The sequence below is a fragment of the Glycine max genome, chromosome 16 (assembly GCF_000004515.6).
Source record: "Glycine max cultivar Williams 82 chromosome 16, Glycine_max_v4.0, whole genome shotgun sequence".
Classification (NCBI taxonomy): Eukaryota; Viridiplantae; Streptophyta; class Magnoliopsida; order Fabales; family Fabaceae; genus Glycine; species Glycine max.
In genome coordinates, this window is record NC_038252.2 from 3,871,269 (window position 1) to 3,932,216 (window position 60,948).

The 60,948-nt window shown below is 32.3% G+C and overlaps 9 protein-coding genes across 11 annotated transcripts; 6 read left to right on the forward strand and 3 right to left on the reverse strand.

The window, feature by feature from the left end:
* Positions 1–981: 981 nt before the first annotated feature.
* On the reverse strand, positions 982–8,556 carry LOC100801967 (casein kinase 1-like protein HD16). 2 transcript variants are annotated; one of them, XM_003548702.5, is made up of 17 exons: positions 8,125–8,556; positions 6,899–7,374; positions 6,365–6,490; positions 6,190–6,263; positions 6,003–6,072; positions 5,867–5,922; positions 5,689–5,760; positions 5,482–5,576; positions 5,298–5,364; positions 5,090–5,219; positions 4,748–4,966; positions 4,520–4,650; positions 3,010–3,184; positions 2,805–2,895; positions 2,049–2,206; positions 1,771–1,959; positions 982–1,148 (listed from the first exon to the last, which is right to left on the reverse strand). In XM_003548702.5, the coding sequence occupies exons 2-17, from the start codon at positions 7,313–7,315 to the stop codon at positions 1,089–1,091; spliced, it is 2,130 nt and encodes a 709-aa protein (XP_003548750.1). In that variant the 5' UTR covers positions 7,316–7,374; positions 8,125–8,556; the 3' UTR covers positions 982–1,088. The 2 variants fall into 2 exon arrangements, with proteins under 2 accessions (XP_003548750.1, XP_006598981.1); XM_006598918.4 differs by having other exon boundaries at positions 8,396–8,517.
* Positions 8,557–16,243: 7,687 nt separating this feature from the next.
* On the forward strand, positions 16,244–20,547 carry LOC100803547 (YTH domain-containing protein ECT4). The gene is made up of 9 exons (XM_003548703.4): positions 16,244–16,413; positions 16,976–17,052; positions 17,322–17,427; positions 17,569–17,636; positions 17,925–18,524; positions 18,911–19,486; positions 19,580–19,792; positions 19,879–20,025; positions 20,181–20,547. The coding sequence occupies exons 1-9, from the start codon at positions 16,386–16,388 to the stop codon at positions 20,355–20,357; spliced, it is 1,992 nt and encodes a 663-aa protein (XP_003548751.1). The 5' UTR covers positions 16,244–16,385; the 3' UTR covers positions 20,358–20,547.
* A 1,316-nt stretch (positions 20,548–21,863) lies between these two features.
* On the forward strand, positions 21,864–24,675 carry LOC100805680 (photosynthetic NDH subunit of subcomplex B 2, chloroplastic). Its single transcript, XM_003548705.5, has 3 exons — positions 21,864–22,609; positions 23,134–23,574; positions 24,190–24,675. The coding sequence occupies exons 1-3, from the start codon at positions 22,169–22,171 to the stop codon at positions 24,385–24,387; spliced, it is 1,080 nt and encodes a 359-aa protein (XP_003548753.1). The 5' UTR covers positions 21,864–22,168; the 3' UTR covers positions 24,388–24,675.
* A 1,753-nt stretch (positions 24,676–26,428) lies between these two features.
* LOC100782340 (protein SINE1) lies at positions 26,429–29,582 on the reverse strand. Its single transcript, XM_003548423.4, has 3 exons — positions 29,464–29,582; positions 27,737–29,049; positions 26,429–27,113 (listed from the first exon to the last, which is right to left on the reverse strand). The coding sequence occupies exons 2-3, from the start codon at positions 29,039–29,041 to the stop codon at positions 26,646–26,648; spliced, it is 1,773 nt and encodes a 590-aa protein (XP_003548471.1). The 5' UTR covers positions 29,042–29,049; positions 29,464–29,582; the 3' UTR covers positions 26,429–26,645.
* Positions 29,583–32,795: 3,213 nt separating this feature from the next.
* Positions 32,796–35,715, reverse strand: LOC100782880 (PHD finger protein ING2). Its single transcript, XM_026126256.2, has 5 exons — positions 35,692–35,715; positions 35,170–35,233; positions 34,083–34,339; positions 33,912–33,950; positions 32,796–33,239 (listed from the first exon to the last, which is right to left on the reverse strand). The coding sequence occupies exons 1-5, from the start codon at positions 35,713–35,715 to the stop codon at positions 33,126–33,128; spliced, it is 498 nt and encodes a 165-aa protein (XP_025982041.2). The 3' UTR covers positions 32,796–33,125.
* A 2,358-nt stretch (positions 35,716–38,073) lies between these two features.
* LOC100809416 (NADPH-dependent aldehyde reductase-like protein, chloroplastic) lies at positions 38,074–39,006 on the forward strand. Its single transcript, XM_003548707.5, has one exon. It carries the CDS (start codon positions 38,111–38,113, stop codon positions 38,906–38,908), a length of 798 nt encoding a protein of 265 aa, XP_003548755.1. The 5' UTR covers positions 38,074–38,110; the 3' UTR covers positions 38,909–39,006.
* A 3,594-nt stretch (positions 39,007–42,600) lies between these two features.
* LOC102660023 (uncharacterized) lies at positions 42,601–44,038 on the forward strand. Its single transcript, XM_006599712.1, has 3 exons — positions 42,601–42,810; positions 42,942–43,024; positions 43,798–44,038. The coding sequence occupies exons 1-3, from the start codon at positions 42,601–42,603 to the stop codon at positions 44,036–44,038; spliced, it is 534 nt and encodes a 177-aa protein (XP_006599775.1).
* A 1,993-nt stretch (positions 44,039–46,031) lies between these two features.
* LOC100810482 (uncharacterized) lies at positions 46,032–52,837 on the forward strand. Of its 2 annotated transcripts, XM_014769211.3 has the most exons (8): positions 46,032–46,603; positions 47,903–47,957; positions 48,376–48,450; positions 48,657–48,748; positions 50,111–50,192; positions 51,299–51,379; positions 52,210–52,293; positions 52,491–52,837. In XM_014769211.3, exons 1-8 carry the CDS (start codon positions 46,257–46,259, stop codon positions 52,602–52,604), a joined length of 930 nt encoding a protein of 309 aa, XP_014624697.1. In that variant the 5' UTR covers positions 46,032–46,256; the 3' UTR covers positions 52,605–52,837. The 2 variants fall into 2 exon arrangements, with proteins under 2 accessions (XP_014624697.1, XP_003548757.1); XM_003548709.5 differs by lacking the exon at positions 51,299–51,379 and having other exon boundaries at positions 46,034–46,603.
* Positions 52,838–59,282: 6,445 nt separating this feature from the next.
* Positions 59,283–60,671, forward strand: LOC100812088 (GATA transcription factor 9). The gene is made up of 2 exons (XM_003548710.5): positions 59,283–59,547; positions 59,790–60,671. The coding sequence occupies exons 1-2, from the start codon at positions 59,434–59,436 to the stop codon at positions 60,519–60,521; spliced, it is 846 nt and encodes a 281-aa protein (XP_003548758.1). The 5' UTR covers positions 59,283–59,433; the 3' UTR covers positions 60,522–60,671.
* The last annotated feature ends 277 nt before the right edge of the window (positions 60,672–60,948 follow it).

The window sequence follows — 60,948 nt, forward strand, 5'->3', positions numbered from 1 at the left end:
CTTGAGTTTGAGGGGGTATTAGAGTATTGTAAGAGATGCAGATCTCCAACTGCAACCTCATGTAGATAGTCTAGTTGCGGCATTTGTCATTATGACAGAACTATCTATATATACCTATTAATTCACTACTGTTAAGTTGTTATCCTGAGAACTGAGATTCTAATAGGTCTGCTCTTGCAGCGTGAGTGAGGAGGGATCCCAAGGGAGTGAGGAAACCCTTGGGGATCTCATACTTTCTCTTTATGTCTATCTGCTGTACTGCAATTTCAGTATTGGTCCAGCTATCTTCGTACAAGGAAATGATTTAGTAGAGAAAAACTTCCAAAGTAGCTTATACTAGACCAAATACTCCAACAAAACTGCTAAACTGACGACATTCACCTTCAAGATTGGATAATTAAGGACCCTATCATTATGTTACTAAATGTAGTCATAAAACTATACTTCAAACGTAGGTAGGTTCCACCTAACCCTCTCCACACACCATAGTCCATTACTCTAGCACGGTCAAAAGAAATGAAGAGGGTAGCTGTTGGAAAAGGACATTCAATAATAAACAGTTTTAAACACAATCACAGACGACAGCACACGCTGACTACTCAAGAAGAAAATGCCCTTTGGAGCACTATATGACCCCCCATTGATTATTATGTCGTTTAGAGTGCGTACCGACCACACCACTAAGGTCCAGGATCGCAGATAATTGCTCTTGCAAATCTAGAAATCATTATATCTTAGAATTCATTGTTTAAGTTTGATGTAGGTAAAAATTTATACCATTACATACAAAATTCTCAAATTGTTTAAAGCACAACCATGAAAACATGGCCAAAATAGCCAACGCTGTGACGTTAATACTCTTCAATAGATCATCATCGCTTCCACCAGCATAACTCACTCTGCCTTTCCTCCTTTACCTTTTGATTTCTTTATACAATTATAACGAAATTTTTATGAGGGGGGGATTTTTTTGACGGGATCTGGGGTCAAAAGCAAACCTACCCATTCAACTTTAATAATCATGAAATATTCTCATCACTATAATTTTGCTTCATTTTTCATGATACAGCAAATGTTCACTACAGAAGCTAGCAAACAGTTCGCCCATAACATATAGAGGCAATGTAGAGATTCTTGGCCCATTTTTCCTGCAAAGGCATCAAAGAATATATTAATACCTAGGGAGGGAAAACTCTGGAGAGCATCAACAGCAGTAGCACACCTCAGAAAAATCAGGATTTTATTTTTATCTTTTCCTTTACTTCTAGCCATGAAAACAGACACGATTTGCAAATTACAGAAATTTTGGTATTATTTTAACAAATCCTTCTCAAGGTATGACACAGATTATTCTAAACAAGAAGCTATCAGTACTCATCAGATCATCAACTAAGATTCTCCAATTAAATTAATAAAAAAAATATGGAAAAGGAACCAAAATATATCAGAGATATTAAATACTTCGAGAGGATAACAAATATCAGCAGTAGCATACTATAGAAAACTATCAAAGATTTTATTTCCCTTTTTGCCATAAAAAAAAAGGATTTACATCATAGTAATTTAAGATATTTTTATTCGTTTTCAAGTTTCAATCTAATTTTTAACCAGATGCCATCAGTCCTCACAATATTCTCAATTAAGATTGACTAATTAATTTAACAAATAACCAACCAAAATATGGGTTTGCAAACACCAACATGCATGATAAAACTGCATACTTCCCAACATAACAATAGTAGATTAACAGGACAAAAGACATGGAAATACCTTAACATGGGTGCTAGGGAAAGCAGATGTACGCAGTGTCTCCTGAGTTTCATCAAGTAATTTGCGTTTTGGTATGCTCAGTATGAAGGCTGCCTGATCACTAGTAGCAGCCATAGAAGTAATCCGGTAACCATTCTCCCATCGACGATGGATTCCTTCACTGGGATACAAAAAGTCAAGCTCCACAACCTTGCATCATCAAACAAAAACAAATTCAACAATGTGGATTTTAAAAATTCATACATAACCAAAAATCAAAGGTGAAAAGATATAGATACCTGATCAGAATACCCAGCATTCCTGGACATAACAACACCCCAGCGACTGCCAGCAGTAGTCATTGAGGTAACATGGAATCCTTCTTTCCACTTCTTGTTTATCCATTTGAAAGGAAATGATTCACTCACTTTGTAGGACTGCTGCGTGTAAGGAGTTCCTATAAAGTAAAGGATTCAAACATGAGATAAATATAAAGTCATAAATTCTGAAGAACAGTTGATGTTCCTTTCATCACAGAAGTTAAACGAGCTAAAATAATAGGACAAAAGCAACTCTCTGGAAAATAATTTAAAAAGTTTGCTTTATCAGCTATAACTATTGTTCGCAACAAAATTTCATTATCATTAGGTAGCAATTGAATTGCATAAAGGATGAAAAAGATTGAACAAGGAGAATATCAATTTTTCATCTATAATCCATAATGCCAAGTTTAATTTAAAATGACATTAAAAATAACAAATTGCAGTAAATGATGTACTCTTACAAGTTGTACTTTCTCAGGCACAAAACCAATGGCATGACAACCACCACGAGAACAAAAAAATTATCTATTCAAAGTTCAAACCACCTATGCATAAAAGATTCTAAAAAGGGACATAAAATTTTTATAAATCAGACACGGGTGCCGAAGGTGATGGTGGCAATGACAATTGACAAGTAAAATAGCAAGGAGATTTTGCAAAGGCATTTCAAAAATAAATTAATCAATAGTATGTGAAGGAGGAGTAGGTCATAAAATTATAGATATTATATACCTTTGGACATGACAACCAAGGAACTTCCATTAACTGCGCCAGCTATTGAACTGATATAGTAATTTTTCTCCCACTGCTCCATAATCCAGTCCTGAGAGATCAAAATGCCAGCAGCCCAGCACCAAGACATCAATTATTTAATTTAACTCATACGTATTTATTTAACAAAAGATGAATTATATAAATCAAGGAAGAAAAAACCCACCTTGTGCAGGAAGGCCGGGGATAACTCATAAACTTGTGAAGAAAAACCTGTTCCTGCATCCATGATTAGAGCCCACAGATTTGCTGCAGAGGCCACACAGCTTATATACAACCCATCCTCAATACCCTTGTCTACATGCTGCCGTAGCCTAGTGTCTGCAACATTATAGTGATATCTGCAACCAGAGAAATTGTTATTTAAGACCAAGCAAAATAAACACTTGTTTCTAAATGAATAAGCCAATGCATACAATCCCCTTATATATAAAGGTCTAAGTCTATCATTGCTCCACTATTGCTCTCATTTTAATACTCCTCACATGAAGTGTGAACATCACCCTCCATTCTCATGTTTTTAATATCAATTGAACTGTTTAACAAGCTATAACAAAATATCAAAAATCAATTTCAAATATGCAACTAATATGCATTTGAGATATGATCTTATGCTTTTAATATCAATCTATCATTTTCAGAATGTTTAGTTCTAACTTTAATTTGAATATTTTTTAAAAGAAATTATCAATAATTGATAATAACAATATATCACAATATAAATTATTTATCATAAATTAAAAATATAATTTATATGTTCAAAAATATTTATTTATTACAAATTTTAATTATATTAAAGTTATTTATTTATTTATTATAAATTATAAATTTTGGTAGTATAAAATAACATTTATTTTGTGCAATGCACAGGCTAAAAATACTAGTAGGCAATCACTTTTGTATACATGTACTCCTTTTAAGACAACTTCGACAACACGTACTAGTAATCACAAAGCATTACTGCTTTCTTTAAAACTAGTATTTAATGAGCATTGTCGTGCAATAAGTATAAAAGCAATATATACAGATGGAAAAAAATCCACAAACCCAAAATCAGGTAGTTTGAAAATAAGTAAATTCATTTAAAGAATTAAAGGTTTCTAAACATTTAAATTATAATGGGGGTTAGTAACAGAATCATATTTTATGATCATGAAAATTCAGGGAGAAAAATTTTGAAGCATTAATTTGCAAAATTTCCTTCCAACTTGTTCTTAAATACTAGATTATTGAACTTTCCAAAAAAAAAAAAGTCAGGTTAGACCTATGAGTTATCACGGACATCTCAGCATGCTCTTTTTACTCCTATATTTGCTTTTTATTTTGAATTAATGACATTGGCCAACTAAGCAACAATATCATTTCCTTCTATTGTCAGGTAAAGCAGGATGACTAATTTCATGATGAAGGAATTTGAGGCTGCAACGTGCATTGTTATATGGCTGACTTCCTATGGCTTCACAGGTGAGTCTAATCAGGGAAAAGCCCGAACCCACTAGTCAGGAATGCTAAAAGTTCCTGAGCTATAACACATTTTTCATGCAAAAAGAAAGAACACCTCAATCAAGCAACAACATTCAACTGCTTTTGCATCAAAGCAAGAAAAGTTTATGATTTAACAAATAATCTGCAACATTATTAAGAACAAGCTAGACAGAGAATGATGTATTAATTACCTCTGCTTCATGGGACGGCGAGCATTATACACTGATATCCACTGAGTAGCAGGACTCCCCAATCGCACTTTCTTCTTAGGTTGCTCATCTTCTTCCAGATTTATAAGCATCCTTCCTCGCTTTTGGCCAACCTGTTTGTAAAAAAGATTTAGCATTCTTATTATACACAATGTAATCAAACAAAATAGATAACACCTTAACATCCTAAAATAAAAACACCATAGCAACCTTTAAAGCTCCATCTATTCTAATAGGTCTCAACGGAGTGCATGGTTCAATCAAGCTTTCAAAAAGTGATATAAGCTTGGCATAATTGGGCTCCTCATCAAATCTCATATTAGTAACAGCTTCAAGAAACTGCTTAAATGGAGCAGGAACAAAGCAGCACATCAACTCCGGGGAAGTGGCCATTTTCTTCTTACAAACAAGAAAACTTTTATTGTCACCCTGTAGATATGGCCAAAAGAAGGGAGAAATTGTCATAAAAAAAAATTTCTAAGAAGCAAGAATCACTATAAAACCTGTTAAAAAAAAAAGGAATCAATATAAAACAAGATGCTACAAAAATACCTGATAACCCTGCCAAGGTAATCTCCCTTTTATGAGAAATACTAGTGTGTATGCCAGTGACTCAAGGTCATCCCTTCGACTTCCAGTCCTACCTAAATGTGCATGTACACTAGCATACCTTATTGTTCCCCTGCACAAAAAGGCATATTATCATCAATATGTAAAAGCAAAATATAGCCATGACAAACAAGTCATAAAATATACAAACCTGAATATATCAGGTCTCTGATCATAATCAACATGTAGACCAGATGATGCATCCTTCCATCTAGAAGCTGAAGACAATGCATGCCATATGGACATTAATAAGTCATGAAAATATCATGTACCAAGTGGTGAGGCAGAAAGTTAAACGCAACATAAACAACAACTGGTTTGAATGGACAACATACCCAGACCAAGATCAATAAGATATAACTTCTTATCTTCAGCTGATCCAGGTTGACCAAGCAAAAAGTTTTCAGGTTTCACATCTCCATGCACAAACCTAATTCAATGATACGAGTTTCATTAATAAAAATTAGTCAGTCACAACCATGCCAAAATAAATGGTAATGTTAAAGGTTGACAGGATTGAAAAAACTATCACAAGGGTTTACCCTTTCAAGTGGAGCTTCTCAAGAATTGATATTGCCTCTACTGCAATGCACGCAACCATATTTGGTGACATTCTGTCCAGAACTAAAATGTTAATGGGGCTTATATAGGAAGAGTTTAAATAAATTGCAGCTATTAAAAGTGAACCTATACTAACAAAAGGGAGGGTACAAATCTTACTGTTGACCAACAGAATTCCATACATCCCAAAGACTGGGCCCAAGCATGTCCATGACCTGAAATATATTGTTTTCCTTTAGACAACAAAGAGCAAATCAACATATGCTGATATGGTAAAGTTCAAACCATATCTCACCAAAATGTAGAAATCTCCTTGCCGACCCTTGTAATGAACCCAGGGAATGCCATAACAGCCATTCAGAGTGCTTATCAATGTCAAATTACAAATGTGAGAATTAGATAATAATATTAGAACATCTGAAGATTAAAAAAAACATGTATTCTTGATAATGTTGTTTAAATACAAAGAACAGATTACCTACCTGTATACTTGCCACTCATAAGGAGGCCCATAGTTGCAACCTTTGCTGTTTCTGTGCTCAAACTTAAGTGCAACCTGTAAACAAAGTTAAAATAAGAAAAAACAATGTATCATACAGTATAGGTTCATTAATACTTCATTCAACCTTAATGAGAAACTGGAATCCTTAATAATACCTCAACCGCATCAGGACCTGTTCGATCAGAGCCACCACTTAACCTCCGGCCAACATAAACTTGACCAAAACCACCCTTACCCAATTTCCTCTCTATCTTATATATAGGAGAGTTACCTACTTGTACCTGCATCAATGAGAAAATATACACCACAGATAAGGTAAGTAAGGTACTGCCAAATCTATCTATATTAACTAAAAACAACAACTACAATGCAGTCTGGAATAAGTGTGGAACATAATAAACGTTATTCTAAAATTATGAATTAAAACATTCTCCATCACAAACTCAAATTTCCTGAACAGCCAAACCCAACACATTAACAGAAACAAAAAAGACAATAAGTGCAATAAATAGTATAACTATTATACCCAACCCCAGCATACTTTTTGAAAATTAAAGAAGATAGCAGTCATAATTATCGTTACTTATTGAAAATTAACGAAGATAGCAATCATAATTATTGAAATTGCAGTTATGTTTGGGAAAGGCAATAATGCAATCCAAGAGAAGTCATGTGCAATTTGGGCATACCCTCTCAGGGACAGGAGTTGTGCTTGGTTCTTCTTCAGCTCCCGCCACCTTATCTCCACTTCCACCCTCCATCACAATATTATTATTGGCCACTACCTCTACGTTATTGTAAACTGGTTCCGGAGCCCCTAAAGCAACAGGTTCTGGCAAGACTTCGCAAGGTTCAGGGTCCAGATCAATCAATCTTGCTCCGCGGCCTCTACCAGCTGCAGTTCGCCTTGTGGGTACAGCTGGTGATGGCCCTTTGCCTACAGCTGTGGCATTACCACCTCTTCCTCTACCACCTCCAACTCTCCTCCTAGTTCGATTCGGAGCAGCAGGTTGTTGCCAATTCTCTCCTTGATCAACAGGCAGTGGACCAGGCTGAAGATCTCCAAGCCGTTTCGACCTTCTAGCTCCACTTCTCAACTCTGGCATCCTCTCTCCATTCAAATCATAGCCCACTTCAGTCACCCCCAAATAATGGCAAAATTCCTCTGTAATGACAAAAAAACCAAAGTCAACACAAAAATGAGCTCAAAGCATTCACCAATAAGCCTTTTCAGCAACAAGAACATAAACCTTGAACTGAAATAAAATATCTAAACACGAGAAAAATATCTAAGGAGCCAACCTCAGTTAGCCCTCAGATAACAACATAAAGAAAGTAGCGTACTGAAAAAGCAGTAGATACCATGAAAAAAAAAGATTCTACTTTCAGCAAAATATACTCCACAACCAAAAAGAATGTCCTTTAAAGCATAGATAGAAAACCGTCATTTTCTGCATTCCAAATTTACCGCACACTTCTAAAATCATCCTCATTGTCGGTCAATAGCTTAAACTATTTTGCAGAAAACCAATAATACATACACACAAAAAAAATCGAAAACAAAAACTACCAAGTTCCTATCCTAATCCTCCATAATAACTAAAACAGATTACACAAATTCCAACAAACTCCACCGATTGCTTCATCCGAAACACCACCACCACAAAAACCAAAAAAAAAAAAAAATCAAAACCAGATTGAACACTCAACGAACAAAACCAACCAATCTTCAATCCGATCATCCGAAAACCACAAATATTCAAAATTCAACATTTTCGTTGAAAAAATTCCAGCAGCCACCATCTCACACACTCATCTCAAACCGATTCACACAAAAAAAAATCCACAAAGTTTTAGAATGAAAAAAACACAGATAATCCAAACACAAAAAAAAAAAGAAGGAAAAATAAACAACCTCACAGATCGATCCGGCAAGCTGCGGAAAATAGAAAGGGATCAGGGAGGTGAATCGCGATCGAAGTGAAGATCGTGAGTGGAAAGCGCGGAGAATGCGTAGTGGTGGAAAGAGGAAAAAGACGTTGGAAACAGTGAGAGAGAGAGAGAGAGAGGGAGAGAGAGAGAGCAAAGAAACGAAACTAAGGCGAAAGCATCATGGTCGTCATCGGAAAGAGAGAAATTTAGGGTTCCGAAGAAGAAGAGAAAAGAGATATGGGGTGGGTTATTACCCTTCCTTTGGTTATCGCTCTCTGTTCCTCTTTTTTTCTTTCTTTCTTTTTTTTCTTTTTTGAAATGAAAGAGAGAATGCGGTAATGGTGTGAGTTTATTGTTGTTGGTTGTTGTGTACGTGTGGGGGGTGGGGGGGTGTGCTGTGAATGTGTTGTTTCAATGTGTGTGTGTGAGAGAGACACTGTTTATCTATATGCACCATGCAACTGTGGCTTCGTAATAACCAAAAGGATATTATATTTTTTTTTTTTCTAATTTTTTTTTATTTCCAGTAAAAAAAACATATTTTTTGTTTATTTTTCATAGTAATCTTTCTTTGTTTATTTATTTATCCTCCATCTAACTTGAACTTTTTATTAATTTTTTTACTTTGAAAAAAAAAACAAAAAAACAAAGGGTGTCAATGATTTTCCTTGTTTTTTCATTTGACTTTTCTTGGAATTGTAGTTACGATAGCTGATTGGGTAATTGACAATATTATTATACTTAAATTTTTAATTGTAACATTTATTATTTTTTTATTTATATCTTTTATAATATTAATAATAAATTATAAAATATGTAAATAAATTAATGATAATATAAAATTAATTTTATAAAATGATTATTTTTTTATTTGTTTAATGTTTTTGTCTGATTTATATAAAGTATGCTAATTATTTTGGGATGGAAGGAGTAAATATCATAAATTGGATGTAATTAAATTTGTAGGATGTGAATTAATGTTGCTTGTGTTTTTGAACTTTAGTCAATTAGTAATAATTTGTTCAAAAGTATGAAATAAAAAGGAAAGTTAGGGGGGTAGATTTTGTGAGAATTGTTTTCATTTTGTACGTTTTGTTATTAAATTTTATACGGTACCTGTTTTCGTGGATTTTGTTTTACAAAATTTAAAAACCGTTTGGGTAATAATATTTAGGTTTAAATTAATTTTTCATCCTTTTATTTTTTAAAACATGTAATTTTAGTTTTTTTTATTTTTTATTAAGACATTTTATCTTTACATTTAAAAAATTTACACTTTTATTTTTTTATTTTTTTTTAATTGATACATTTAATCTCTTATTTTTTTTTAATTTGTAATTTGAGTTCTTATGAATAATTTCAAACATTAATTTATGTATTTTTAAGCTTTAACTAACACAAATCTATTTATTATTCATATGACAATATTTTTTAAAATTATTTAATTGTTAATAAGCTTAATTTATTAAAAAGATAATTAAAAAAACACATAATCAAGTATGAAATTGATAAAGAGGAATTACAATTGTAAATTTTAAAAAAATAGAGACAAAATGTTTAATTGAAAAATAGAAGAATTAAAAATGATATTTTTAAAAAATTAATAAATAAAATATCTCAATTAAAAAAAACTCAAATCACAAATTTTAAAAAATAAGAAGAAGAATATTACATTTTAACCTAATATTTACATTCACTCACGCAATAAAGGCTACGGTTATTAATTACATTTCTTTTTGAATATTATTTTACACTCTCTAAAAAAAACAGTTTTTTATAGAATACTAAATTTGTTATATTCAGTAATTAGTATGATACACTCAAGCAAAAAAAAAACATAAAAAAGAAAAAAAAGTAATTAGTATGATACTTTATTTTAATTGTTCCTCATCTTTTTAATCTAATCATTAATTACTTTGAATATAATTCCTATTTACCTGGTTAAAATATATATGTTTTTTAGGATGGTAAAAGAGATACTTATCTCTTTACAATCTAACATATATTTTGTCAATAAAATAGAATAAAATTAATTTCATTTGGTATGGTCAAAATTAAAGTAAATTAGCCATTGTCTCAAATACCAAATTTATAACAACCCACACATGAAAGGAAAAAATAGTCATTGACTTAAGATAAAAATCCTTACTAAACCTTTAAATACATTTTTATTATTTCATTATTATATACATTCAAAGAAATTAAAATAAAATATTTAATTCATAACATATTCAGGGTTGAATTTTGATAAATTTTCAGCCTAAACATGAGTATGTGGTCAATGAATTAGAAATTCAATATGTATACTACTTTTAAAACAATTATCAATAAATACATTGTCTTATTTTATTACTATACCCATTCAAAAAGATTAAAACAAAATATTTTATTCATAATATATTTAGTGTTGAATTTTGATATATTATTATATGGTAAAGGGCTTAGAAATTTATATATATTACTTTTAAAACTATTAGACTTAAATATAGTTTATTATTTATTATTATTATTATTATATGCATTCAAAAAAAAATAAAAGGAAATATTTAATTCATAATATATTTAGAGTTGAGTTTTGATATATTACCAGTCTAAATATTATTATATGGTCAATAAATTTGAAATCAATATAGATATTAATTTTTTAAAAAATTATCCCTAAATAAATTATATTATTATAACATTCAAAGGGATTAATAGAAAATATTTGATTGTTAATATATTTAGAGTTGAATTCTGATATATTAGCACCCTAAATATGATTATTTGGTCAAAGAGTTAGATATACTAGTAATATTATCTTTAAAATTATTATCTTTAAATATATTTTATTTATTTTATTATTATATAATTCAAAGAAATTAAGAATTTATTTTCATTCAAAATATATTTATAGCTAAATTTTTATATAATATCAGCTTAAATATTAACATATGGTCAATGAATTAGAAATTAATAAAGATATTACTTTTGAAACAATTATTACAGAAATTAATTGACTTACTACACATAACAGTTTTTTAATTTTTTTAGAATTTTATTTTACATTATCAATATCTTCTAATTAAATTTATATATATAATTATTCATTGACTTATACAATTTTAAATTTGTAAACAGTAAATTATATATGCAATTATTTAAGATGAAAGAGTTGTGGATTCAACCTACTAATTAGTTGTCATTAATTTTATTTGGCCCAGTCAAAGTTAAAGTAAATTAGTCATTGACCCTCAAAGTAAAACTCCTTACTCCTTACTCCATCCTTAATTGCGAGGAATATTTGTGTTTTTAAACATTGATTTTTTTAATATATTGCGTTTAATAAAATAGTTCTTTTTACAGAGCATTTAATAAAACAGTTTAAAATATAAATATAACACAAATTTGAAATTCAAATTCTTATATACAACTATCCCACAATTTCAAAACAAAAAAACCCATCATGTTTAAAAGGAAAACTAGGGGAATTCCAAAAACATCTAACGTACCCCACACCACATTGTATGAATATTATTGACACATACTGAACGAAAACAACTTTTTAAAAATGTGTGAACATCCTAAAACATTATCATAAAAGAATTTTTCGTCAGATACTATCGTAGAATTATAAAACCCAGCCTGACATTAATAATCACTTTTCCTTTTTGGCCATGGACTAAGATTAGGACTATCAAATCAAAAGAGGTTGACTTTGATTTGTTAAGCAAACTGTCTAAACCAAAGGAGAAACTTAATACGTCTCTTCATGTATATATGCACCTTTCAAGCACAAGAGAAAAAGAAATAAATGGTGCGTGTACAATTATACATTATGATTACGATAGTATAGTAATTGTTCACATATAGTTCTTCTAAACGGTGTAAATGGCAATAAACTAAAAATGTAAAAGACGTACAAGTGTACAACTATATCTAATATCTAACGTGATTAAGTTGAAAATAAATTATTTAAGGACAGACAAATTGTGACAGCCCAACGCCATGCTTCTATTTGTTTGACACGTATGGGATCTAGAAATAGTAATGGACTAAGTATGGGCCGGGTGCTATGGTGTAGGGATTCACAAAGCAAAACAATTTTTGTAAGACCTAGGTTGTGTTTCAATTGACTTCCCTTTTTCTATTTATGATGGTTTTTCAAAAAAAATTGCCAAACATTTAAAATATAACAAAACATTATAATGATTATGTTTAAGAGATATTGTTTTTCGTTAAAGATAGATGCATCAAATCTTAAATCTAAGCTAAAAAAAAACACTCTCAAACTTCATATTTAAAAGTTCAAACGATTTTTTTTATCAATAGATGGATTGTTATTCTCTTTCACTAGTGTGTATATGATTTCTACTTTTTTTTTTGTAATAACTAGAATAAAAAACAAGTATAAAAATACAACAATTCATTCATCTTACTAAATAACTGAATTAAACGCCTTTAATTTTTTACTAAAAATATATGCTTTTATGTGGCTTCTTTTATATGTCATTATAACTACTACTAGGCACTTGTATAAAATAAGGTTGAGTGGTAGTTAACACAAAAAAAAGGTTAAGCGATAGTCTTGTTATTGTTTGTCATTAGTTTATTAGTTGCTAGGAATTTTCTTAAGCAACACAATTTTGAATGAAAAACTAATATTACCTTAATATTGGATTTTTTAGTATTTTTTTACATAATGTACAACAACTCATGCTTAACAAATTGAGCTAGACACATTGGTATAAGAATTTAAAAATAGTTAGTTAGATTTTGGTAACTGGATCAAACCCATTTAACATTGGTGCAATTCACGTGTTTGCAAGTTTTGAATCACTTGATACCGGTTATTTTTTATGTGTATTACATAAAATAAATATTTATTTTATACAAATAAAATTTATAATAAATAAATACTTCCAAATACATAAATTACACTATAATTAAAATTATAATAAATAGAATACCAAAAAAATTATAATAAATAACTTTTTTTCCCCAAATCACATGTATCCACACTAAAGACAATTTTAAGATTCTAATTAATCCAAAACCTCTAAAGTTGGAATAAACTCACACTATTTGATTTACATACCTGGTGATATAAATACATATTTTAGATTTATGATGAATAATTTATATTGTTATTTTTAATTACTGATAATTTACTTGAAAACTATTGAATTTCAAGTTAGAACTAAAAACATTGAAAATGATAAAAAAAAAATTAAGTTAAACAATCCGTCGATAATAAAACTATAATAGGATATATTAAATGCATGTTAGGCTCATGCTTGAATTTTGAATATAACATATAAAGAGATGAAGGATAAAATTAGTTGGTATAACTTTAAAAAAGTTACAGCAATTTTTACCCATTGATTTAATTTTAATCTTGAGGCCTTAAATCCTGAGGTGACTAACTTGTTAACCTGCCATGTAACTACCTAAAACTAAGACCCTGAAACACATCTCCTACGCTCCTACTCCCATTCAAAAGCAACCTGGAAATCCCCAAATCAGCGTATTTGTTTGTTTCTCTCTGCTTAGCAAATCCCTCATGGATGCTCCAAGCAACCTGTTAATCTTCGTGGAGCTTCCTCATCGTCCCCGAAACCGGCGTCTCATGCAATCTCTACCGTCCAATTTCACCCCCAAAAACTCGTGGTCACGGTGCTGGTTCTGGCATGGGCAGTGGTCATATGGTAGCACAATACCTTCAAGCATTGGGAATCATTTGCATGGATCAAAATGTTCATAAGGTGTTTGATGGAATGTCTGTAATGTTGCACAAGGTTATCATCCGGGAAAATTGGGTCACATCCTTGAGCTTGCATAGAGCATAACATCTCAAATTGTGACAGTTGCAACTATGAGGTGGGGGGCGAGGAAGGGGAAACCGTATAAGGTGCATAATGAGAAGTCGTGGTATGAGGTAGGGAGCCATAGGTTGTATATAAGATCAATGCAGTAATAACAGGCAAATTCAGTAATAATAATCCACTTTTCATTAATTAATTATAATAAATTTTCAAATAAATAATTTTTGTTATTAATAGATATATTCAAAACTTTTTTTTATCAAAAAAGTAATTAATAAAAATTTATATTTGAAAATATATTCAAAATTTTCTCCTTGTAAATTTAATCATAACAAAATTAATATTAATATTAAATTTATAAACATATTTTTAAATATATATATATATATATATATAAATCAGTTTAAAGTATTAAAAAAATACAGTTATTAAAGTTTGAATTACGAAAGATATGTCTGATTTTAATGACAAATAAATATATTAATATTTAAATTTAATTTAAAATTGAATCAAATTATTACGAACCGATGATGACACTCGTCATCTAAACCTTACGAGATTACCTTATTTCAAAACTTGTCATCTACACCTATTTTGTGTTTCCAAATTTAAATTATAAATTTGAGATCAAAAGAGTAAGTAAGAAATGGTCAATATGCCTAATTGTTGGATGTATATATTAAGGTATAAAGAAATGTTTTTGTTTTCCCAAAGAGTGTAGTTGAGGGGGAGAAGATTTTTAGGCTGAGTATAACAGCCAAATGGTTAGGAGAGATAAAGTGGGTTCAACCTGCCAACTCACTTATTTTTGGTGGGCTGAATTGATGTTTACAAATTGTCAATCTACTTTAATTTGGCCCATGCTAAAAAAATGGATTGAGAAAAAAATGAGACAAATTGACCCACCAATCCATTTTTTAAAAATAAATTTAATATTTTATTGATACTTTATATGTTTATTATTAATTTTTATTGTATTTTTTGTCTAAACAAATTATTATTTAAAATTTAATGTAATACATTCAAATTTTTAGTAAGTATTTATTATTTAATATTTATAAAAAATAAAATTAATAAAGTGTATTTATTATTTTAATTTTTGTGTTTGGTAGCTCAACTCAAGCATATAGGACATGAACGTAAATTCTCAATCCACTTTTCTTTGTGAGGTGGTACAGTCCAATCTATTTTTTACAAGGTGGGATGAGTTGACCCGTTTTATCACTCCACCGTGCTTGGAAAAAATATATTAAATGAATATCCACTAATTGTAATATTTTCCTGTACATGTTTAGGTTCATAATTCTGATGTACTTGTTGCATATTAAACTTTGTTGCCATCAACATCTATATATAAGTCATGGTAACGCATTACAATTTCTCTTAAATTATTTTAAAGCTTTATAGATGGCACGGTATATGACATGGTGAGGATATTTTGTAGATATAATTTACTCTTTTCATACAATTAAAACTTTCTCATAGTCAAGAATGTTAAATGAATATTTGATAGGCGATTTTTTTTTTAGTTTCCTAAAAATTTTAGATTGAGAAATTTAGTTTCTCATGTTTAGTACCTATTTTAGAAAATAACATTCCTATGAAAGAAGGTTTTTTGGGAAAAAAAATTAGCTAGTTTTTGGTAAAAGCTTTTCCATGAGGGAGATGAAATCTAATTTTTTCGAGTTAAATATCTTTTTAATTGCAATAAAAATATCATCAACCAAATAGATTTTAGAAATCATAACTCTAAGAATTTATAATTTTGAGGAATTATGATTCTCGGACAAAATAAAACTTTTTTCCCTCACCTTCTGGTAAAAAAGTTACAAACCTGAGTAAAATCATTCTTATGAAACATACTTTCTTGTGAGTGCTTATTTTTTAAAAAACAAATATCAAATATGGAAATCAAGTTTTTTGTCTACGATTCTCAAGAAATCAAAGACTTCTTCCTTATCAAAGCCATACGAGTAATTTATATAAAATTATAGATTCAAACTTTATTGATATTATTGTAAAAAAAACAAAAATGAATGGCACTGAAAAGTATGATAAATATAAAATCCAAATGATATAGCTTATAATTTTTTTAAATTTTATTTGTGAGAAAAATACATTAAAATTAGAAAAGTAAATTTGTGATATTTTGAATTAGTTAAGTACAATGACAATAACTGGATTATACTTTATAATTACTATTTTCTACATATTTTTATTTACAGCCATATTTTATAAAAATACATGCGGACGATAAAAAGTAATTTAAGAAATCCCCTTAGAAGATTCTGATGCTCAAAGTAAGCAACTTTTTTTTTTGGTAATTACTAATATAAATAGTTACATAGGTTCTTCTTAAATCTCCCTCTTCTCTCTTTCTGTGTCTCAAACCCAAAGAACACGGAGTTGGCGGCGACCCTTTCTCTCTCTGATTTCGATCATGGCAGCTGTTGCTCCTTCTTCTGACAGTATCCTTTTCTCGTCAAAACCCTTTTTTTGTTTTTTCGTTTCTGTGGTTCCCATTACCTAAAGTTTCAATCTTTTTTTCTTCAATTCTCTGGGCTATCTAGATTCTATGTTTTTTTACATGTGGGTTTTCTTTTTACATCTCGTGTGTAATTCACTCATAAGGGTTTCCTATGGGTTCTCTCTGTAATCACTGTTATGCACCATTCATTGGTTTTTAGATGTTTAGGTCATTACTGAAACATGGTGGTCAATTATTGCTTTGAAGTAAAAAATCCTCTTTTTTATTTATTCTTTTTGTGAACACTTATACACACTCTAGGGTTTTTAGTATGCTGTAAAAAACAAAAAAAAAAAATAATCTAGTAGGTGTATGTTAAGAGTCATAATTTTTCTGAGAGAATTTTATTGTGGTGTATAATAATGTTTAGTTGCTCAAATTTTCTTGTTTTTTGTTTTGTTCTGTTTTGCTGTTTATCTGAAGTGTTTTTTTTAAATCTCTTGTGTTTGTGAATTATGATGTTAGATTAGAGGTAAATTGTTTTCCTTTACCATACTATGTAGAAACTGCAGATTTATTGCAGAATTTGACCCTGGACTCTGAGTCCAAACCCATTGGAGTTGCTGAGCCTGCGAAGAAGGTACTTAACTGCTTTCCATTTCAATTTCATTGCTTCACTTTTTTTTTCTTGGTTAGTGAGCTATCTAAAGCATTAGAGTAGTTGGCGTTGTGCTAAGTTTTTATTTTTTATCGGCCTATGTTAGTTGTTAGGTGTTAGTTTTTGTTAGGGAAAGGGATTCAAACCCACAGGCCACAACCTCTTCCTCCTCGTCTCCCTTCAACCACCTAGCCAATCTTATAACTTTGTTGTGCTAAGTTGACTGATTATTTTATTCTATTTGTGTGCAGAATGGACCCACTTTTTCCAGTGGTGCAGCTAAAGGGAGGGCCAAGCCATTCAATCCAAATTCATGCTTTGTTCCAAATGGATACCCTTCTGCGTATTATTATGGAGGTAAGGTAAGCTACTATGGCTCCTGAGGATAGATATGTTGATTGATTACACCATATGGGTGCAAAGATTTTCCGATAAATATTTGAATGACCTGTATTATTCATTTTTGGGGAAATGACATGGTGTTAAGTGTTTTTTCAGGTTATGATGGGCAAGGTGATTGGAATGCTTATTCCAGATATATGAACCTTGATGGAGGGATGGCTCAAGTAAGAACCTTGTTCTCTAGTTTCCAGACTTGTGATGATTGTGTCTTTTTATCCTGTCATTGAATATCAATTGTTAAATTTGTAGTTTGATGAGCATGCAATTGCATCCTTCTTCCATCTTTCTCAGAAGTGTCATCTTGTGTCTTGTTATTTTTTATTTTATTGTTTTTATCCTTCTGTGTTATGATCTGTTTCTTATCATTTTTATATGATAATATATAGATTTCAGAAAAAAGGGGAAGCCTATAAGTATCTAATGAAGATTTTATTTGTTGGATCTAATGACAGGGTGTTTATGGGGATAACTGCTCTTATATGTACCATCAAGGTTATGGTTATGCACCATATGGAACATATGCATCTCCCAATTCCTCTTCTCCGATGATTCAACAGGATGGTCAGCAGTACGGGCTGCAACAGTACCAGTATCCATGTTCTTATTACAAATCTCCAGCTTCTGCTGATGTGTCATTTACTACCAACAAAATCAGTCTTCCAGAAGGAGAAATATCAACTACTGTTGATGTTGCTGATTGTGTTTCTTCAACAAATGCTATGAATAAAGGAAACAATGTTAACGTGGGCAATAGTAATTTCACTGATAAAAATGGGTTAAATCCATTTTTAACTAGTTCACAGCACACATCTTTGAATACAAATGATTCTTATCAAGGGGCTAGCTTGCCAGCTTATGCTCCTTTGTCAGGATATCAGGGTCCAAGAAGCACCCATGGTACACAACTGCCAGTCCCTTCGGATGCGTCCTTAGTATCTGACGGACAGGCCAAATATGGAGCCAAGGTTGGATTATCTTCATCAGTAGTGCCTGTCAAAGATTTTTCATCTCAAAGAAATCAAAGACTTCCTCAGCCACTTCCCCAATACTCAGTATGTTGGAATGGTCATCCCTTTTCCTGATTGCAATTTTCCATGCAGAAAAAGTGAACTTGAATTATTTGAGTTTTTTTTTCCTCTTAACACGATAAAACCTTTAACCTAAGCCTGTATTTTGTATTTTCTTAATTGAAAGTGTTCTAAAAATTAATTATATGTTCATCAATCAACTTGCTATTTATATTATTTTTGTCATTAGTGTTGCTGTTGTGATACAAGTTTTAATTGTTTCGGAATATCAGTGATGTCTTATTGTAATCTCTCCTGTAAATGCTGCTTGTCTTGCAGCAGATGCAGTAGACCTCTATCTGTTCAATATTGTGGCTTAAACTTCTAGAATCAATTCAAAATTCAACTTAAATATGATTTCTTAATTGCAGAACATGAGTGGTTCCAGACATCCTTCTGGACTTGACCTGGTTTCTGGATTCATGAACGGGATGTATCCGAGCAACAGGATGTACAGCCAATATGGAAACACATTCAGGCCTAATTCTCATTTCGGATCTGCTGCGTATGGATCTAGAATGGGCTCTTTCGATAGCAAACATAATGGTGCAGGGTATGGCTGCGGTCTTAACCATTTTAAAAAAAGTATGGATGGTTTCAGCGAGCTAAATAAGGGACCCAGAGCTGCCAAGAGTTCTGATAATAAAAACATCAAAAGTCTTGGACCTGTCACATTATTACACAAGGGACAGAACCTTTCAGTGAAGAGTGACAACAAAGAAGTTCCTTTGGTTCCCGACAAGGAACAGTACAATGGGAAAGATTTGGCTGAGAATTATTCTGATGCCAAGTTTTTTGTCATCAAATCCTATAGTGAGGATGATATTCATAAAAGCATAAAATACAGCGCTTGGGCAAGCACCCCTAACGGCAACAAAAAGCTGGATTCGGCATATCAGGAAGCCAAGGAGAAGCCCGGTGGCTGTCCCATATTTTTGTTATTTTCGGTCAGTGTCATAGGCAGCATTTAATTGGTAAATTCTTAGATTTTCTTGGTTTCTCTAACATGCTTGTTTCTTGTCATTCGTTTTTTGCTACAGGTCAACACTAGTGGGCAATTTGTTGGTTTAGCCGAGATGTTGGGTCCTGTTGATTTTGGTAAAACCGTAGATTATTGGCAGCAGGACAGGTGGACTGGTTGCTTTTCTGTGAAGTGGCATGTCATCAAGGATATCCCAAATAGCGTGTTGAGGCACATAACGCTTGAAAACAATGAAAACAAACCTGTAACAAATAGTAGGGATACTCAGGAGGTATTTCCTTAGGGCCTTTTTTCATGATACCACATTAACTTCACCTATTCATTGCTAAATGCTATTATATGTCCATCCTTGTGCAGGTTAAGTTTGAGAAGGGTGTTCAACTTGTCAAAATATTCAAGGAGCATTCAAGCCAAACATGCATCTTGGATGATTTTGGGTTCTACGAGGATCGTGAAAAGGTGACTCAGGAGAAAAAGTCTAAGGAACAGCAGTTACCAAAACAGGTAATCTAATGCCTTTTACATCTTGTGGTACAAGTTCTCACACTTTACATGTTTCTATAAAATTTTCAGTCCTTTCTTTTGTCAATTTCCTCCTTTTACATGCCAGCTAAATTGAGGATCACACCATCTATTTATTGATACTTTGTTCAAAACAGATCAGCAAGCCCAGTGATTTCACATTTGGGACGGTTACATTTCCGAAGTCTCTTGATGCAACCTTGATCAATGAATCTGCTACTGCAAATGCAGCAGATGGAAGAATGAATGCAGAAGGGCTGTTAGAAGGGAATGGATCGACTACAGCACTTGAAGATGCTTCTAAGAGCTGTTAAAGCAATGATAGTCATTGGCTGATTTTTGTTTTTGTTTGTTTATTCCCTATTGCTTTAGTCATGTAGTGAGTGGTGGTGTTTTTCAGTTTCAAATTATCTGTTATGTGATCTTGGTCTTGGTTTGGAGTGGAGCATCTAATTTTAGCGTTTTTCTTTGGTCTCGTTCAATAAAATGTGATTGTTTTTAGTAGTCATAAGTTTCATGGTGGGCCAAAGGAAGTTTTAATCAAAATATATTGTGTTATTGTAGTAATTGAGGTCTTTTTAAGTGTTTTTTAAAAACTAAAATGTTGACGAATCAATAGGATTTTATCATCAAGGGAAGGGAATCTAATTCAGTTAGTTAAGCATGACACATGAATTTATGTAAATCTTGATCACAAATTCAATAGGATTTTTCTCTCACAAATTTCCTTTTAAACAGCCTACTTTCTCCCTGAACTGTTTCGGTTTACTACTTAGCTGATGGCATATCTACTCCGAAATTGAAGTACAATAACATCTGTTGCTATAAATCTAGTTCTGCAGTTCAGATAGAGATTTATTTTTTCAATTTAATTCCTCACGTCAAATTATGTATCATGATTCCTATACAGCAGTTGCACATAAAAAAGCCTTGCTTTACATTGGACGAGAGATCGGAAAATAATGATTATCGTTTTTTCTTGAGCTGGAAAATAATAAATTTCTCTTTAAAATAAAGGTGTTCATACTGCTAATGATTATGTGATGTGGCATACGTGATGGAAAAGAAACAAGAGTTTTAACGAGGTTGAGAAAAATCTCAAATTTTCATTCAATAATAATCTTCTCCTTCAAAGGTCTTCGATATGAATATATAAGAAAAGAAAAGAAAAATTCTAATATTACTAATTAATATATTCGTAAGTTAATGCTATAAATATGATAAAGATATACTATCTTTATTAAAAAGAATAAAAACAAAATATAATAGTATTTATAATTTTCCTATTAAATCTTAATTAATTTCGAAAGGATACCTTTTTAAGTGATTTTTTCATTTTAAATTTTGTACTAATCTCTTGAGAAGTTGAATTTTGATACTAAAACTGTGATATCCTCTCTCATACTTTGATCCTTTTTTAGCTCATAGTTGCACCATATTTCTGCATCATTATCCAAGACTCCTGGTGATGTAAGACTTATTTTCTTTTTATTTTAAATCTGAAGGTAAAGAGGTGGGTTTGGGGGGAGAGTAAATTCATGTGATGCCACCAACATCCATGTACCCTTTTTTTTGGTTTCTAATGTGCTGGACTTAATTAACAACTCAAAAAATATTATGTATTATTAATATAAAAACTTTTATTCCGTTAATTAATAAAAAAATTATTGTTCATATAACTTTTGTAGTTATCATAAAAATCAATAATTTTTTTATTATATATTATGATTTATGATTATATGATATGTAAAATTATTTTACACACCGATAATGTATATCGTATTTTTTTAATTTAATTACTTGAAACTTTCCCCGACAGTAGCCAAATAAAAAAAAAGGAAAGAAAAATACACTAAAGCCAAAATGGATAACAAGGGAGACTTGTGGCACTGCTGAGTTGCATTTGTTGTCCGTTTAGAAATCATTGGATTGACCCTTTCAAGCTTTTACTTGGCAACATAAATCCCCGTTTTAGAGTAAGCAAAAAGCCAACAAAAAGCGCTTTTTTTATCCAAAGACAATAGTTGTGTTGTGTTCAGTTAAGGGTGAACCTTAGCAACAGCATGCTCATCACTATTCTGTGTGGAACCTGTTAAATGTGCTATAGCTTTATTTCAACTTCTCCATGGCTTCTTTTCTTTCCTTATCTCTTCCCAAGTTAAACTTAATAAAGGCCTCTTCAGCAGCTAACACCACTACAACAACAACAACCACTCTTCCCACAGCTGAGACACTCAATGAGAAATTTGGCAGAAAAGGCATCAAGTTCTTGGAGTCTGATAACACTCCCATAGTTGACTTAACAGTGAGAAATGGCAGCTCCTTGAGGCTGAGGATACCTGATGCTCATGTGACATCATACAAACCAAAAGTTAATTGGAAAGATGATGGATTTCAGGAGGTTCTTTACACAATTCCTGCAACTGAAACTGGCCCTTACAAGGCCAAAGGTGGTGTTGGTTTGGTCATGAATGAAGTGCTGCAACCTGGAGCCAAAGGGTTACTACCTTCCACTTTAGAGTGGACTGTAAATGATGTTGACTCTGATTCCATAGATGCTCTCCAGGTACCTTTGATATACCATTTTGCTTATGTGATTCTGATTTATCTATCACTCACCTTACCATTTACCACAACGTGCATGTTTGGATTGAAGTTAGGAGAGCTCAAAAGTACTTTTACTTTAGAAATAACATCCCCCCCCCCCCCTCAATTCATGCATTGGAACATACAATTTTACATTGAAATTTGCAAAAGTACTTTTGTAACTTTAAATCAAACATTGGCATAGTTAGTTTATGTTCGGATATTAGTTCAGAGTTCAAAAGTATTTTTACTTTTGTAACTTTAAATCAAACATTGGCATCCAAATATGCTTGAAAAGAAGACTAATGTTATTATGTTTGGATAAGAATTGAGAACATGCTTTTGAATTGTGTTTGGCATCCAAATATTCACCAATTCAAAAGCATGTTCTCAATTCTTATCCAAACATAATAACATTAGTCTTCTTTTGTACTGTGAAGCACTGAAACTTTGAATTTGCTTTTGTTGCTTGCTTCAATGCTTCTTCTATCCTCTATCTTGCAGGTTGAATTGAGCTGCACTAGTAGATTCTTTGACATCACTTACATAGTGACCCTCTATCCTGTGAGTATGGCCACAGCAGTTGTAGCCAAGAACATTGGCCCCAAGCCTGCCACTCTAACCAATGCTATTCTAAGCCATTTTAGATTCAAGAACAGACGTGGGACAGCAATTAAAGGCCTCAGAAGCTGCTCATATATTCCACATGCTCCTCTTTCTTCTCCCTTTCAAATCTTGACTCCATCAGAAGCTACCATATCTGAGCCTCCTAGATGGCTTTCCTTTGGTAATGAGACTGAAGCCAAGCCTGGCACGTGGGGTCAGCAGGCTTTGTCTATTACCCTCCTTGAGAATAAGATGAGTAGAGTTTATGCTGCACCTCCAAAAGAAAGATTAAAGGCATTCTATAACACCCCTCCTTCCAAGTATGAAACCATTGACCAGGTTAGAATGATCAACAAAGTTTACCCTCTTACCAAACATCCAAATTTTGTTAGGTAAAATATGTTTTCAGTACCTAAAAGTATTTTGAAATTCAAGTTTAGTAGTTATAAAAATTTAATAGTTTAGTCCTTGCATTTGAGGGCGAGCAAAGTTGTGCTTGGTGACTAGTTGGTCATGCGTTCGAATCTAGAAACACATAAGACTGTATATAATAACCTTTTCTCATACTTTTGCACGAGGAGGAGCTTTCTGCCACCGGAATATGTTGAAAATACTTGGTTATGTTAAAATGTAAGAACTAAAAACTTATTAAATTTAGAGAAAATAGGTGATGCACTGATATTATAAAAATGTTTTACACTAATATTTAATTACTAATTATTATGTATGATAATAAGTCTGTACCTCGAACGTCAACCAACAATGATTTCAAAATAATTGACACTATAAAACGGCACTTATGGTGAATATCATTAAACTCTTATATTTATATAGGAACTAAAACTAACATTTTAAAGTATTTTTAAGAGACAAAAACATATACTATCCGAGAATTTTGTTCATGCACAAAATTTAGTGAAAGCTTTTACTGAATAGTTCCTGTTGGATTTTCAGGGACGTGGGCTATGCTTCAGGGTGATAAGAATGGGTTTTGAGGATATTTATTTATCAAGCCCTGGTTCCTTGTCAGAGAAATATGGAAAGGACTACTTCATCTGCACTGGCCCTGCTTCAATACTGGTGCCTGTGACTGTTAATCCTGGGGAAGAATGGAGAGGTGCACAAGTTATTGAGCATGATAATTTGACATGATTAGCTTGTTCAAGAATTCATTGAGAAGTAAGAAATCGCGTCTAAGATGTGAAAGCTATAATATGACTATTAGCTGCTCAGTAAAGATGAAAAACCACGCTAAACATAAAAAATCTTTCCCTTCTTTCTTTCTTTCTTCCCTCCTGCTTCTTCTCCATTTTGATTTTTTTTTTTAGTTTTTTTTCTTGGAGCAGGATTTGTATTGTTCTTCCCTAAAACTATGTATATTTTGTTAATTTGATTTATGTCCAATAGTCAAATACTATATCAATAAAAGAGGTTACATAATGCTTGCATATTTTTCATTTCAATGGATTCCTAAACTACATTTTGGTGCCTTAAGGATGAAAAATACTTCTCATACTGTATTTTACATTTTATGCTTGATATGAGATAAAACCTATTATTTGAGTAAGAAGAACAAGAATGAATTTGCTATCTATTCCGGATTTTTGTGGCTCTAAATTACTACGCTTCCAACAAATAATAACGCTGGCAACACCTCCCTAAGGCATATTAGCTTAAAACCGAGGCCAGTGAAATCCTTATTATGTCATTTTACTTTGCTCTACTGTTTAAAGAAATTCAGTTTTCACACATGGAGTGCACTGATAATAACGCTCTCTCAAACTTGATGCTTCCGATGCTGTGAAGTGTGAACCATTCTGATAAATCTTGGACATTATGAACATGTTTGATTTTTCGGTTAGAGAATTGATTCCAAGTAGATAATTAATTTTAGATAATTTTTAATATGTTTTACTTTTGAGAAGAGTTCAAAATTGGTTTTGAAATTGATTTCAAGTTAAAATAACTTTTATGTTTGATAAAAAAATTATACTGAATTTCATTTCTAATTTAATATTGAATTTAATGTTTATGTGCTGACAATGTAAAATAATTTTATAACATTATTTAATTATAGACTATCATTTAAATTACTTTAAGATAATTATTTTGATAATTAATAAACTTATTATGGTGAATAGTGATCAAATGACTATAAAACTTTTTACATGGTCAGTATATAACTATTTTTCTCTTTAATTTCTAATAAAAACATTTTAACGTGAATCACGCCTTTAAAATTTACTTTAACCAAAATCAACTTTACTAATGCTCGGCCAAACAAACTAATGTTAATTATGTACAAAGATCACAGATATTATGAAAATTGTTCCATTAATCCTTTAATTTGTTATTTTTGTTACTCCAATTAAAAAGAATATTTTAAGATTAAATATTTCAAATATCAAATTTATACCAGCTAAAACAATATATTATATGTATTATATATTTATTTGTTCATTCAGTAACTTGCATTTAATCTTATTTAATTCACTGATAACATGTTTAGATACTCTTTAAAATTGGCTACCTCAAAATCACGGTGACATCATGATTTTTTCAAAACAAACTATATGTTACTTCACATTCATTATGGTTTCATAATTAATTTTAGCTCACCTCACGGCCAACCCTAAACATGCTATAAGACCAACTTTATCGGCAGATCTCGCATAGTATTTGAGGCAAGGGAATTGGTTCCAAACTGGTATCAGGAATGCGACGGTATGGGTATGGTGTTGAGTTTCTCCTTTTAGCACCGGTTCTCAAATTTAAAATGGTAGGACATGTTAGTTTTTTTTTTGGTTAAAAGAAACAGAAAAATGAGTGTATAGTGGTTGTATTGTAAAGAGTAAAAATAGGTAATATGTACATGTAGGACCCAATTAAGAACCTAAACAGAGATATTGGATTGTAGATGCTCAAAGAATATGTAAGATAAACTCAACTTATGCTGTTGCACCGTTCTACTGAAGTGCACGATTTACGTGTTATAAAGATTGTAAGGGTGCAGTGAGCCTTCGTGCATCAAGAGTCTTAAGTTTCAATGCTCGTTACAAATCATAGACAAGATGAGGTAAAACTTCTAAAAACATAGAATCCACCAATGCTATAATAAAAAATCAAAATATATTCATCACATCTAGTCTTCATATGTGCATCACCAGCTTCAATTTTAACTGAACATAACCCAAAGATTCAATTGTGTTTCCACTTTACTAGAAAGTAAAATTCAATAAAACAAGTTCTCAAATTGTTTACAGGAAAACAAAATGCACATTGAAGATGCTCAATGGAACAGAACATTACTAAATACACCTGCTATACTAAATTTTCCAACACTGTTGGAATTAACAACTACTTTCACATTAGCGTACCTAAAAGTGCTCTTAATTTTCAGGATCTACAATTTATGTTGGGACAAGATAATGGCCTTCATCTTGATTATTGATCCAAAGCAATGGAGTAGCCACTGCAAGTAGAACGCATGAAAGACCACAAACCAATTTGTATTTAGTCTTGGCATTTCTATTTTCAGGAACCACTTTGGTATGCATCTGCTTTTCGACATCTACAAGAATGTTGTTGTCATTTGTTGATGAGACTGACTCTGAGCCACCTTGAAACTCAACCTCAGCACAACCTTCGATTACTTCGCTATCACACTTGTTCATGTCATCTGAGAAACCGTTTTGGTTATACTTACAAGATGGACTCCACTCCATGTTGTCGTCTGAGGATAGACTCCTATACCTTCCATTCTGCTCCTTCTTAGAGCAACCCAAAGACAGATCACTTGAATCTTGAAGAGAGTGGATGAGCTTCCTAGGGGTCTCAAAGATTTTTATGCTGTCAACAGTTGCCTGAGTGCGTGACCTCTGTGATTAACAAGAGCAAAAACACAATGTGTGAACTCCATGAGTAAACAAGTGATTAAACCAGAAACATTGCAGCATTGAAATACTGCACTAAAATAGACAGCTTTTATTAAAGCATGCTAAAAACAAGTTTGCATAAAGATCTATGCATTCGAAGACTCTATTTAGGAGAATGATGCATAAAAATAAATATTATTCTCAATAAAGAAACATTGCAAACATTACATTCATAAACACTTTTGAGGGTATAAAAAAGTTAACCATTTCTCAATAAATAAATGGATGATAAGTCAAACTATTCCAAATGTTAACCAACTCTAAGAAAAGTTGCTTCTGTTAGAATTTTCCCGATTCTACAATTTGCAGTAGAAAAAAATGAGTCCAGGAGGTCAAGACTAGAAATAAGATGAATTTGGGATGAAAGAAAAGGACTCATACTCCATGGTTCTATTGGTAATTGGTATGTTCTGTCCTGTTAACTTTTCTCTAATATGGGAAAAAAGAATGCAACATTCAACCATTTAATGTTGACAAGGTTGGATATGAAAACCAGGGTACAAAATGACTATAGGAAATGTCTCCAATGTACAAACAATAGAAATATGACAAAAGGAGAAACTTACTAGTGGACTTGTGGTGGTACTTTTGGACACTCCATGGCTGGTATTTCTGCCCATGAAACCAGCAAACTCCTCTGTATAGTCTCCCTCTCCATCAGAAAACTCTGGAATCAATGAATGCTCTAACAAAGCACTTTCTTTTCCTATTTGTGAAAACAAACCATCCTTTAGAGACACATCAACTCCTCCATTTTCATTACTCCAAAGCTTCCTAGTCACACTTCTTCGTCCAAAGTTGCTTGAAATAGGAGAATCAACATATTCATATCCAGGGAAAAAGTCAAATGTCCGCGATTCAGGTGTAAGAGAAGAAGGAGTATGTTCTCCATCACCAGAAGAAGTATTCTCTCCCTCCATATAGTCTTCCTCTCTCCTACTAAAATTTGATCCTGTCACTGAAGCCGGACTTTTTGCATATCTTGGCTTTTTATCACTTGCAATTCTCTTGGCAGTTTGCAAAGCCTCAAGTGCTGCACCTTGCACAAATGCCATTTTATCAGATTGGCACTTGTCCATCTCCTCAATTATCAATTCAATCTCTGAGAATATGCTTCTGGAGTCCAAACTTCTCATCAAGTAGTTGATCATCTGAATTGATGAAAGCCTTTTCTGAGAATTCCCCTCCACAAGGCCAGCATTCAGTATTCTTATTCCAGATTGTATGAGCAACCTTGCATACGCTTCAATGATCAACGCATTGCGCCTGGCCAACGACATAACCAGACCAAGATGGGAGTTGGTTTGACCAGACTTTCCATCTAATGCCGCAGCAACATTCTGGCAAACCCGATTGACCAATTCATCTGAAGCAAACCTCCAATTATCAGAATCCACCAGAGCCTTCAAGCAAAGGGCAGCACCCGAAGTAAGGCTCTCCTGAGAACTCGAGAGAGAATTGGAAAGAGGCGTGCAAAGGGACCAAATTATGTGCCTCCTTTTGTCTTCTGGGGTTGAGGGGTCAATTCCATATCTTGCAACTGCAGGAACCACCTTTGAGCAAGCCTGTTGGAGAGGGAAGGACCCTGCACTTGAAGCCAAAGTCTTTACTATGGTTCTCATGATGTTGTCTATCAAAGGAACAATTTTGACACCGTGAACCCTAGCAAGAACTTCAAAGATTGAAATTGTGAACTCCCCTGAACAATTTTCTTTGCTCTCAGAAACTTTTGCGAGAAAGAAAGGAATGGCCTCTAAATCCAAATCTTTCACATAAGATTTCAACGCCTTCATGGCGGATTTGCGGCTATCTTCATCTTTCTCAAGATTTGCCAGCTCTTGCCTCACCAAAGGGCTTAGACTCCTACCCATTTTTTGAACTACAACCAAGCACACACCACTATAAGCAATAATGAAAATGAAGTAAATATATATATATATATATATATATATATATAAACACCTAGTGCAAACATTTCAAGGACATTGCAATAAGACAAATTAAAAGTTCACAACTTTTCTAAAATAAAAAAAAGGGTGAAAAAGGCACTAGCATGAAACCCTATTGAATCCTTCCCCTAACACTAAATCTTCCACCATTATCAACCATTAAACATAAAAACAGAATCTTTTGGGACATTCAAACATTCAAGAGAAGGGTAAGCTCAGTTTTTTGTTTTTTCCTTGAAAAGAAAACGTGTAAATTCAGTTAGTCCAAGAAAGAAGGAAAATGATGATAATTAAACTAGTGGAGAGGGAAAAGGTTGAAAATTGGACAAAACAAAAAAACTCACCTTAGCGTGAAGAAGATGCAGAGATTGCGCAGCTGTTGAGTGAAGGAATGCAGAAAGAGATCTTAAGAAGAAGCAGTGAGAGTATGAGACCAATATTCAAAAATATGTTCTTTCAAATTCCGCCGCTCTCCCTCACTGTGGGCCCCACACGATTCAATCTATGCTTCCGAAATTGCCCTTGATTTCATGACTTTTTGCATATTATTACCGGTAACTAACCATAATAAAAGAGCTTTGACCAGCATATAAATATATAATTAAGAGCTTTGACCAGCAAAATCCTACCAATTACCAAAGCATTCTTTAATATTTGTATTACTATTATTTGGTTACTGAGAAAAATTATTAGAAATTTATAAATTTATTTAATAATTTTCACTCATAATTTAATAATTTTTAGTCAACAACAAAAAAAAATATATTAAAAAATGTACTAATATCACTTTTTTTTTAAATTAAAACCAATGTTTATCCCACCTAAGCTTGTTTTAAAGCCCAACTTGAATAAATTAATTATTTGTCTATAAATATTTATTAAAAATAAGAAGATAAATTTGAATTGGTTCATAAAAAACTTAATTTATTTCTTTTTTATTTTATTTTTCTATCGGTTATTTTGGTGATTTTTTTTTCAAAAATGAGGTCATATTTATTTCACAAAAAATGCTATATGTTGCGATTGTGTCTTTCGTCAAAATCACACTATTGGTTATTTGTATCAAATTTTGTCTTTGTTGTTTTCAATATTTTTAATCAGGATTTACTTTAAAAAAATCACAATCGTTTATTTCACTTTTCGTGCAATTCGTGTGTTTATGTTACAAATATTTACAAAAAAAAGTTTTTCTTAACAAATAGAACAGCTCTTTATTTTATTATTGTTATTATTATTATTATTTCTTGGTAGTATTTTTGCAAAGTTGAAATAGAAAAACACATTAATAAAATGATAAATTAATTTAGTCAGATGTAATCACTTTTTGTAATTGAAAGAATTTGATAATTTTTGTTAATCTTTATACAAAAACCTTAGTGACTAATATTCTATAACGGATATAAAATCTTTCCTTAAAAAAATTAACGGATATAAAATCTTAATCAATATTACAAAAATATAATTATTTAAAGATAACATTTGATTTAATAGCATACAATAACATATCATTGCATCATTTGGCCTATCATGTTAATTATTGAAAGAGTTAAATTCTTTTTGAATATATCAATTTGTTATTTAATCATAAGTTTACCATGATATGATCGAACTTCTGAATCAAACTCTAATTTTAACAGGTGATCATTAATACAACAATTTTTTTCCATATGAAGCGAATAATTTTTTTGGTGAATAGAAGCGAATAAATATGATACAAAAGAATTTTTCTATTTAGTCAAAATTTAATAAAACATTTTGAAAAAAGGAAAATATTCTGATTATTTAGTTTTTTTTTTCTTGGAAAAGTTTAAATGAAGATATTACCCGAGTCTAAAAGATAGGAAAAACTTTCGGACACAAAATTTTTACAGAATGCAGATTCTGTCATGTTTTCCTTGATTAACTCCTTAGAATTAGAATTATTATTAATCAGTACAACCTTTATTTTTTTTTAAAAAAGAATATATTAACTACAACACCGCACACTTAATAAACAAGCTCACAATGATGTAAATAAAACGTAGATAAACACCCAAAAAAAAAGGAGGCTGTTTGATCGGACTGCAGAAGAAAAATAGTAATTGTTATCCCAGTGTAATTTTTTATCATTTTCAATTGTAATGTACTTTTTAACTTGTTAATTACTTTTTTTTTCTAAACAAAAAACTTAAACTTTTTTGGGTGGATCAGTTCAATGTATTAATAAAAACAAAATCGTACACACAATGATTACTCAATTATAGTCCAAAATGATGCCCAAATAATGTGTGTATTTGAATTAAGTTATACTATAGTATTGGTAAGAGGGTAATATCGTCATGTGGTTTTGAATTTGTCCTTTAGCCTTTGATTTTGTCTTGTTTGCTCTAACCGCGCAGTGCTTTCTTCCGATATTCATCATAGCTTTTGGTAGGACCGTTTCCCGCCTTTAAAATTTGTGTGTTGAAACTTCAAAAAACGCACCCTGTTACTACTTACTAGTTACTAGTAATGCTCCCGTTAGATATGTCATGTGGGGTAATTATTTAAAGCATCTCATACTTGTTTTGATGTATCCAAGTGTATTATGGATTGCTGTATAAATACAGATTGTCCAATCCGTAGTTTACTTCGGATATACGAAAATAAGTAATGAAATGGTCATGGATTGGACTGTGCATGAAGACTGTTAGGTGCCACTCATATTTGCACTAATCTTTAGTTTTAGTAGATTTATATAGACAGTTTTGTTATGAGATATAATAAGAGAGAGTATATGCCACTAGACAATCTTTCATCAGAAAAACAAAAAATTGAATCTTAGGTAGAGTGAGCTGAATCAACTTCACTAGTTTAGCTTTTCATTCAAAGGTGCTCGGATGCCATTGATATACAATAACCCAATAAATGTTAAATGTGTGTTTGGTTTCATGTTCAAACCATAAAACATGCATTAAAAAGTGTGACAAAGTGAAAGCTATGTATTATTGCTTCACTTATAATGTGAAAATTTGAATTGATTTTAGCAAAAGTGAAGCAAAACCAAAATGTTACAGATAATTCAAAATCATGTTAAAATATCATGATATTAGATAAATATTCACATGTTTAGTTTTACATAGAAAAATTGATAGAATTCAAACAACTTTAAATAGTTTTTGTATTAGATTAAAATTTTATACTGAATTTTATTACTTACTTTAGAAATAAAAAATCAAACATAAATCACTTTACTTAAAATTCAATTTTAATTAGAATCAACTTTGCAAAATCCCAGTATATGCATTTTTTACATGATTTTCCATGTCTCCAATAAACCTATCCATTGTTGCTTTCATGTGTTTTAAGTATTTGGATGTGATTTTCTACATCCAAAATGTGTCCATACAAAGTCGGAGCGTGCTTGATTTAGGTAACAATGTGTTTGGATAGCTACCAGGATCAATTTTGGTCTCCAAAATCATAGCAAAAAATTTAAAAAGTAGAAGCAACTATTGTTGTGTTGGCTTTCAACATTAAATTGGAATTGATTCTAGGAAAAATGATTCTAATCCAAACACGCTAACTTACCTGTATAATGAGAACATGTAAACATAAATTACATCATTTTACAATCAAATTAAACCAAAATCGATTTCATTCATAATCAATTTTGTGAATAAAATAAGAGTTTTTGGGTGAGTTGTTGCAAAATTGATTTTGAATTAAAAAATTTAGGTTAATTTTTTTCTCTGGTCTCCCTCTCTCACCTTGAAAGAGGTTTCCAAACAAATATCTCCATTCTTATACAACCACACGCGCCTATACTTCTGCATTTCACATGTAATTAACTTTCTCCAAAATTCATATCTGAAATCACTTCTCTCAAATCTTAGAGGACTTTATACATGAGGCCTGATAGAGCCCACTTGGCCTCTTTGCCAAGCACAAATGACCAAGCAATATAGAAGACAAATAATTCACTAAAAAGTGACAATTCTATTGAAACAGTGGTCATTTATGAATGTAATTTAGTTCGTGCAAAGATTCATCGTTGACATTGTGGGAGTAATATGCAAGTCGGACAGTACCACTTTCCCTTGAACCTTGTCTCTTGCGTTAGCCCAACGCACGAATAGTGGAACCATTCACCTCCTTGGCACTATCATGAAAAACATAGTAAAGCTCAGTCGAAATAACCATGGCAAGAATAACAAAAGTCAATCATCGGAAAAGAACAATATCATAAAAACAAAACTGAATAATTAGACTAGAATGCAATAATCCAGAAATAAAGAACTGTTTTGCAAGTCAAGGTATAAACATTCATCAGTAATCTTGTAGGAGAAATCTATATCTTGTTTCTTGCCAAAACATGGATTTATAAATTATGTAAAGTGCGTATGGGGCAAACACCATCCAACAATTTTATTTTTCTTGGGGGATGGGGGTTAGAAAGAAACATCTCCTGAACTATCTTCAAAGTCCCTCTAAATGCTCAGAATGGGAAAATTTATAACAAGCAAACCCAAAATAAATATGAAATTACATGCCTGATTGTAACCTGTAAGATGGTCAATGTTACATTACACCAATTTTTTATATGATCCCATGAACAATATAACTTGAGCATTGTAAATTATCTAAAGAATTTTGTTATTGTATCCAGCCTTCAATAAAGGTATAAATTTATAAATGGAGATGAACTCCATACAGCAACTAAACTTGATGTGGGAAACCAAAATACAATATGCATTCTGCCAAGCCCAAGTTCCCTGGAAACAAGTCGGGAAACTTAGATAGCACAAGAGAGAGAAAACTATAATGTACTTACATTTTCATTGTCACAAGCAATCATATCTCCAAAAGATACCTGAATGATCAGAATAGAACTAACTCAGTCTCTTACTTTAACATTTAAAGCAAAAATAAATGACAATATGGCATAATTGCTCACATGGAGATATTAGAATTATGTGATATATTATGAGCAACTAATCTGAACCTGATGACAAACACAGTATGTCGGTTCATTTGGATCAATGGGTTGATCAACATCCATCGGGGTAGCATACTCCTTTTTATGACTTCCTGGTGGAGGCATCAGCTCAAAGTCCCTATCACGCTCCCTATCCCAATCTCTATCCCTGTAATCAATTCTCTTTGATTGAGGAGTTACATATATGGGTTTACGCTTTTCAGGTTTAGGGACTATAGGCAACGGGGGCAGAATTGCTGGTTCATCTGGTGCTATTTTACCCTCTGACAAAATAAAATGCAGCAAAGAACAAAATAAGTTAAGAAAGCTCATTACTTGATAATGTACCACAAAAACAATTTTGTTTTGATAAAAAATAATTTAGAAGAAAGCATAGATATAAATGCAAGAGGTCATGAAATCCTCAAAAACTATATACCAAGAGTGAAAGAATTTTTTTAAGAAAACAAAACATTTAAACCCAGCATGCCAGTCTCTCTATCTACAGATCTACCAAGGACACCCCCTAAAAAGATCATTTGCAGAATACCACAAAGGAGCTAAGTGAACTTCTGGATCTCAAATGAACTCAAGAGTCAAGAGGCTACAATTGACCAATTAAATTATGGCATTTCTTTCCAACTAGATACACACCATACAGTGCAAAAATGATTTAGAAAAAAAATACCCCTAAATTCCAAAACAATATTCCCTTATGTTTTTGCAATTTATTTCTAATATATAACATGATATTTATACAGGTCCATAAACACCCCAATTATCCACTATTCCACAGTCTTCTACCTCAAATTAAAATATACTTCTAATTGTTATCAATCAAAAGCAAAATATGTATATATACTTCTGGGAAAATATTAGATAAACTTATTGCTTTTAGTACAGAGGCATTATCCCATTGATAACGGGTGAAGACATAACTGCTTCCTTTTATAAGTTACTGCACTCTTACACCTGATCCTTTTACTGGCAAACTTTTTAACCATAATCAATATAAAAGTAAGAGTTGAATATTATACTAATTTTGTTGTGTAATTTTGAAAATTGTAAATACATGACACAATAAATCAGAATGCAAATTACATGATTATTTTACCTTGCTTTAAATCTTCGGCAAAGTTGTTTAAATCCTCATCAAGTCGTTTTATATGACTATCTATCTGAAGCAAATACAAAAAGATTGAAACTTGTAAACTTTAGCAATGGTCCTTCTATGCATAAGAAGAAGCAAAAAGCTAAAAATCCACATGGTCTCCAAGATAAGAGCAATGATCATTGATCAAAGTGCGCATCAGGATCAATGCAAAGCAACTTTTTCCACAGTATACAAGTGTATATGATCAAAACATAGAACCTTATTCCTTACTGTCTATCTTCAGTCATATAATGTAAATAGACATAACACACCAAAAAGAAGAATCTGGAGATTCCTAGAGAAGAACTGCAAGGGGATGTTAAATGATAGCATCTCATCAAAACAAAATAAAAGCTACATACATGCAAATATTATCTAAAATACAAAAGAACTTGTAAGAACTCAGTTATACTAGTTCAAGGAAAGGAATCAAGAAAAATGATTGACAAAATCAGTACACTACGAATGGTTCCACTTCCAAACTTTCACTATAGCAACCAGCCCCATGTTAGGTATGTTATGGCTAAGATCCAAAGCACATTAAATGTATTTTACGCAAATACAGATTGTAAAGGATTGTAAAAATTAGAAAATATTTCATGAGTACGGCATATTGGATTAGATGAAATAACTATTTGCAGAAGCTAATATAAAAAGAAAAAGGAAATCATTTAGAATACACCAAAGAAGCATAATATATAGAATTTAAGCACATATTCTGTGCTTATTTTAAAAACAATTTAAGCACATTAGCGTAATGGTTATACATGTAATAATCTAGATGACATGTTCCGTTCTTATTTCAAAAACAATTTAAGCACATTAGCATTAAAGTCTTCCCCTATTCAGTAGATATCATGCTATAAAAATTGTTTTATTCACCAAATGTAAAGCATTTGTTCCCTTGCTTAAACCATGATGTCAAGCTTCATATTCAATGAATCATTTGATCATTCTGCCTCAAATTTTGTCCATTAGCCTGATATATATGATATACATTAAATTCTCTTATCCAATCCACAAAAGCAATAGTTATTCTCTTTATAGTACTTTAAGATAAAAAATAAAATATTTACATTTTTAAGGACTAAAAAATTTTTGTTTTGCAGAAATAAAAATGAAAAAAATACTAAATTATAAGGATAAAAAACATATTTAACTTAAATATAAAAATATGAAAAATAATCTCCTTAAAATCACATTTTCTCATTTAAAATATAATTGTATTTGATTTTTATTGGATCGACCAGCCTGAGGCCTATCAACTTAAACGCCAAATGATCCTACTCATATATGATATTATTATATAACTTATAATAAACATTGTCTCCTATTTTCATGATAAAATCTAGATGAAAACAAATCTATGTTGATTTCAATGGGGGAAATTGTTCCTACTAATTTTTTTATACTTAAATGTATTAAATAATTAGTGCTTTTCTTCCATAAAAAAATAGTGTTGTCCCCACAAAATATTTTTTTTAAAGAAAGAACAAAAAAATTATAATAGATAAAATAAATTAATACTAATTTTATTCTTTTAAATTTGTAAAATGTTAGATAAGAAATATTTATTGATTTTGTTAAATAAAAAAATAGTGTTGTCCCCACAAAATATATTACTATTCAATATTATATTTTGATTTCAAATTATGTTCTCATACCCTTTGATAAGAAATATTTATCAATTTTGTTGATGATTAGTTTTTATAAAAAAATTTAACTAGTCATTTATATTAAAACTCAGATCTAAAATAATACTTAACATATGTAAGCTTAGTATCATTTGGATCAGATTCCAAATTATTTGTAATCAATATATAATTGATAATAATTTAAGATTATATCCTCAATTTTCTCTCGAGTTTCATTTTGAGGATGATTCCAAGTTCAACACTAAACCTAAAATTCCATTCGCTTCATTCTCGTTCATTCATATACCAGCCTTCTAAAGCCCTCTATTTTCCCTCCTGAAAATTAAGACACACACTAACCCTTCTCCCTCATCATTATCTTCCTTTTTCTCTCTTAGAAGCTTGAGGCTTCAAGGTTCCCACCCATCTCCATCTTCAAGGCCTTAGATCTTCCATTATCCACCACTATTCAAGTTTTCGCGAAGCTTCTTCTTCACCCATTTTTCTTCTTCCATTATGCACGTATTCTCCCCATTTTTGTCATCATATTTTTCTCATTTTCTTCTATCATTCTTTGGTTTAAGAAGTGCTGTTGGTGATTTGATAGCCTTTTTTGTGTTTAAATAAGGCTTTCTCAACCTTGTCTTCATATTACAAGAGTGTTTCATGGTTGAGGAAATCTCATACTAGTTTTCTCTTGTTTTCTTTTATCCTTCTACTGCCCAGCTTTTTACTATGTTTCCTTGTGTATTAAAACGTTTTCCCAATCATTTTTGTAAAAACAACTTTGTTGAAAAAAATAAAATTTATTTCGGTGATCTTTATATCTTATAACCTTCGGTTATGAAAATTTTCCTTTTAAGAAGAAAAAAATAATTCCTCGTGATTTATGAACTTAAAACACCCTATATGTTCATATAAATTTGTAATGATGCATAAAGCTTTCATCTTGCAATCTTTTTAGTATCATATACGGAAAAAGTTTTTATAATAATTATTTGTATGATAATTTATAATTAATTTAACATATGAAAGTTTTTACGATGAGATACATAAAAATTGAACTAGAAATTTTTTTAGCGTCTAAGTTAATTGTTTGCTTAACTTTCTTTCCTTCTAGTAATTACTGTGTTGTTCAAGTTAATACATTATATGACGTATGGTCTCACGCAATAATGTATTCTGGAAGTTTCCAAAAACACGTAGTAAACGCTATAAAAAGAGAAGCCAAAATTTGATGCTCACATTCAAGTGAACTAACGCAAAAAATGGCTTCTAGTTCAGAATCTCAATCTCAGTCTAAACCGCTCCAAGACCGAGTTGCAATCGTCACCGGCTCGTCCCGCGGAATCGGCCGAGAAATCGCGCTTCACCTCGCCTCACTCGGCGCGCGACTCGTCGTCAACTACACCTCCAACTCGGCCCAAGCCGACTCAGTCGCGGCGCAGATCAACGCCGGTTCCGCCACCACGACACCGCGCGCCGTCGTGGTCCAAGCCGACGTGTCCGATCCGGCTCAGGTGAAGTCGCTCTTCGACTCGGCCGAGCGCGCCTTCGACTCGCCGATCCACATCCTTGTCAACTCGGCGGGCGTGATCGACGGCACGTATCCCTCCGTCGCCGACACCACCGTGGAGTCCTTCGACCGCACTTTCGCGGTGAACGCGCGTGGCGCCTTCGCGTGCGCCAGGGAGGCCGCGAACCGCCTCAAGCGCGGCGGCGGAGGGCGGATCATTCTACTGACGACATCGCAGGTGGTGGCGCTGAGGCCGGGGTACGGGGCGTACGCGGCGTCGAAGGCGGCGGTGGAGGCAATGGTGAAGATCCTGGCGAAGGAACTGAAAGGGACGCAGATAACGGCGAATTGCGTTGCGCCGGGACCGATTGCGACGGAGATGTTCTTCGAGGGTAAGACGGAGGAGGTGGTGAATCGGATCGTGCAAGAGAGTCCCTTGGGGAGGCTCGGTGAGACCAAAGACGTGGCACCCGTTGTGGGATTCTTGGCCACTGATGCTTCTGAATGGGTCAACGGTCAAATTGTTCGTGTCAACGGTGGCTATATTTAGTGATGATTTTTTTTAAAATAATAACAATAATAATAATTAGTGTATTTTCTTTCACTTTGTCACTACTTGGCATGAAATAAATCACCTTCCGAGAAAAATACTTAATTTATGTGCGATCATAATCGTGGCAAAAATTAGTTATCGCATTCAATGCAACCTTGTATCAATACCTGAGAATAAAGAAGAAGAAAGGGGATGTGTGTTGAATATGAGTTGAGTAATTAAAAATGTTAGAACTATTAGTCTATCAGGTTATGCTTTTATAAAAGAACTACTAGCGTTTTACTTCGAAAGTTAAAACCCTGCGTACGCTGAAACCGGGAATTTTGAGGATTTTAATTTTCATCAGTAAATGGCATAAATTCTAACAGACCAGCACATTAATACTTGGATTTTTTTGGGAATTGAGGACAAGAGGATTGTGAACTGGGCATTAGGGGCTCTTCCAGTGGTTGATTGAATAAAGAAAAAGAAATGGTCACTTTCTCGGGACTGCATTGAAAATTTTCGTGGGCAACTAAAGTGTGAGTTCCTTTTGCTAGCTGATAGTGATAATCTACTGTCAAATCATCAAAGCTTATATAATAAGAGTGGCCGAATTATTCAGTAATAAACATATATAGTAAATGGGAGAATCACAACATTTTGTGTTTTTCAGTCCCCAATGCTAAATTTCAATAAAATGGCTTACTTGTAGATGTGTTTCCAAACCAAGTTTTATATAGCTGAATAGCATCCTACAAATGGAAAACTAGAAAAGTAAATGATTAAGCTAGAGGCTCTTTTACTGCTACGAATGGAATAATGAAAAAGTAATATGAGGCTTTTTCTTGGATTGGAGATGCATCGAAATTTTAATTACCAAATGAATTGTGGAGTTTGATTTGCCATCTGATAATTTACCTACTGATCAATGTTTATCTGCAACGGAGATATGAGATATCATTCTCACTATCATTAATATGATAAACATCATACAACTTTAGGATCAAATATTTGATATGATGGATAATTGGTAATTCTAATCGAGACCTGGTGAATCTTTTATAGAGTAAATGCAAGAGGGGCATTCCTATTCTGTAGAGAGGGCCAGCAAACCGTGGTGGTGGAATTATCATATTATTGTCCACATCATTGATGGTTGCTTTGAGGCCAAGACTCATACACCGGTAAAAGAGCAAGGAACAAAAATTACTGCTAAGTGTGTTGCTCCTACAGGTCCAATTGCAACTGACATGTACTTTGATGAGCAAGTGAAAGGCAATTGCAGAGTCTGCACTAGGTAGGTTTGGTGGCTATGTTTAGCTCTTGAACCATACTCTTTGTGGCTTAAAATTATGAAAAATGATGATCTAGTATCGCACACAGACAAATTCAATATACAAAAAATAAAAGAGACCAATTGTAGTAAATTAAAGTTAGTTGAAATTTTCTTATTTTCTTCTTATATTTAAGACCAGAGGGAGTCATCATTTTCAAGGCTCTTTAAATACAGCTATATGTACCTATTCTACTCAGGTTCAAGTATTGAAAATCTCCAATAACTTATTTTTTGGCAAGATTTCGGAAAATTTAGGTAATTGTTCCTCTCTTCAGCATCTGTCCATTGATGGAAATGATTTGTCAGGAACCATCCCAGATAGTATTTTTTAGCCGCATTATTTGAGTGTACTAAACCTGCAGGATAATAAGCTATTGGTCCTTTGAAAAAAGGAACTGGTAAACTTTCAAATCTAGTGGAATTAGACATATTTCTTCTGCCTTAAAGTTGTTTCAAATACAGAAACAACATATAAGATGATCAACCCCGACTCCTCCAAGTGGCTTCTCAGTTGTCAAAGCTTGGCTCAACCCTTCCACAACGACCACTTCATCCTCATAAATTTTATAATTTTTTTTTATATTTGCATTGGAGTTGTTCTTAGAAAAAGAAAATTAATGAGTTTAATTTTCATTCATATTATTGATGTAAATAAATATATATTATCAACCGATTTCAAACTATTTTGAATATAATTTGTAAATAATTATAATAAAAATTAACAGGTTTATCAATGCCCTATTTAATAATCCATCGTTAGATTGATAATATAAAAAAGTCTTTACATTATTATTACATTTTGCTTAAATTAAAATATTATCGGTGCAAAAAATTAACTTACATTATGTATGAAATATCAAGTTTAATTTATTGTTTTATGTATTGCGATGACGGAATTTTCGTAGGCTAGCTTTTTGGTGTTTTGTCTACAAAGTCGTACAAGGAGCCACATAATCTATAAAAATTTCCACATTTATTGTTTTAAATAATATTGTGATGACAATGTCTTTTCTAAATTAAAGGAGCCACGCCGGCCACTTCATAAAAATTTCCACAATTATTATCTTAAATAATGCGATGACGGAGGCCAAGTTACTTTCATAGAAATTTCCAATTATCTGTTTTCCAGGGCCAACAAATTCATATATTCAAGATGTAGATATTCACAAAACATCAGAAAATCAACACAAAACCCATGACATCTATGAAGATTAAATTATTATCAACAAAATTCATGACTTATACGGACCATGCATATGCATTGAATACTACTTATACATGCGTAAAAGTTACACGTTTAGCTTGATATCATCAAGAAATTTTGTGTGGATAATTTTTTTAAAAGATGTTTAGCTTCATAGAAAAGGAGGATCTCTGACAACAAAAATGAAAGAAAAGATGAGTCTGTATGGGTAACAAGTGTGAGTAAAAGAAGCTCTACCAAAAAAAATGAATGAAAAAGGTTTATTATCTTTTTTAGTTTTTAATGAAAGAAAAGACGAGTCTGTATGAATAAACCTTTTTATATTTTTGCTTTTAATTTTTAATAAATGTTTTAGTGTTTTTGGTCATTCTAATTTTTCTCTGTTACCAGTTTTGGTCTTTATTAACAAGTAACAATTACTTAAATAGCTTATAAATTAAAATAAGCTAACTAATAGGTTATTAATTTGTTTTTCTTAATTTTGCCCTTTGTAAGAGACTAAATCCTTTCCCTGTACCTAACTTTTCTTGGTATTTTTTAATTTATATTTAATTCACATATTACAAATTAAAATTAAAAAATTATGTTTGATATATAATAGTTCGTCATATTTTTTTACAACAAAATAAGAAATAAATATATCAAATACTTAGATCTTGCTTGGAATTTTCTCCATGGTTCAATCCCTTCTCAACTTGCAGCATCTTGATCTCAGCATCAATATTGATTTGTCGAACAATCATTTTTTTAGAAGAAACCCCAGTGAAAACAGAGAATTTATTTGCATTGGTCTCATTAAATTTATCAAGAAACAAATTGACTGGAAAAATTCCTTCAAATATTAGAAACCTAAGGTCGCTTGAATTTTTTGATTTGTTAAGAAACCTGCTAGATGGTTCAATTCCTCAAAGTCTTACTCAAGTTAATCGACTCTTCATGTTAGATATTTCAAGGCATGCCTTAAGTTCAATATTCACTTTTTGTGATGGCTTTTCTGGAATTCTTCCTAATATCTTTGGGAGCCTCACAAGGCTTAAGGTTTTCTCTGCTGAGTCAAATAGTTTCACTGGTTAATTGCCTGCATCACTGGTGAATTCCCCATCTCTTCAGATGCTTATTATGAACAATAATTCTTTGAGTGGTTCAATTAATTTGAACTGTTCTGCAATGAAAAATCTAACCTCCCTTGGTCTTGGTTCCAATCAATTCCATGTTCCAATCTCTAGAAATCTATCAGGTTGTCTAAGATTGGAAGCCATTAATCTTGCTAGGAACCATCTCAATGCTGGAGTACCTGTCACTCTCAAGAATCTTCAGTCCTTAACCCAACTTTCAGTTTCAAACTCCAGCTTGCATAATTTGTCTGCAACACTAGAGGTTTTAGGTCACTGCAAACTTAAGTACAGTAGTCGTCACAAGTCACAATGAACTTCTACAATGAAGAAATGCCACTAGGTCAAAATCTAGTGTTCAGTAATCTCAAGGTGTTTGTTTATCCTTGCCAACAGTCAGAGCAAAGGTTCAATCCCAAAGTGGTTAAGTCGACGCAAGAAGCTGCAGATGCTGGATCTGTCATGGAATCATCTCAGTGGTAGCATTCCCTCATGGTTTGGCAAATTTGACAACCTCTTTTACTTGGACTTATCAAACAACTCTTTCACTGGCAACAACCACAGAGTTTGACTATGGTCTTGAGTCTCCAACACCGGAATTTCTCATTAGAAGGAACTCTCTCTCACTTTCCCTTTTACACTGGAGGAAACTATGTAAAGGGTATGAAGTACAAAAAAGTTTCAAGTTTCAGTCCATCTTTGTTCCTCAGTTACAACTAGCTTCAAGGACCAATATGGCCAAGTTTTGGTAACCTGAAAGGGCTACATGTGATGCAACTGAAACATAATAGCCTAAAAGGACCAATTCCACACCAGCTATCAGGTATGACAATGTCAGAAATTTTGGATCTATCTCACAACAAACTCTCTGAAGAAATACCACAAACATTGGTGAAACTTACTTTCTTGTCCACATTTGATGTGTCTTACAATCAGTTGCATGGGGAAATCCCAATAGGGGCCAGTTTGATACTTTTTCCTATGAAGCACGAACATCTCTTGTTTAAAGTATTGTCGTGTCAAACATATTTCCAACACTAACACTTATTTGATACTTATTATTAGGTGCCCAATTTTAAAATTATTTTTTGTTAACTTGGACACTTAAACTACACTTTTACATAACTAAGACACTTGAAAAAATATAGAAGGATGGTTAAAAAAATGAATATACCATCAATTTAAATATTTTGTTATAGGTTGTTATTATATTTCATTTCATTATAATGTTTTTCTTTGTCTATGTATGCAGTGTCCCCATATCTTATATTTTAGATATTAGTCGTGTCAAAATGTCCGTATTTGTGTCATGTTCGATGTTTGTGCTTCATAGACTTTTCCATCTACAAGCTTTGAAGGGAACAGGGGTCTCTACTACCATTATGGCACTTCAGCATGATCACCAGAAGTTGGAGATCATTGGTTTTCCATTTGGATTTGATGCTGTTGCTGGTTTTCTTATAACCATCGCCATTTGTTTCACTTCTGGATGAATCTTTTTTTTCTTCCATAGAATGAAGAATGCCACTACAATGAGTTGATAGATAGTTGAATTAAAGTTCAATTCATAGCTGTATCTGTAGAAAATATTTTATTAAACTCGTTAGCATTGTTATATTTTTTTTTTCCTTTTTCTTTTTGATAAGCAACTAGCTTGCTGCCTAGCTCCCGTTGGCTGTGCTCAACATTTTTGAATCACTTGAAGTTATGGTCACGAGACATGCATTATTAACTCTCTGGAATTATGATTCGTCCATTGAAAATAACAATTATGTATAAGAATATAGTATTTTACTTTTCTCTGCACTTAATAAAAAAAAACTACTAGCAATAATTTGTAATAGACAATAAACCAATCCTCCATAGTCCAAAGTCCATAGTCCAAACTCCAATGAGGAGCGGATCCGGAAATATAAGGGAGGGGTAGAATATTAAAGAAATAAACTTTACATACGTTAACGAGTTTTCAGTGCATATGTAGTTATTTGTTAAATTTATATAAAATCCTAAAATATATGAAAGAAGAAAATATCACCATTATCAAACAGTTAATAAAGAAATATATAACTAAAAGTATTATCATTGCTAAGAATAGAGATATTATCATACAAATTAAAGAGACAAGACTTGACATTAACGAGTAAAATAAAGAAATAAATTAACTACAAAAAAAAAAAACTATAGAAATAAATTATGTAAATCAACTAGTAAAAAAGACCTGCCAAACTCACTTGCATTTTATAGATATAGAAAGTTTTGGATAAACAGCAGGAAAATAGAATGAATTAAATTTAAGTAATACCAATGGTCTTGGTTTCCTATGATAATTATCGTAAGGATTATTCAATAGCGTATCGGGTTCGAATCCAATAAAAGAGCATACAAACCAAAAACTAAATTTAAGTAATAATACATTTGAGAAAAATAAAAATGAGAAAATAGCATATTGTTATGATTGAGGGAGAACTCAGATTGATGAGTGTTCTTACCGAGTTCTTCACTCGTCCAATCTGTCAAATGTTATCTTCTCCTTGTTCCGAATTTCGTCACCAGCAAGGGGTTTAGAAACTTGAAAAAAGACTTTGATTGTAAAGTAAGTAATATGTCTGAGGTGTTTGTAATGAGATCAATGAGACTTACCTTCTCTTCTGGTGTTATATGTCTTATAATGGTCGTAGCTATCAAGTTGGTAAATCCCGAGCAATCACCCACTACGAACATGTGAGTATGGTGGGCATTGTACAGTACACAAGCCCTCCAAACTATGAGTCTGATTTGGATGAAAGAGCTTCATGATGATGGATGTTTCAACAAAGATGGCCGAGTTGGATTGATGAGGGTTTTCTCTGATGTGTCGCGGTATATAAAGTATTTGACCATGAAGGTGATGTCTAACATGATTGATGGAGGTGTTTTAAAGACTGAGATGATTGATTTGTTTGTCTTCGATTAACTATTGTGACGTAGATGTTTAGACAGGATGACAACTTTTTCAGACAAAAATTTAATAGGCACTGTAATAGTGTTTTCCATTGATAGGACATAATGATGATTCTTGAAAACTTTATCACTTGTTGAGAGGTTTGGTGTTAGAAGGAGTATCTAAGTTATTCTTGTCCCTTATTTTCAATTGTAGGTTTGTTCTAATAATTCCAAAATATTATATTGTTTAGGAATCAAGATAGGTTTGTTCTAATAATTCAAAAATATTATATTGTTTAGGAATCAAGATTAAAAATTATTTATAAACACAATTTTAGACATTTTGACTAAAGATAAAATTACAACGATCGATCAAATATCTAAACAGATAATATCTCAGGAAACTTAATTCATATAATAATTCATGCATTATCTTCAACCAATTAAATTAAATTCTGCTTAGTGTGAAATTTTGTTTAGCTCAATTGTTCGAATCTATTATCTAATATTAAGTGGCATATTCGTAAATTCTGACCAAACACAGAGGATATTAGGAGGAGCACAGGATAACGTGTGGTAAAGGATTTTTCCGTGGTACAAACGAATTTCTCAGTATTTTTTGTTTTTTTCCCGCAAAGATCAATGTCTCAGCATTTCAAGTTTCTCTCCCACCAATAATGGGGTCCTGTTGTTGAATGATCGACCAATAAAACTATACCCTCTGTTCGAAGCCAAAGTTTCAGAAGTGAAAAAGGTACAATCTTTCCAAGTTTGAAGGGTATTACTATTATGGCACAGTTCACTACGCAGGGTCGCCTGAAGCTGCTCTTCAATGGGGAGGGTGTGTCTTCTGTTTTGGAGCACAACAAGGACCCTTTTCTCTACAACAAGTGCAGATCAGTTCAAACCCACAAGAGAAGAACAACAAGGTGCATAGGTTCTTCTGCCAGAATTTACTATGTATCATCATCTCTAAGTAACAAAACCCACCTTTGTAATGCGGAGGCATGGCTCACTTCTGGCAATGGGAGTGTTCATGATGAATATGATGATGATGTGGAGGATGATGATGATGATGTGTTTGACCGAGATGGGTTGTCTTGTTTCCGGGGTTTGGTGTTGGACATAGCTTACAGGTCACTTTATTCTTTAGAAGAATTGTATCTTTTTAACTATTGTCAAGCATGCACAGCAATAATTTGATGTTGTAACTTGTAACTTTTTTTTTCTCCTGAATTTGTGCTTTACGGGATTGGGAAAGTTCATTTGGGGTTTTACACTTCAGGGTGGTCTTATGCTTTTATAATTCCTTTTTTCTGTACTACTTTTTTTTATTCTGAACCTTTCCAGCTGGTTTTATAGTAAGTTTTTTTTTGGTAGGTTGTTCTGTCACTCTAGGAAGACTAAGTGAGTTGATGTGGTGCTTTGGGAGTTTCATGATAAGGTGTTGATTGTGATGCATTATTCTAATTGGAGTGATGATAATAATTCCTTTATTATGGAGTTTCATGGAAAAATTATGAGAAAGCCCGTTGTGTTAAATAACGGCCATGGTGGAATGGCGTGGTGGATTTTTTCGCCAACCATAGGCAATTTGTGAAGGGAGGCCTGCCATGGCGATGCCATAAGGCACAATGGTGTGTATATATTGCGGAATTTTGGCCTTCCGCCACGAACTTCCATCTTCCATGGATAACACTGAAACAGTTGGTTTGATTAATTAATAATTACCAAAAAGATGGTTCTTGAAGCCTGGTGTTGTGTAAATGGATACTTCTGCCATGAATGGTAGATGCATGAGTTAGTTCATGAGGTGAGGATTCAATGTGGGATTGCCACACACTCTCCTCCAATGTGAGGGCTATGATAGGTTTTCATAAGTTTTCATACCTTCTTGAGTTTGGACTGGACTTAATTTAACACCAAAAAGCTAGCTCATGAGGTGAAGATTATCTAAGCCTTTATAAACTCTACTTTGGCTATATCTGTAGTCGATGTGGATCTCAATATGTGTATTTTACTTTGGTTATATCTATAGTTGATGTGAGATCAATATGTGTATTTTATCTATGAGTGACTATTTTATGACATATTTGTTGTTTGCTTCGGGAAATTCAGGATCGCTATCCAGGTGAATTTGCATTATTTGTGATGTGGGTTCTACACACATGCGTGTTTGTATTTCTCACTTTATTATTTTTTGTATTTGCTATCGAGATAAGATAAATGTAAGAACCAAAATTGATAACGAGTTGGTTGATTATGCATGCTTTCAAAAAACGATGTTGTGTGAAATAGTGTACTTTATAGCCTCAGTGTTTAATGTGTGAATAGTATGAAATTGTGACGATTTATTTTCTCTTGTATAGTCATCAATATCAAGACACCTGCTCAGTTGTTTGCTTATGGTTCTGACTGCTGTCATCCTGCTCCAGGCCAGTAAATGTCGTAGGCTGGAAACGTGCTATATGTTTGGAGTTTATGGAGAAGGTCAGATACCTTTGCTCAGCCTTTTCATTTGTTATGTTAATTATTGTGTGCAATTAGACTACTTAAAGTAATTTATCATTTTGGGATCGACATGAATATGTGTAAAGTTTAAAAATCCCTTGGTACTTGATGCTTGATTAAGCCATGCCATAGCATTTGCATAATGTATTGGTGCAATTTCTTAATGCATGTCATTTCCAGGAGTTGAGCGTATTTCTGAACTTAGCTTCCATTTATTCGCTTTTTGGTTCAATGTGTAATCTAAACCTGTTTTGTTCCCCAGGCCTAATGGTCAATTTGCACATACCAAGACACAAACACAAATACTGATTCCAGCAACAATTGTTGACTTTCTATTTCTTTCTCTTTTTAAACAAACACTGAAATATGGTTATGTTTTGAAATCTCGCATTTCCAGGCTGATGTACTGGAGTATTATGCTAAGACAGTGAACTCCCCCAGTGGTTCTTTCTATATACCAGCTGTTTTAAGGGTAAGCGCGCAGTAATGCTTTTGGTTTATTAATATTTCTGGTGCTTGGCCACCAGTGAAACCAGTGACTTTACTATCAGCATGTTTATTTTTTTATGTTATTATAAATGAATATTAAGCAAACAGTTATTGCTGAGAATTTTCTTGTTAATTGTCTGCTCCAATAAAGACGAGCTCAACTTAATCTTCTTTTGGTTATTGGTACAGGTTCCTCAATTACTTCAGGTTGTTAAAAGAAGAATAGTCAAGAACAATCTTAGCCGAAAAAATATACTATTTCGGGACAATTACACCTGTCAGTAAGTGCTTTATATTGAACTTTAATTTTTAATAAATCTAAAAATGTTTAATTTCAGTCATTCAGCACAATAAACAGAAACTCCTTTTTTCCTAGCCCATCCAAATCCAGGGTTAAGGAGGAGGGTTGTGTTAGGCCCTGGGCAGCCAACATAAAACTCAATATATCGAACACGTTAGTAGGCCAGGTTGAATAATCAATCAGGATTATCACTGCTGGAGGAAATTTAGGGTCCTTCATATATTCTGTAAAACTGATCATTCAACACCAGTACTGAAAAGATTCAACTGTGTGTTACGAGTTAGGACAGAATCATAGTTGCTTGGAGGATTAAAGGTAAGAAAAAGTAGTTACTAGTTAGTTAAGACTGATAGTTAGAGGGTATTGGTTAAATAGATGAATTGGGAGAGGATTCAGGGAAATGAATTTAGACAGAACCCAACAAGGGCTTGCTCAATTATGAAAAGGGAAACTAATGGAGGAGAGATCTTTCTCCTTGTTCTGTTCGCTTTCACTCAAGCAATATAATCATGCTTTTCTTTTCTATATTTCCATTGTGGGTTCCTAACATCATGTATAGATATTGGAATTGCAAATAGAACATTTTGTTATGTGGATGGATGATATCCGTGGTGTTAACTGTTAACAATTTAGTGCATACTTCTGGGAAAAGCCCAATCGGTCATGCTTTCAGTTGTGCTATTTAAGTTTATGCTCCCATCCCACTATCAAAGTAAGGAAATCCTAGAAGTTGATTTTCTCTTTTGCTATTAAAAGGAATGATTCTCCATCTGTGGGTTGTGGGAGACTTGAGACCTAGAAAAGAATTCCCTACTCCTTAACTTTCGGAATAAAACTATTGAACTGGGCATCAATTTACAGAACTATAACACCTTAATTCAGCTGAATTTTACCTTTGGTTGGGATGTTTTCAAATATAAAATCCCTAATCATGTCCCCCAATCTCTAGTTTGGCACAGCAAGATTCATTCACTTAGTAATTTATTAGAATAAACCATCTTATAATATGAGTTGGTCATAATTCAACCTCAAAAGCTCATAGGGTGAAAGTTGCACCCAACTTGTGTATATTATTTTGGCACTATCTCTAGTCAACATGGGTGGGACTTGGGTTTTTCCCAATACACCCCTTCATGCCTAGATAATATGGTAGGTGGCCCAATAACGAATCTGGGATAGGCTCTAATACTACCTTAGAATAGGGGTTTATGCCTAACTCAACCCCTAAAAGCTTTTTATGAAATTACCAAAAAAAGGATGCAATGGTGATCTTGCCTTTTAAGTAATTAGGTTAGTTGAGATACAAGTCCTTGCACTGATATGATATTTACCTTATCAACAGGTATTGTTCTTCGCATGAGAATTTGACCATTGATCATGTTATGCCCACTGCACTAGGTGGAGAATGGACATGGGAAAATCTAGTAAGATAATCTTTTATGCATGTAGAAAATACTGTTGGAAACTACATAATAATAAACATGTTCTATTTTCTAAGTTGCCAAGATTCATTATAACTTAAAAGAATAAAGTTAGAATTATTAGCCTAATTATTCTTTCTTGTAAATTGTATATTGTATTTGTTTTTTCCATGTAATTATTCTGTATATATATATCCCTAGGCTGAGTGTGTTTTTCACTCAAGCAAATTTCAGACAAGTATTTTCTCCTCCCTTAGAGTTTTTAGTTGGTATCAGACTGGCTGAGTGGCTGACTGGGTTAATCCCATCTCTGCTGTGCATCCAACCTTTGCCAAGGCTGAATCTCAGTCCCATGTTCATTGTTCCTCGGACTTGGCCTTATTTTCTGTCTCTCCTGGGAATTTATGGCCAACCTTTGAAGTCTCTTCACCAGAATTCATCTTTGTTGTTTTCTTTGTTCCAAAATTTTTTGTGGAAGCACTGTTCACAGTACTGTTTGCCCATACTGTTCACTGGGTGCTTTCCAGAGGCTGTTTTCTCTGTCTGTTCTCTGACATTGTTTGCTATTCGATTTGGACAGTGGGTTATTGTATCCATCATTATTGAAGTCTTGGCTGTTCATGTTTTTCATCCTTTACCCCTATGATGCTGCTCCTATTTCGTTACATTTGTTAAATACATCTTAACAGCTTTTTGGCCAACCTTTGATTCCTCCAACATTCTGTTAGATAGTGAATACAAGGAATACTTTCAACTTAAAGCAGCCCAATGAGGATCATCTTCAAATGCTGTAGTCCATACCAGTAATTCTACAACTTTTCTCTCATTCTGTGCTAGTTGGATCCTTGATGTTGGATTCTAGTGCTTTTGATCACATTGCTAGTAATCATTCTCTTTTCTCAAATTTTTCATCCTCATTTCATCACCCTTGGTGATGGTTCAAAGGCTAAAGCCATTGGAATCGGTGAAGCTGTACCTCTTCTTTCATTAACTTTGTATTCAATTCTTTTTATATTTAGGTGCCCTTTTATCTTTAATTCCATTAGTTAACTTACTAGCACTCTTAATTGTTCCATAACCTTTTTTTACTGAGTCTTTTTCATATGCAGAATTGGAGAATTAGAAATGTAATTGGCATAGGCTTTGAATCACAAGGACTACTATCTTTCAACCTTCATTATCTACCACAGGTGCTATTTTAGCATCCCCTAACCTTCACTGTCATTTAGGTCACCTAAAGTATACAATTTAAAAAGATGATTCCTCATCTCTCCGATTTACAATCTTTTGAATTGAGTCTTGTCAGCTTGGGAAACATGTTCAGGCTACATTCCAAAGAAGGACAATAGTCAGTTAGATCCTCCCTTTGATATTTGTTCATTCAACTGCTTGGGGTCCTAGTCCTGTTAGTTATCCGAGGTTATAGGCATTTTGTTTCTTTCATTGATGATTTCTCAAAATGCACTTAGATATTCTTAATGAAAAATCATTCTAAATGTTTTTCTTCTTCTAAATTTGTGTTCTAATATTAGTACTACACTTGGGAAAACTAGCTGTATTTTACGTAGTGACAATTCAAGAGTGTTTTTCTCCACTCTTCAATTCTTTTACGTCTTCCTATGGTATGATCCATGAATCTAGTTCTAATTCACGCAACAAAATGGAATTGCAGAAAGAAAATACTGTCACCTTCTTGACCTTCCTGGGGATAGGGGGTTGCTATTCTTATAGCAAGCTATTAATAAACTGTATGTCATCTTCAGTTTATGTAACCAAGTTCCTAGCTGTGTATTTAGTTGTACTTGTTTTGAGCATGATCTTTCTCTTGCAAAGATATATTATTTGCTTGTGTTTTCAAATGCATTTTTTTTTTTTAACTATCCAATTGTTAATCTTCATATTTTGAATCCTCAAGAGTCAATCTTCCCAACCACAATAATTTTTCCTTGCTCACTCATCACTTATCAGCTTCATCTTTGGCATATGGCTCTAGAACTCATACAATATTTGCTGATGACAGGTGACTGCTTGTGCCAAATGCAACTGCAAAAAGGGTAGAAAAACTTTAGAGGAAGCAAAAATGAAGTTGATTAAGCCCCCAAAGGTACCACCTACTTAACTAACTACAACATATATGCTTTCTTTCTACGATGTCTTGATTGCTACCAAGAAGGGGTTGCCAATGTTATAATTCCAACTTTCAATTACGTTGTTTTGAAACACACTACCTATTTCAACATATTCATGCATTTTAATGTTTCCTCTTTCGTGATTAAATAGAATGTTACTCTTGTAATTCAGGTCCCAAAGGACTATGACATTCTCGCCATACCTCTAACTGCCGCAGCTCTAAGAATGCTGACATTAAGAAAGGGAACACCTGAAGAATGGCGTCAGTATCTAAGGTCTCCTTGAGTTAATCATCAAGGTTGTTGTATAGTCCTGTATGTCATGCCATCCACACTAAATTTATCCTTGCTCACCCCCCTCCCCCCCGCCCCCCCAAAAAAAAACAAAAGAAATTAAAGGAAGAAAAAAAAATCCTGATTTTTAGTTTATTTCAAGGCACTTCAATTTTATAAAGAAATTCATTGTAAACAGTGCTCTTCAGTCCTAATGATTGTGTAAAATCTATGCATATTAATTCCTATCTGCAGTTGTATATTAACGTTACTTAGCAGACCTTCATCACTTGGATAAATATGTGGTACTCTTGGTGAAATTAAGAATTGATATGTAACTAATCTAATCCTCAGAATATTTACCTCATCTATTATGTTTGTTCACCCTTGTGAGTTGGACTAGTTGTGTTGTGTCTGTCCTAACCTTGACTAGGGCAACCATCTCATTCTAAATTTGAATATTTCATCCCAAAAAATTTAGAACGGATTATCATGCTTCCAAAATATAGTAATGGGATCACCTTGTATTGCCTTTAGTGCACCCACATTCAATTTCATATTTGATGATAATGTAGAGTTGGTGCAAGATCCGTACTAGTAAGTAATGCATGCCCTGAGAAAAAACTAAGCAACATACACAAACTGTTGATACTACTTTAGCAAGAGTAATGCTTCTTACAAGAGTTTAAATTCAAGTGCAATCAATCTAACCTTAACCTGTAGTGGTGTAAGGTCCTCTTACGTTAACACAAAATGAAAATAATCTATTTAGCAGAAGAATCTGTATTCGATTCTCATTATATGTAAAATTTCGTTAAGCAAGTAATAGTCACAGTGAGTTGGAGACACCCATTATTTTTTACCACCACAAAAAAAAAAAAAAAAGACAATCAATCTTGGTATTAGAAGACATTTACTTAGGATACTAAAACTAAAAAAAAAGTAATATCCAATCATGTTAAGCAAAATGTTGCTATGACATTCTTTTTATGGGGTGTAAGTTATTTAATTATCTTAATGCTTTAAAATTTATAAAACAGGAGGTTTTGTAAAAGACCTGACAAATGAAATGAATTATATATATATATATATATATATATATATATATATATATATGTTTAACAACTTGGAAATGTTGAGTTCTGATCCATCTTTCGTTCTCATGCTATAGTACCATGTTCAGTCTTTTTCAGAGTTTGAAAATGGTATTTTCAGACATAATAAATGTCCTCTAAATTTTATATGGTTGCACAGTAGGAGTCTTCTGTTCTGGCTGGCACTTCACATGGTTCTCTGTTTCAATGGAGAAACTTGTGTAGTGTGTTGATCTGCAAATAGCACGACTATTATGCATTGGTTCAGAAATGGACCTAACGCATGACCTGCTGTAGTTATGCCACTAGAAGTTTTATTTTGCTTCAATATATAGATTCAAGTTAATATATATATATATATATATATATATATTATAATATCGAAAATAGTATTTAATTAAAGCCAATTTAATGGCATTCGACAATTATTGAAATAATGAATTGTAAATTAGTTTCTTTATCAATTTAATTATGGATGTAATTTTAAAAATATTGCGTATAAGTGAGATAACATTTTTTTTTTGTGCAAATCACAATTCGAAACAATTTTACAAGAACTATGTAAGATTGATTTGAGTGACAAAATTCTCCCTCAAATATTTAGCATAATTATATATCAACAACTTAAACTCAAAACTATTGAATAAACTAAAACAATTTCAAACCAATTAATTTACACATTTGGTGCTAACATGAAGGGTTCTTCAAGTAACGTTATTCATACTATTAATCATTTGGTATCTTGCGTGGGAAAAATGACAAGGGAAAATAATTTCACTCACAACTTTGTGCATTACAATGGTGTAAAAAAAAATCTAATGTGGGCTTGGTGTGGATATAATTAAACTCTGTGTTGGTGTAAAAGTGACGTGGATTGCAAATAGCACAAATCAAGGAAAAAAGGGAAGAATTTAAAAGTGGCATGTGGCACAGCCGCACAGGTCGTTCGAGCAGATTGATGGATCATGAAAAGAATCCATCCTAATTCCAGCATATCCAATTATCCATGGGGTGGGCACATTCCTATGCCACATTATTGTTTAAGCATATTTTATAGTAATATTTTTTTTAACATACTTTCTATAAAGTTAAGGTTATATTCACCAAAAAAAATTTAAGGTTATATACTCGTAGAGTAAAATTTTTATATTATTAATTAATAAAAAATTATTATTAATATAACTTATAAGATAATTATTATAAAATTAACTAACTTTTCATATATTTTGGTTTGCAATGGAATATTTTATATTGTTAATGTATAATTTATTTCCTTCTTTTTATTATTAACTACATTTATGAAATTTTACAAAATAATACTATTAATGAATTTCACGTGTAATTTTATGAGTTTGAATAAATTTTATCCAATAGGAGGATGCTACTTAATCAAATGAGCACGTGAATTAGATAACATAAAACTGTTTTAGTTTAATTAATGACTATAGATTTGAGTATTTAAATATGCATTAATTGTGATAATGGTTTTATTAACATGTGTTCTAATAATATTGATTAAAAAATTTAAAAAAATCATATGACAACACATTTAAAAATTATAAGGGACACATTTTATCACATTCTAATATTATTTTTTCATTTTATTTTTTTAACTAATGGCCTTAGAATACTTATTAGCATTTATCTTATGTTTAATATATGATTTTTTTATCTATAAAAATAAAAAATAAATATAAAAAAATTTACAACAATTTAAACATTCTCCTTCCTCAACGGAGTTACACTCACTAGCTAGAAAATTTTACTTTTATACTAAGGTCTTCCACCAATAAACCAATAAAGAGTGTGTTACCTAAAAATTTTCCATTTATTTAATCCAATGTTTTCCATGAATCCCTGTCACCTCTCACGCCTCATCTGATGAAATTATTGCTTGCGGTGCCCCTCATAAGTACAGTCAAGAGTCATGATTCATAAGACCACATATCCATTCCCATTTCCAATCAAACAAGGGAATAGTGCCCCCTTCATTATTTTAATTTCTTCCAACCCAGGCCAGTAGTCATAGACATCAAGTTAAAACTCAGCCAAGTCAAAGAAGCATAAGAAAGAGGTCACTCACTTACTGAACACTTTTAAATGCAGTTTGATGGCTGCGAATTGTAGTACCATGTGTATGTATGTCTGGTCACTCACAGTCACAAAAAGCAAGGCTAATTCATGCTTCATTTTCAAGCACTTGTTGGGTGGTGATTTAAGTGGCTACTTGTTCAAACCCAAATTGTGTGTTTGAAGCTCAGCATTTATACCAAGTTCTTCCCATAAAAAATAGTGATAAATCTTTGTTAGAATTATAAGTATATATAAAATAAATATTTCTCTTTTAATATAATTTATAGTTAATCATCAATCATGATTCGAACTTTAAATCAGTTAATTAAAGTATAAAAATTACGATTATTTATGTCAATCATTATTTGGTAATGACGTAGTAGTCTTGTTGTTGTTAGCATGATCAAGATGCATGAATCATCAATCAATAGGTGATAATACAAGAATGCATGGGTATATATTATTGTGGTTGATAGGAAGATTGAACCCTTTTATTTAGACAGCATGGCATGGGGAGATTTTGGATTGGAAGAGACCAAAGGCCCATTTGTTGTTATGTGCAAGGCCACGAGATGAGAGGAATAAGAGCTACATTCAGTTCGTTATGTAACTCTCTAGGATCTGTTTCAAGCTGTTTCTTTCAAAGACCATTCATTTTCAATTAATTACTCATCCAACTTTGGTCCCACCATAAATAATAATTCATCATGCGCACATATTGGTGGTGGATTTTCGTTTTGTTTTAATTCTTTAGTTGTCAAGCAATCAATCAGAAACCATATTGTAATTGGGGTTTCGCGGCAATGGATTCAGTGATAAAATTCAAATATGCATTCATTCATGAGGTTATAAGGTCAAATGTGAAACCTTGACATTTCCTTTTATTTACTACTTCTGAAGTTAATTATCTTTTGGCTATTTTATATATAATTTTACATAACACTTTATAATGTTAAAATACATTTCTTTCAATAACCTCGCAACATTCTTGGGAAGTCAATTCATACTGTTCTAAAGATTTGGGACAATTCTCTTTAAAAAAAAAAAGATTTGGGACATAGCATATTGGGATAGTTTACACAATGACCATTGACAGCAGGTTTAAACATTTCAAGCTTAATTTATTACAAACTTTTCAAATTGGATAAAAAGGAAATAAGGAATTCCATAAAACAAATGGATAAAAGCAATTCACAAATCACAATCCTATGTTGGTGGAATTGGAAGAAATTTGTCGCAGCAGACTTGGTGAATAAAACACCGCTTATTTTGCGGTGGAATGTGGACAACATGTTAATCCTAATCATAAATGAGTGTAGTTTTAATTTTATATATACATATATATATATATATATATATATATATATATATATATATATGTATGTATGTATATAAATTTTTTTATAAGCAGCATCGTATGATTAGGATAGTTAGATTGTACATCATATGGATTCATAAGGAAAAATGTTTTTGGTAGATTCAGAGATGAACAGATTTTTTTTTAAACGTGCAATATCACTATAAGGATATAAAAATATAAATGTTATATTTGATGGTAACTTTGTTTTATGATGGCACGTAAGAAGGACTTATAAAACCCTATTTTATTAAATTTGATATTTCTAATCATTTTTTAAAGATAAAATATGTTTTTATTCTCTCTAAAATTACTAAAAGTTTGCACTTTAGCCATAATTTATTGTATTGTTAGAAAATGAAATTTATGTGTGAAAAGTAAAAATAATTAGGCTAAATATATCAGGTTAAATTGTAATTTATCCTTACTTTTATGATTTTCAGTACAAATCCTTAATTTTATGTTAAAATAGGTTAAAAGGTGTAAGTTACATTAATTCATTCAATAATTTTTTATGAAATTTTCTATATAATTAATTTTTTACCATTATATTAACTAGAACTAAAAATACTAAATATATATGTAGTTGGTGTGACCTATTTTAAAAAATATAACTGAAATTGGAAGTTAAAGTAAAATTAAAAAGATGTAATTGAAATTGGAAGTTTATAAATTTTTGGGGATAAAAATATCCATTAAAAAAATGGACATCAAATAAAGTTGTATTCTTTATAATAGTTATAGATAATCTTTTAATATATTTCTCTTTTTTCTCTTTTTGTTGTACAATTTTTTTTTTAAGATTGTATAAGTATAGATGCAGTTTTTCTAACCAAAATTTAATAATAGCAGTTCGTGAACAACTCAACAACGTTACAGCGGTAAGACTTATTGAACGCGTATCTCATAAAACCAATGCTTCTTTTAATCTAGAACTAGAACCACCTATATTTAGATACCACATTGAGCATTTAAGTAATCCAACTTGAGTATATTAAGTTCACTATAAATAGTTATATTAAGAACTTTCATTTTCTGTATTTTTAAGTCATCTGCGTCCTTAAGAACTCAAACTCAATGGTTACAAAACTAACATTGTTATGCTTCTTTTGTGCACATTATCACCGATTAGTTTGATCAAAATATAATGTTGTCTATTCATCAGAATTTTGAAAGTCATACTTGTGTTAGATTAACAAAATTTGATGAAGTTGATCATAAATAGTTAGGTTTCTAATAAGATGAATAAAGATTTAATTTCTAACCACATATAAAAAAAAGACATTATTAAAAGAAGTAAATTTCATTTCTCAAGAATTTGAGTTCGATCTAAGTAAGAAATATTAAGTGTGACCGAGTTGTGGATCAAAAATTAATTTCAATTAATCCAAAGGACTAAAAGTTTATGAAAATAACTCGGATCCATTACTTATCGGTTGTAAAATATGCCTCGTGTACCTAAAAAAAAGGGATGTGTTACAAAATAAAATCTATATATGACAATAAAAAGCAGGTTAGTTAAATTGTAATTTGCCTTTAATGTTAAGTATCTGGGTATTCATAAAATTTCCCTCCCCTCCCCATTATAGGACCACAATATTGAAGTCACTAAAACTTGCCAAAAGTTAAAAGATTTTGGAAGAATCTGAATGATAAAACATTTAAAATGAATCTGTGAAAGTGGCAGAACCAGTCTGTGTGCCCTGCCCTCTTGGACTCTTACAATGCATCTTTTGAGATGTTTAGCAAAGCAAAAGTGAAAGGAGAGCATCTAATAGTTACTTCTGTCTGCAAAGCTAACTGCACTATTAATATTTTACCCTCAAAACAAAAGGGAAATTCCCGTAAAGAAATTAATAACTTTATTTTGCTTAATGGAGAAAAAACAATTTATAGTTTATTCTATTTACATGCCAAAGGCTGAAAAAAAGCAATGGATGAACATAAGAGGGAAATATGAAAGGTAAGTAAGGAATATGTATATAAACAAATAAATGATGTTTTGGGGTAAGCAAGGTTAATGTAAGATGAGAGATGGTTATTGGTGTGTGTCTGCATGAGATAGTGATGTGAGCTCTCACTGATAAATTTGATTTGCTTTCTTTTTTGCTTTTTTTAACCTTTTATCTGCCGACAAAATAGCAATGGTCATATTAAATAAAGGGTGCCCAGAGACAAAGGTTGAGTTCTAACTTGAAAAACCAATTTTGGCTCTCTCTATTTCTCTTTCTTCTCTTTCTTCTCTTTCATTTCCCCTCTCTTGTTGGTTCAAATTACTCTCTCTCTCTCTCTCTCTCTCTCTCTAAGTTTTAACCCTTATGAACATGGATATGTGCCAAAATGTATCAGTTTCCGGTGAGTGCCAACAAGTGCAGGTTTTTGCCCCTTCTTGCTCAAGCAGCCTTGATGACCTCTTCTCTGCTCAGAACACGGTCAGTGTGTCACTTTAAAAAGTTCATTTTTCTACCTTATCTCATTTCTGCTTTTAGGACTGTTCTAGCTTAATTAATTTCCCTTGCACCCTCCTAGTTCTTTGCAAGTTAATTCTACTGTCATGTTTTCTTTCTCGGTTTGAGAAAGTGGTTGTTTTGTTATATATCTTTACCAAGTTTGAAGCTTTAGTGTTATACCACATATGCTAAATTTTGGATTTCTTTCAAATAAAAATGTGTAGGAAGTGGATGTTGAGTTGGAGTGGCTTTCAGAATTTGTTGAAGACTGTTTTTCAAGCCCACCAAGCTGTGTCTTGGTACCTGTTGGTGTTAAGACTACAAGTACAAAAAGCACAAGCACAAGCATCAACCCTTCTTTGAAGAGACCTCAACAACAAAATGAGCCACCTTTGCAAAACTTTGCTGTGCCAGGGAAGGCAAGGAGCAAAAGGAAGAGGCTTTCAGCACCAAGAACCAACAAAGACCCTCTAAGCATATGGTCACACCATTTGAACCCTCAAAATGAGGCCTTGTGTTCTGACCCTCCTCTACTCAAACAGGCTTATTGGTTGGCAGACAGTGAACTCATCATGCCAAAGCCAAAGGATAAGGAGGAGCAACAAGAAGAGGTTGTGATCATGGCCAAAGAGGATGAAGAAAAAGTGATTATTAATGTGAGCAAGGAAATAAGCTTTGGGGACTCTGAACTTGATGAGGGTAGCAATGGTCAACAACAACCAATGCCAAGAAGGTGCACACATTGCTTGGCTCAGAGGACCCCACAGTGGAGGGCAGGACCATTAGGTCCAAAGACACTATGCAATGCATGTGGAGTGAGGTACAAGTCTGGTAGGTTGCTACCAGAGTATAGGCCAGCCAAGAGTCCTACTTTTGTGAGCTACTTGCACTCCAATTCCCACAAGAAAGTCATGGAGATGAGGATGTCTGTTTACTCCATTTCTAGTGAGCAGTAGTAGTGGTGGTTGTTAGAGGTATATTTTTATGTAAAAAAAATTGCAAATTTTAGGAAAAAAACTATTTGGCAAACAGAGAGATACTGTTAAGGGGAGTGATTAGTGCTATGATTGATTATAGGCACATTTATTTACATGACTTGTTATCCACTTTCATTTTGTTCTTCTCTTCCTTCGAGCTATTTGCTTTGCACTTTCACTTAGTAAAGTACTAAAGAGCCTATTTGGATACAAGTATTTTTTTTTTTTAGTTTTTCAAAATTTCTCTACTGAAAATAAATTTTATATTTTCAGTTGAAAAACTCTAAAAATAATATTTATGATTTGTATTCAAACAGTTTTTAAGTAGCATTTATCTTTATAAAGAATATTACCAATACACTTTGTAGTACATTTTTTTTATTGGTTAAAATTTATTAAAAATTAC

Bases quoted from the DNA above. Each gene is read 5' to 3' on its own strand.
- LOC100801967 (XM_003548702.5), bottom strand. From the start codon at position 7,315: ATGCCAGAGTTGAGAAGTGGAGCTAGAAGGTCGAAACGGCTTGGAGAT. The intron at 5,761-5,866 runs GTAAGATTTGTA...AGTTCTGGACAG, and splicing joins TGGAATTCTGTTGGTCAACA to AATGTCACCAAATATGGTTG. The intron at 1,149-1,770 runs GTATTTCCATGT...ATGCCTTTGCAG, and splicing joins TCCCTAGCACCCATGTTAAG to GAAAAATGGGCCAAGAATCT.
- LOC100803547 (XM_003548703.4), top strand. From the start codon at position 16,386: ATGGCAGCTGTTGCTCCTTCTTCTGACA. The intron at 16,414-16,975 runs GTATCCTTTTCT...CATACTATGTAG, and splicing joins TGTTGCTCCTTCTTCTGACA to AAACTGCAGATTTATTGCAG. The intron at 17,637-17,924 runs GTAAGAACCTTG...ATCTAATGACAG, and splicing joins TTGATGGAGGGATGGCTCAA to GGTGTTTATGGGGATAACTG.
- LOC100805680 (XM_003548705.5), top strand. From the start codon at position 22,169: ATGGCTTCTTTTCTTTCCTTATCTCTTCCCAAGTTAAACTTAATAAAG. The intron at 22,610-23,133 runs GTACCTTTGATA...TCTATCTTGCAG, and splicing joins ATTCCATAGATGCTCTCCAG to GTTGAATTGAGCTGCACTAG. The intron at 23,575-24,189 runs GTTAGAATGATC...TTGGATTTTCAG, and splicing joins AGTATGAAACCATTGACCAG to GGACGTGGGCTATGCTTCAG.
- LOC100782340 (XM_003548423.4), bottom strand. From the start codon at position 29,041: ATGGGTAGGAGTCTAAGCCCTTTGGTGAGGCAAGAGCTGGCAAATCTT. The intron at 27,114-27,736 runs GTAAGTTTCTCC...TGTTAATCACAG, and splicing joins GTACCACCACAAGTCCACTA to AGGTCACGCACTCAGGCAAC.
- LOC100782880 (XM_026126256.2), bottom strand. From the start codon at position 35,715: ATGGGGCTGGTTGCTATAGTGAAA. The intron at 35,234-35,691 runs GTTTGGAAGTGG...TATTTGCTTCAG, and splicing joins GGCTGGTTGCTATAGTGAAA to ATAGATAGTCATATAAAACG. The intron at 34,340-35,169 runs GTAAAATAATCA...TTATTTTGTCAG, and splicing joins TGCCGAAGATTTAAAGCAAG to AGGGTAAAATAGCACCAGAT.
- LOC100809416 (XM_003548707.5), top strand. From the start codon at position 38,111: ATGGCTTCTAGTTCAGAATCTCAATCTCAGTCTAAACCGCTCCAAGAC.
- LOC102660023 (XM_006599712.1), top strand. From the start codon at position 42,601: ATGAAAAATCTAACCTCCCTTGGTCTTGGTTCCAATCAATTCCATGTT. The intron at 42,811-42,941 runs GTTTTAGGTCAC...CCTTGCCAACAG, and splicing joins ATTTGTCTGCAACACTAGAG to TCAGAGCAAAGGTTCAATCC. The intron at 43,025-43,797 runs GTAGCATTCCCT...CTATGTATGCAG, and splicing joins GTCATGGAATCATCTCAGTG to TGTCCCCATATCTTATATTT.
- LOC100810482 (XM_014769211.3), top strand. From the start codon at position 46,257: ATGGCACAGTTCACTACGCAGGGTCGCCTGAAGCTGCTCTTCAATGGG. The intron at 51,380-52,209 runs GTGCTATTTTAG...TGCTGATGACAG, and splicing joins ACCTTCATTATCTACCACAG to GTGACTGCTTGTGCCAAATG. The intron at 52,294-52,490 runs GTACCACCTACT...CTTGTAATTCAG, and splicing joins AGTTGATTAAGCCCCCAAAG to GTCCCAAAGGACTATGACAT.
- LOC100812088 (XM_003548710.5), top strand. From the start codon at position 59,434: ATGAACATGGATATGTGCCAAAATGTATCAGTTTCCGGTGAGTGCCAA. The intron at 59,548-59,789 runs GTCAGTGTGTCA...AAAAATGTGTAG, and splicing joins TCTTCTCTGCTCAGAACACG to GAAGTGGATGTTGAGTTGGA.